Source organism: Taurulus bubalis (assembly GCF_910589615.1).
Source record: "Taurulus bubalis genome assembly, chromosome: 6".
NCBI classification, from domain to species: domain Eukaryota; kingdom Metazoa; phylum Chordata; class Actinopteri; order Perciformes; family Cottidae; genus Taurulus; species Taurulus bubalis.
The window spans coordinates 29,223,088-29,295,176 of NC_136594.1; positions in this window are offsets into that span (position 1 = coordinate 29,223,088).

Here is a 72,089-nt window from a genome sequence, read left to right on the forward strand (position 1 = left end):
ACTGTTGTTTATGCTTATGCACCGAACAGCATTTCGGAGTATCCGGCCTTCTTGGAGTCGGAGGGAGGGGTCCTGGAAAGGGCGCCTCCTGCTGACTCAATAGTTCTCCTGGGAGACTTCAACGCTCACATGGGCAATGACAGAGAAACCTGGCGGGGCGTGATTGGGAGGAACGGCTTGCCCGATCTGAACCCGAATGGTGTTTTGTTGTTGGACTTCTGTGCTAGCCACAGTTTGTCCATAACGAACACCATGTTCGAACATAAGGTGGCTCATAAGTGTACCTGGTACCAGAACACCTTAGGCCGGAGATCAATGATCGACTTTGTAATCGTATCAGCTGATCTGCGGCCGTATGTCTTGGACACTCGGGTGAAGAGAGGAGCAGAGCTGTCAACTGATCACCACCTGGTGGTGAGTTGGATCAGATGGCGGGGGAGTCGTCTAGAAAGACCTGGCAAGCCCAACCGTGTAGTGAGGGTGAACTGGGAACGTCTGGCGGAGGATCCTGTCCGGGAGGTCTTCAACTCCCACCTCTGAAAGAACTTCTCACAAATCCCGAGGGAGGCTGGGGACATGAAACCCAAGTGGACCATGTTCAAAGCCTCTATTGTGGACGCGGCTGCTCGGAGCTGTGGTCGGAAGGTCATCGGTGCCTGTCGTGGCGGCAACCCGAGAACCCGGTGGTGGACACCGGGGGTGAGGGAAGCCGTCAAACTGAAGAAGGAGGCCTTTCGGGCCTGGCTGGCCCAGGGGTCTCCTGAAGCAGCTGATGGGTACCGGCAGGCCAGAAGGGCTGCAGCTGCGATGGTCGCGGATGCTAAAACTCGGGCATGGGAGGAGTTCGGGGAGGCAATGGAGAAGGACTTTCGGTTGGCCTCAAGGAAGTTCTGGCAAACCATCTGACGGCTCAGGAAGAGAAAGCAGGGGCTACCCCAGGCTGTTCTCAGCAGGGGGGGGGGAGGACTGCTGACCCGGACTGAGGACATCGTCGGGCGGTGGAAAGAGCACTTTGAGAAACTCCTAAACCTGGCCAACATGTCCCCCGGAGAGGGGGCAGCGCCGGAAGACTTTGGGGTGGTTTCACCCATATCCCTGGCAGAGGTCGCTAAGGTAGTGTTGAGTGTGAGAGGAAAAATATGAAAGTAAAAAGGTCTAACTATTATAACCGTATAATCATTTTCTTTTTCTATATAACCATTGAATATATATATATATATATATATATATATATATATATATATATATATATATATATATATATATAATCTGTTTGGTTTTTATTTTCATTATAGTTTGTGATTAGACATCATAAAATTCATAGGACGCTATAAGTTGCTATGTTATATACTCTTTTTGAATGAGATGTGTTAAATGTTCTCTCCTTTGTTAAAGAGCATGCATTGGCAGGATTACCAAATACGGTAGTGAAACCTCCTCTGTCCAACTCTGGTGACAGCATGATTTATGTATTCTGGTGTATAAAAGAGGGGGTAGGAATGCATGTTTTTTGGGGGGTGCCTGACAATTCTGTGCAGGAGTAGAGAAGAGGTGTTTATTCACCAGCTCTAAACTTAACCCTTCCTCTTAGTTACTTAATATGCATCTTTACTAGAAAGGGAGAAAAATCAGATTGGACCTGTCCCAACCCCTCAGGGCTGGGACAGGTCCAATCTGATTTTCCTCCAGCTTTAGAGTCTGGAAGAAACTTCTGCTATCAGGAGGGGGGGGGGCTGGCAAATCTGTGCAGGAGTAGACAAGAGAGAAGAGGTGTTCACTCACCAGCTCTAAAAAACTTAACCCCTTCTCTTAGTTACTTGTGACTTTTAAACTGTTTGATTGAATTAAATTGTTTGTATGTAAGATAAACTTTGAATAAAAACTCAGCCTTACCCTTTGAAAGGGACTGAAACCAAACCAAAGGTTCTGATTTTTTAAAACAATTTAAACCCTCTTTCCCTGTCCATCCACCGTGAGATACAGAGGTGACGACTGAATCTACCAAAGAGACTTAAGGTAAGTATCTTTGGGTGAAGACTTTTGCAGTGTTTGTCATAATGATGAGATGGTGTCAAAATAGGTAGAGAGAAGGTACAGACGATATATGTACTCGCTTGATAAGGGTTGAGAGAAGTTACAGCCTACCGCAGGGGACCTAGAGCGCAAGCTGTAAAACACCCTCGACAAAACCTATAACTTAATTCGAAAATAACAAAAAAAACTAACGATATAGCACGGGGTGAGATAAAAGACCGAAGGCGTTATGCCAATATCGGATGAGGATTATCATTTCCTCCGGGATCACTAGGATAATTAGCTGCCGGAGTGCCACCGAGTTAGGTGCGAGGTCTTGCCTTTCCTACTCTCCCCCCTACCCTCCTCTTTCCCTGGCAAGACCACCGTTCACGCTACAGTAGTCAAAAAGCTCCTTGGTGGCAAGGCGCCAGGGGTGGATGAGATCCGCCCTGAGATGCTGAAAACGCTGGACATTGTTGGGCTGTCTTGGTTGACACGCCTTTTCAGTGTCGCATGGGGGTCGGGAACAGTGCCCATGGACTGGCAAACCGGGGTGGTGGTTCCCATCTTCAAGAAGGGGGACCAGAGAGTGTGCTCAAACTATCGTGGCATCACACTGCTCAGCCTCTCGGGAAAAGCTTATGCCAGGGTGCTGGAAAGGAGGCTCCGACCGCTTGTCGAACCTCAGATTCAAGACGAACAGTGCGGATTCCGTCCCGGTTGTGGAACAGTGGACCAGCTCTTTACCCTTGCAAGACTACTGGAGGGGTCCTGGGAGTTTGCCCAACCAGTCTACATGTGCTTTGTAGACTTGGAGAAGGCTTTCGACCGGGTCCCTCGGGGGTTTTTGTGGGGGGTGCTGCGGGAGTATGGGGTGCCAGACCCATTGGCACGGGCTATCCGGTCTTTGTACGCCTGCAGTAGGAGCTGTGTTTGTATCCTCGGTAATAAGTCAGACACGTTCCCGGTGGGTGTTGGCCTCCGCCAGGGCTGCCCTTTATGACCGGTCCTGTTCGTGACCTTCATGGACTTCATACACTCACGCACGCACTCACACACTCACGCACACGCATGCACACACACCTACCGTCAAAGCTTGGGAGCCTATTCTGTAACTCATGTACAGAAATATACTGTAATTAGAACGGATATTATATTACATTAACTTTGAAGAGACCGAGAGACGGGTACTGTGATCTACAGGACAATATAGCTCTAGCTGCCAGACACACACACACACACACACGTAAGGTAAACTCACAAGTTTCTTTTCACACACCCTCTTCACACCACTTCACGACATTCATATCAAGTCACATCCTTCGATTTGCTACAGAGCTCCATCATACCTGCAGGCGCTGGTTGTGATAATGTTGTTCTGAGGGTTGAATGCACTTATTGTAAGTGGCTTTGGATAGAAGCGTCAGCTACATAAAAATGTAATAATACTGCCACCTAGAGGCCCATACACTCATCTCACTCACTGCACTCTTAATTCACTCTTATTCACTCTTAATTCACTTATAATTCACTCTTAGTTCACTCTTAAATTCACTCTTATTCACTCTTAATTCACTCTTAAATTCACTTATTTTTATTAAGACATGCAGTATGTCCCATGAGGTCACATGACAGAGACATGATGTGTGGAGTAAGAATGATTTGCTCTTGATAATCAACATGATATTTATTTGTAAAACAAGGAAACCCGTGAGGTGAAGGGTCAGAGGTCGTGAGTTGGATGCTGACGGCCAACTCAGATGGAGTCTGTTTTTTACAGAACTCTCTGTGAACATCTGTGTTAAGTTTTTGATAAACAGTAAAACTGTAAAGGGGTTGATTTAGTAATAAAGATACTAGACAATCAATTTCAATTCAATTCAATTGGCTTTATTGGCATGAATGTTGGAACAACAATATTGCCAAAGCATCAAGACACAGTACAATCTCTCTCTCTCTCTCTCTCTCCCTCTTTCTTTCTCTCTGTCTCTCTCTCTACCCTCTCGCTCTCTCTCTGTCTCTCTCTCTCTATCTCTCTCTCTCTGAGAGGTTGTGGAGCGTGGTGGTGGAGAGCGTCGTGAGTGGCGCTAAATGTTTGATGATTTTTATCAAACGTTTCTTCTTTTTTCTTTCGTAGTTCACAGTGTAATTGAGTTGTTGGGGTTTTGTGTGTGTGTGTGTGTGTGTGTGTGTGTGTGTGTGTGTGTGTGTGTGTGTGTGTGTATTTTGGGGTGTGTATTGATGTTTTGCAGACAGAAACTCGTGTTTCTTGTCAGGGATGGCGTCCTCTGAGACGTCGTCCCTGTCTTTGAGGCATGGAGGGCGGGTTCAGCCCGACCCGTGTGTCCCGGTGGAGGCGGTTCTCCTGGCTGTGGGAGACAGTGTGGGACATGCTAACCTGAGCTACGCTTCCAGGATGAACAGAGGGGTGGCGGTGTTTTTAAAAGAGGAGCGCTACGTGGCGCAGTTAATAGCAAGCGGCGTCTCGCTGAACGGCGTCTACCTGCAGGTTTCCCCGCTGGCAGTGCCCTCCACCCGGGTCACCATGTCCGGGGTCCCCCCGTTCATTCCCAACCAGGTGCTGGAGCAAGAGCTGCAGCTCTACGGGAAGCTAGCGGGTAGCCTCAGAACTGTTGGGCTGGGCTGCAAGAATGAAAAACTGAAGCATGTCCAGTCCTTCAGGAGACAGGTGTTTATGTTCCTCACCTGTCCGTCTCAGACGCTGGAGGTCTCGTTTAGGGTGAAACACGGGGAGGGACACTATGTGGTGTATGCTAGCACGGGTAGCGTGAAGTGTTTTGAGTGTGGGGATGTGGGGCCCAAGCGGGCCGCTTGTCCGCACAGACCAGCTGAAGGGCGTCCCGAGCCGGGGGGCACACCAGCGGAGGAGCACGGGCCGGCTGAAGGGCGTCCCGAGCCGGGGGCCACACCAGCGGAGGAGCACGGGCCGGCTGAAGGGCACCCGGAACCGGGGGCCACACCGGCGGAGGAGCGGACTAACGCCGGGGCTCCGCTGGGTAGCGAGACGGCGGAGGTCACTGCTCCGCAAGGAGGTGAAGCCCCGCCCACTGACCCTGAGGCCCAGCCTACCGGCCCCAAGCAGGGGACCAGCGGGCAGGCAGGCAGACAGGCAGGTAGAGAGACAGGTAGACGGTCAGGTTGGAAACAGAGGGCGGAGTTGGCCGGAGGAAAAATTATTGAGGGGAACTCAGCTGTTCTGAGTCCAACAGGAGGGAGAAGGAGGAGGGGATGAGGGGATGTGCAGCAGGAAGCAGTAAAGAGCCGACTGCTGAACCTGACTAGAGTCAGGCAGCTGGTCCAGAGGTCGATGAGGCCTGTATTGTGGAGGAGGAGATGGAGTACGAGTCTGACTCTGACTCTGTCTACCTCACAGGCTCCCAGGCTTACAGTGGAGACCTGTATAGGCTAGAGGAGATCAATAACTTCCTGGACGAAACGTTCGGTAAAGCTGTTAAAGTTGTAGATCATTTCCCTGATGCAGAAAAATTTATAAGAAGTGTCTTAGCTATACAGAAGGGGAAATTAGATGATAAGAAACTGCCGATATGATTAAACAGAAACAACTGGACATAGTGTTCCTGCAGGAAACGCACAGCGACCCACATAATGAGGTAGAATGGGGTTTGTGGTGGAGGGGCCAGTATGTCCTGTCTCATGGGACCAACTGTTTGCACCTGGGCTAGATGTTGACATCATCTCCTCCACAGAGATAGTAACAGGCAGGGCTCTGTTGGTTAGAGCATCCATACAGAACATTACATATGTTTTCATTAACATCTATGCTCCAAACACAGGATGGACATTTTCCATAAACTCAGGGATGTCCTGCAGCAGTGTGATCAGAACGAGTGTGTAGTGGTGGGGGGGGACTGGAACTGCACCATAGATTCCTTATTGGATAGGACAGGAGAGGAGCCTCACCTGCAGTCATCTGCCACCTTATCACAGGTGATTGCAGAGTCTGGTGTGGTGGACGTATGGAGGGTTAAACATCCCCGGGCTAGGCAGTACACGTGGGTGAAGGTGCTGGATGGGAACATTAGGGCAGCCAGGCTGGACAAGATTTACTTATCTCAGAGTTTTAGTAACCGGTTATTGAACAGTCACATTTATCCTGTTGGATTCACTGACCATCACTTAGTCACTTTAGATGTGCACATCTCACCAACCACCAAGTGCAGCTCTTACTGGCACTTTAACATCAAGGTGCTTCAGGACAATGATTTCTGTCAAAAGTTTGAGGTTTTCTGGGGGATCTGGAGAGGAAAGAAGTGCGACTTTGAGTCCCTGAGTCCGTGGTGGGATGTAGGAAAGGCGCAAATACGTGTCTTTGTACAACAGTTTACGAGTCACTCCACGGATAAAATCAAAAAGCTCATTGAGGTTTTAGGAAAGGAAATCAGGGATTTGGAGCACAGTCTACTCACGCACACCAGGACAGACACTTACAGGCTTCAACAGAAGAAGCAACATCTAGGTTATTTTTTATGAGAACGGGCTAAGGGAGCGTTGGTCAGGTCGAGGTTCACCAGTGTGAGGGATATGGATGCTCCTACCTCTTATTTTTTCAATCTAGAGAAGTCTGTCTCTCGGGCCAAGCAAATGGTGTCTCTCCGCCTCCCTGATGGCAAGATGACGACTGACCCGATGGAAATGAGGCAACATGCTGTAAGTTTCTACAGCGCCCTCTTCAGGAAGGAGGACAGCCACAAAGAGAGTGTGGACGAGCTGCTACAGGACCTTCCTCAGCTGGGCCCCGAGGACAGAGCTGTCCTGGACGCCAACATTTCCCTCGAGGAGCTGACCGCTGCTGTGGGTCAGATGGCTGCTGGTTGAGCTCCTGGACTGGACGGACTGCCTGCAGACTTTTATAAACACTTCTGGAACTGTTTGGGAGCCGACCTATGGGAGGTGCTTCTAGCAGTGCTTTCCTTGTTACCCAAAAAAGGTGACTTATCCTTATTAAAAAACTGGAGACCGGTGGCGTTGTTATGCACAGACTATAAACTTCTTTCCAAGGTGCTCGCCAACCGGCTTAAGAATTTTCTAGAGACAATAATCCACAGAGACCAGTCGTACTGCGTACCCGATAGATCCATCATGGATAACATCTTTCTCATGAGAGACTTGTTGGACCTTTGCAAACTGTACAATATTGATGTTGGTGTTATATCATTAGATCAAGAGAAAGCTTTTGATAGGGTTGATCACGGTTTTCTTTTTTCGACTTTAAGCGCTTTTGGTTTTGGTGAAGGGTTTGTGTCACTGTTAGGTTTGATGTACAAGGAAGCTTCTTGTCTGCTGAACGTGGAGGGTGCGCTGAGCCGTCCAGTTCAGGTCCAGAGGGGCATCAGACAAGGATGTCCTATCTCTGGACAGCTGTATTCCATTGTCATCGAGCCTCTTCTTAACAGGTTAAGATCCCATCTGACAGGACTCATGTTATCTGGGCTGCCTCAGCGTTCCTCGCTGGTGGTGTCAGCATATGCCGATGACATTAATGTGTTCATCAAAGACCAGGAGGATGTTTATGTCCTAGGTAGCAGTTTAGTTTTGTTTGAAAAGGCATCCTCAGCAAAGGTAAACTGGGGGAAGAGTGAAGCTTTGCAGGTTGGGCACTGGTTAAGCAAGGAAACACCAAAGCTGCCAGGAAACATCAGGTGGGGAAGGCAGGGCTTAAAGATTTTGGGTGTTTTTTTGGGAACAGAGGAGTTTCAAAAACAGAACTGGGAGGGTGCTGTGGAGAGAGTGTGCACCAGGCTGTCTAAATGGAAATGGCTGCTACCTCAGCTCTCTTACCGGGGAAGGGTCCTAATTGTCAATAACTTGGTTGCCTCGACCCTTTGGCACAGACAGGTAGTCCTGCCTCCATCACAGAGCCTGATTGAAGGAATCCAGAGGGCAGTGGTGGACTTCTTCTGGTCCGGGCTTCACTGGCTGAGAGCTGCGGTGCTGTACCTGCCGGTCCAGGAGGGAGGGCAGGGCCTGGTGGATATCGCATCTCGCATCAAAGCCTTCAGACTGCAGACTGCTCAGAGACTGCTCTACAGTTTCGGCCTGCCATGGACGGATACTGCCTGTGTGCTGCTGAGGAGGGCTGGACGATTAGGGTACGACAAACACCTGTTCCTACTTCAGCTCCAGGCAGTGGATTTAACGGGTCTGACACCTTTCTACCAGTCCGTCTTACAGGCGTGGCAGGTTGTTACAGTCCACCGGGGAGCTGTGACCACACCAGGGATGTGGCTCTTTGAAGAACCACTGTTTGGGAGCAACTACATCACGTCCCAGGTCCTGGCGTCGGTCAGCCTGAGGTCCAGACTAAGAGAGGCTGGGTGTGTGAAGCTGGGTCATCTGATGAAGATTACCATCCCTCATCTGGCGGAGCTGACTAACATCCGGTCCAGCAGGCTGCTGCTCAGGCTGGTGGAGGAGGTCTGTGCTTCCCTGCCAGGAGCTCTTGGAGCATTTGTTGGAGACCCCACATTATCTCACCAATGGGACGATGAGTGTGAGTATGTCTTCCCACCCCTAGTTGTCTGTTCTGCTGTGGGACAGTGGATGGATGAGGAGGGCATCCTGCTGTCTCTAAGGACACCCCATTTGGGAGATTTTGAGACTCTGGGGAGGAAAGCACTGTACCAGGTCATTGTGAAGGTCTCAAACTTGCGTTCTCTGGGGGGGGTGAGGGTGTCGAGGTGGACTGAGTTTTTTGGCAGGGGATCCTCCCCGGGGGGCTGTTGGCGGTCCCTGTACAAACCTCCTATAGACAAGCGGACAGGAGACCTCCAGTGGAGGGTTGTACATAGGGCCATAGCTACAAACAGGTATCTGGTGCACCTTGATCCTGGCTCAGGAGACGGCTGTCCTTTCTGCGCTAAAACAGAAACCATCCACCATCTGTTTGTTGAGTGCTCCAGACTTGTCAGACTCTTCAGCCGCCTGAAGGTGTGGTTTCAGGGCTTAGGAGAACACTTTTCTTTCCGTCTATTTATCTATGGTCCAAACTACTCTGCTAAAAAAACCCATATACACACACTAATGAACTTCCTTTCAGGACTGGCCAAACTAGCAATTTGGAAAACAAGGAAAAACCGCGTGAGGGGTGAAGGGTCAGAGGATGCAAGTTGCATGCTGACGGGGCTGCTGACTGCCCGGCTCAGGGTGGAGTTTGGGTTTTACAGACTGACAAAAAAGACAGAACTCTTTGTGAGCATATGAGCTCTGAAGGATGTTCTGTGTTCAGTTAGAGACGATGCTCTGATTCTGAACTTGTGATTTGTGTTTTTTTTGTTTTTTTATTATTTATTCTTTTAGTTTTGTTGTAAGGTTTTAAGAAGCAGTACAAATGTAAGCGGAATTGATTTAGTAATAAAGATACTAGACAATCAATCTCTCTCTACCCTCTCTCTCTCTGTCTCTCTCTCTGTCTCTACCCTCTCTCTTTCTCTCCCTCCCACTCTCCCCCTCACTCTTTCTCTCTCTCTCCCTCTCTCTTTCTCTCCCTCTCTCTCCCCCTCTCTCTTTCTCTCTTTCTCCCTCTCTCCCTCCCCCACGGTGTAATGACTGGTTGATTTCTCAAATCTTTCTGGGGGAAACAGTAATAAGTGATGTACTGTATATTGAGTGTGATGTACTGTACATTGAGTGGGATGTACTGTACATTGTGTGTGATGTACTGTATATTGAGTGTGATGTACTGTACATTGAGTGGGATGTACTGTACATTGTGTGTGATGTACTGTATATTGAGTGTGATGTACTGTACATTGAGTGGGATGTACTGTACATAGTGTGTGATGTACTGTATATTGAGTGTGATGTACTGTACATTGTGTGGGATGTACTGTACATTGTGTGTGATGTACTGTATATTGAGTGTGATGTACTGTACATTGTGTGTGATGTACTGTACATTGAGTGGGATGTACTGTACATTGTGTGTGATGTACTGTATATTGAGTGTGATGTACTGTACATTGAGTGTGATGTACTGTATATTGAGTGTGATGTACTGTACACCTCTGCACATTCAGGTGAGCATCAAGTGATTCACTGAAGCGGCGAAAGACAAGGTAGAAGAAGCCAAAAACAGTCTCAAATCGATTCCCTGTGTTTGTTGGGAGGGCTGCTTAGCAGCTGCATGACTAACATAGGAGGTATGAGTCAGAGCCACAAAGCTACTATATGTATTCATATGTTTTGAAAAAATATATGTATTTGTATCTGTATTCACATTGTACAGGACAGGATGGTGACATCATACATTTTGAGAAATGATCTTGTCTTCTCCGTCCTCTGCATTCACGCTAAAGCAGTGGTTCTTAAACTGTTTCTGCCACGCCCCACTTTGGAGGAAGAAAAATGTTCACGCCCCACCATGCTGAATTTTTATTTAATAACCTTGTGTGACTCCTCCATCCGGGCTTTTTCAAACAATAGAATAAAGAAAATTGAAATTCCTTTCAAGTAAACCAGATTGCTCCATCAGACAAAAACTAATAACATCTGCAATCACCTGTTTTGCACTGAGTATATTTTCAAGATAATAACAATAACGTTTAACCTGTGCAAGACAGAATGAGTGAGATGTGTGAGCATCAGGTTATATCAGTATTAGTGGCTGCAGTGAACTGCTTTCCTCTACACATCTTTTTAAAACGGGGTTATAGATTTGATACGGCTCTCAACTCATGCTCAATGTTGAGCTGAGATCTATATTCTGTTTTGAGAGATGCAAAAGCAGAAAAGATCTCGAAGAGATTTTGCGCTGGCTTTTGGCAAAATGCACAATCTGTTCCCATCATCCACCCTCATCATCACACATGCTTCTCCACTGCTCAAGTGTGTGTGCTATTAATGCAAACGAGTAGTAAGCTATCAGTCAAGTGCAGGACTATCTTTCAGAGCGGTATACAAGATATATATATATATATATATATATATATATATATATATATATATATATATATATATATATATATATATATATATATATACATATCTATATATATATAGATATATATATATATATATTATAATATACTGAAAATTAGTGATGAGATAAAGTTTTAGGGTAGAACTTGTGTGGTTGAATGAGTTGGGGCCAGACTAACCAAAGCAAAAGATAGGGTAGGGTCTCGATGGATCACAAAACAGGGTACGGGTGGTCTCGATAAACCACAGAATAGGATATCCGGGGGTCACATAGAACACAGCATAACTCTAGACCACGTTCACTCAGACCTGGGAAATGAGAAAATGGGTCAATCTTGACCAGATTAACTCGGACTGGGAAATGGTCTTGAAAGTTAAAAGAGACAATGGTCACTTTAGACCAGGTCATGTTAGCTCAGTTAAAAATAGACAACGGTCACTTTAGACCAGGTCTAACAGGACCTGGGATGAGATGCATTGGTTTGAGTCGCATTGGTTAGAGCCCCCATTGGTTTGCAGAACCCATTCTAAAATAATGTCTTGACTATTGCTATTACTAGACTAGACTATACTAGACTAGACTATTGCTATTACTATTACTACTGCTAATGTCGTAGCAACACCAAACATGAGCTTTTTATTGGATGACTTAAGGTAGATTCACCTTTAAATATAAAACACCAAGGTTGAAATTCAACTCTGTCAAAGCGTCTAGCACTCAGCTTTTCAGTAAACCCCTGTGAAGTGAAATACTGTTTGTTTGTTAAAGAAGCCGGCAAAACGCTGGCACTTAACCCAGACCAGCGTTCAGCACGAGGGAGTCTCTTATAGCTGAACTGTGCTAAGAGCTCTCACTTTCTCAACCTTGTTTTTTCTCCATTGTCATTGACAATACTTTGCCTTAAGAGGAAGCTGCGGCTCTCTCGGATTCACACACACTCCCTCTGCCTCTCTGTACTGTGTGACCCAGTGTGGGCTGACCCTGACTTTTTCCTCTCCTCTAATGCTCTTTAAATGGGCTGCAGGGCAACTGGAGTCTTGTATGGCTCCGCAGGCAGCCATTATGAGGCAAAGAGCAAAACCAGAGGGCAAGGCCAGACATTACCTCTACAGATTTCTCCCCAGCTCTTGTGTTTTTTTCCCTCCCAGGCTCTGTCTCTCCATCTCTCCATCTCTCTCACACACACAGACACACAGTTACTGATGAAATATAAGCTATTATGTAGCTCAAAATTAGAGCGATGGGTAGAGGTGATTCTCATCACGAGAGGTCCAGGCCCCACAGGTGCTGGAAGCCCATTATTCTGCTCAAACAGCTTGTGAGCCATTGTGTTCCAACCTCCACTGCTTCGTTCCTTCTTTCACCTTTTGGTCTTGTTTGCTTGAACTGTGTCTTAGTGCCGATTGTAAACCTGTAAAGTCTGCTTCAAAATGGCCGCCGGTGGAAATGTTTCTCCACAGCACTATACATGTCAGTCAAGAGTGCATGACGGTACCAACATGCAAGGACAGATAGCATGACACCCTCCTCAGCGCGGCCGTGGCTGCAGGGATCAGGCCTTAGCCAAAGCGAGTCCTTCTACACCTTAGGGCTCTGGACCTGCACCCAGTGGGCAGGAGGGTGGGGAGGTGATTTGTTGGGTGTGTGATGTTGTGTTCTTTTGAGGTTGCAATGAGCGCAATGGCCTAATTGTTAAGCTCTGTGAAGTTGGTTGTGGGAGACCAATTCTCTTTGCACAGATTTTGGCTATGCATGTGAGTTTGGTCAGGTTTAACAGCTTGTTAAAGACGCATGTGGACCAGTACAGCAGAATGGGCTGAATAATGCTTTGATACATCAACAGGAGGATCATAGCAACAAAGAGTCCTTTAAGCTCACGGGTGGCTCCTTTTCTAAACATCATTAGTGTGCTGGTCTATTGTTTATTGCAACTCCGAGGTATTTGAAACCGTTTCAACTGTTTGGTTATTGATGAGGATGGAATGCTGAGGTGAGAGGGGACCAATTATTACGCCCTTTGTCTTGCTGACATTGAGGTGAAAATAGATATCCTCGCACCACTGGGTGAAGTGTGCAACCGTGCTGTGACAGTCCAGAGCAGCGATGTTGTCTGTGAGTAACGTGACGTCTAAGTGTTCGAGGTAAGAGGTAATGGGTTGAGGATTGGTGCAGTCAATGCTGTAGAGGGTGGATAGATATTGTAGTTTCTGGATCACCAGACGCCGAAGGCTGCTTCCACACTACGTCTATGCCCAGCGTCCACACCCCTCCTTCGTTTTAGAGCTCCTAAAACGAAGGAGTTTGAAAACACTACCGACAGGTAAGTTTGAAAACTTTGTGTTAGTGTGGACAGGCGTCCTACGGAGACCTTTGGAAATGGGGACGTTCGCTACCTGATTGGGTCTCATTTGTCACGACGTGATTGGTCAACTACCGGTGGTAAGTTCAACATGGATACCAGGTTACATGCGTTGCTGACCTTGTTGTCCGTACCAGCTGTTACATTCTGTATTGTAGAATTCTACGACTGCCGACATGCGGAGGATCAGCTGTTATTGGAGCGATTAGTGAGAGGCGTGTCAGCGGCGTTATCGGCCCTACGGAGCGGACGTCACGCTTTCAGGCTTGGAGGAGGGCGGCGGACACAAAACGGAGGACTTTCAGTTTCTTATCAATGCTTATTTTTGTGAAGTTCACACATAAAGTGTAAAGGAAGAAAAGCATGAACGCTCTCAGTGAGACTTCAGCCAGCAGCAGAGCTACGAGAGGGAGAACAGACAACGAGAGGGAGGCGTGTCCACCACGTTATTGACCCATAAACTAGGAAACGGAGATTCTAAGTGTTCATTTTCTGGATAACTGGATGCGTGTGTGAGAGAGAGAGAGATTGAGCAAGACCAGCAGCGTTGTAACTAAAACTCCACAAAATGTGTCTGTTTGACTTTTTAGAGGAAGATTATAGAGGAAGTTATTAAGTATCAAGCACAACCTTGTATTATTAAAGATTACTCTATACTCTGCTGTATTTTCTGTAACTAAGCATGCCCAGTGCACTTGGATAGTCATGTGATATTTGTTTACTGGCGTGTTAGTATGGATGGAAATCATTTCTAATATGCTGCTGTGAGAACGTTTTTGTTTCAACATATTGTTGCTGATTGAGCCTCAGCATGGTGTTTATTAAAACAGAGCTGAAGTCCACCACAAGGATCTGAACAAAGATGTACCGGAGTCCAGATGCTGGAGGCGGCGGTGCAGCAGCTGACGACAGCGAGAACTGGTTTAACCACGTTTCTTTTCTTTTTCTTTATTTCTCATGCAGATGACTTGAAAAGTGCTTTTGAAATTATAATACTGCAATATAATTCAATGTAACTGTGTATAATTCAAATACACTTACAGTACTGTATAACACATAGTTTACGCCTGCTCAAGGGGGCATTCTGTGACCGGCATCAATCCACTTCACAAGGGCGCTTCAACCATGGCACATTCCATTAACGTCTCATCACTGTTGCTCGTTGTTTGAGCAGATTATACACGTTAGTCTGAGGAATACTTTCATCAAACAAATCTGTCTCTATAAAATACAAAGAAAACTCTTCTGGAAAGACCAGACCCAGCCAGCTACCAACAGGACACGGACATGTGGAGGACCTGTCTGTCACGTGTGTGGAGATCACGTGTGAGGAGATGAGGAGTCCAGATCAGGATGAATCAAAATGTTCTTTACTGAACAAAGTCACAAAACAACACTAGAAAACGTACAGCCGCAGGGTGGTGAAACATGCCGGTGTACAATAAGGACCAGAGAAGACAGGACACAACCCAACACCGTGACAGCCTGATCACACCAGGAAATGACACGGCAAAATGGATTTGCTTGTTGTAGCCAAGAATGTGGTGCTGGAAGCTTGATTATGATTTGATTTCCTTAACTGTCAGCACATGTCTTCCCAAATGTGTCTTTCGTGATGTAACGAGTGCGTGCAGGTTGGGCAGTAGCTACTGTTGGGTGGTTACATACATGGCAAAATGGACACAAAGTATGAATGTGCATAACTGGGTGCAGTCCTGATGGTCAAGTGTCCTCTGTATTGGTGATGTGTGGACTTGTGTTGGCCGTTATACTCCTTTTTCTTCAGTTAGTGTTATTATCCTTATTGCTCGCATTAGTCTTACACGTTCAATACCGCCAGGGCATTAATGACAATCAGTGTGATTAATCCCATCTCATCTCATATTATATCCTCTTTTTTTTCCAAAACCCCTTTACATCCATCCATCAACTGTCCTTCCTTATATCCCTCCTATTCCTCCTTTCCTCCTTTCCATCAAAGCGGCGCCAGAGGTCATGCTAATAAAACCCAGGACTCATGACTTATTATTACATACATCCAATTTAAATGCTAATGTTTCTGGTAATTATTATGTATATTAAACAAAACATACACACACACACACACACACACACACACACACACACACACACACACACACACACACACATGTACACACACATGGAGATGAAAGCCAACACATCTACAGTACACCACTAGTGAATGGACACTTACATGGATTTACACGAATATAAAAGCACACACACAGTCACACACTTATTAATAATAAGATGAAATTCCTTAATTACAATGAAGTCTGTGATAGCTGGCTAGCTCTCTCAGTCATTAGTGCGAACATATTTCCCTTAGGTAATTATGAACATATTTCAACCCTATGATTAAAAGATGATTCGTGATTTTGTTCTTCTTCATACGATAATGGGGCTAAAAGAACATCGTCCCAGGGGTTCTACTTTGACAGCCACTGCCACAACCTTATCAGAGTGATGCTGCTGGCTGTACCTCTGGATTCACTGACCCCGCTGTGGCTGTATCTCTGTCTAACATAAGAGCTCCACAGTTGTGAAGTATATTAGTACTTCCAGTCTGATTGAACCTCCAGGGCCACAAGGAGCTCATCACCAGAGCCCCGATGTGCTTCAGGCTCCCGATATCCAAGTCACTGAGGGGGAGGCAGGAGAGGGGCTGACAACATTGGTGTCTTCCTAGGAGGCACTGCACTTCTATCCATCCCACAACGGAGTCTGTCAGAAGCCCTGATAAGTCTTCAGATAGCACTGAAGGACGTGAGACATCTACCCAGGAAGTCAAATAGACCAGCAGGGGGAAAGTGCTGAAATTGGAATATTTCAGAGAACATCATTTGATTGCTTGACACATCAATGTAGTTATGTTGTCGCCAGCAGATAAAGGAGTTAAAGGTATTATTTTATTTTACTATGAAATAGTGACCAACAAAATGTGTTTTTTTTGTAAGGCCGATGAAGAGGAGAAGGCACGTGGAATAAGCAGCCAATCTACATTTTACATTCACAGTCTACATCTGGTGATCTGAAAAACATTGGAAATGAAAGGATCAATCAGAGGATCAGCTGTTCGATCCCCAGCTCCGCTAGTCCATGTCATGTGTCCTTGGGCAAGACACTAAACCCCTAATTGCTCCCATAGCTGTTCCTGAAGTGCATGAATGTTAGTTAGTCCTGATGGACAGGTGGTTCCTTCATGGTAGCTCCTCCCATCAGTGTATGAATGTTAGTTAGTCCTGATGGACAGGTGGTACCTTCATGGTAGCTCCTCCCATCAGTGTATGAAAGGGTGAATGATGACATGTATAGCTAAAGTGCTACAAAAATAACAGTAAATACTGAAGGTTCTGCAACCAAACAACTATGTTTGTAAGCTCACATTATTTATAGATTATTAATACACTTTACCTGTGAGAAAAAGACTGACACTGAAAGGAAGATATGGACTCACAGTTTAGCGAAAACACCAAACAGTGTTTTGATGATCAGAACGTGTGAACAAAGCACAGCAGTGTATAGGACGTTCATCGGCTTCATGTCAGCTGATACTCTCCTTCAAAACATGCCACGATAACGATACTTCAAAAGCTAAGTAGTCGTTCCTTTGCTTATTCCTTAAAATGATTGCAGTTTGTTACTTTTACTGTCCTATCCTAACCATGAACACCGCCCCACCTAATGATGCTATAAAACGTTTAAACTGAGTAATCTGAAGAAAATACTGGAGAATTGATGTCCCTTCAATTTTCCTTTCACTGATGGAAACAGTCCAAACGCAGCCGCCCTCTCAGAAACACTGAAGCACCCAGCTGACCGGAGCAGCAATCAACTCTGGAATGTCCACGATGAACGGTTGTCCAGGGAACAGGAGGACATAAAGAAGCAGGCCGGGAACGACGAGGAGGGAGTTAGCACGTTTCAGAAGAGGGATGCACGTGCGTGCCTGTGTGTGCGTGTGTGTGCCTGTGTGTGCCTGTGTGTGCGTGTGTGTGTGTGTGTGCCTGTGTGCGCGTGGGTGCGTGCGTGTGTGTGCCTGTGTGTGCCTGTGTGTGCGTGTGTTTGCGTGTGTGTGCCTGTGTGTGCCTGTGTGTGCGTGTGTTTGTGTGTGTGTGCCTGTGTGTGCGTGTGTGTGCGTGTGTGTGCCTGTATGTGCCTGTGTGTGCGTGTGTGTGCGTGTGTGTGCCTGTGTGTGCCTGTGTGTACGTGTGTGTGCCTGTGTGTGCGTGTGTTTGTGTGTGTGTGCCTGTGTGTGCGTGTGTGTGCGTGTGTGTGTGTTGTTGGTGATATCAGTTTCATTGTGCGATGAAACAATGTTCTAACTCTTCTGCACTAACAGGACTGAACCAAAGGTGAGAAACACATACAATATAACGAGCTCTGTTTAAATGAAAAATGAAAAATACATATTCTTGCCCTAAACTCTGGTGCTATTTATCAATCTCGATTGCTTTGACTGAGGTGCTGAGTGTGACAGACGTCTGCTGGCCTCCTGTTGTGTCCGTTTCTCAGGTCCAGCAGTGATGTTCCCGGGTCATGTTTAATTGTCAGAAACAAAATAAAACTAATAAATATAGTTTTACTTTATCACCAACACCATTACTAACAATTCAATCAGCATGTAGTGGAATGGAGTTATTCAGCCCTCCATAGATCAAACTCACTCATTTCATCAAAAATACATGATCACACTATTTTTTAGGTACATTGGAAAAGCCTATATATAAATTGCACTAGTTTACCATAATATGTATTCTTTCCTCAATTTTATTTGCATTTTGAAACTTTATTTTTTCCATGGGGTGATGTAGATAAATAGAGATGAGACACCTCTGCTCTTCAAGGTCATATTGACCCGCTCACTCAAAGTCAAGCCAAATGATTCATACGGATTCATATTGAAAGTAAACTTGATCTATGTTTATGTATAGTTTTATAGTTATAGTGTCATTTCTAGAACCACTTTCTGTATTGAGATTGGAACAAGCAGCTGAAAAGCTGACTTGATGTCTGTGACACGAGTCACTGCTGTCCTGGTGGGTCTGGTGGTCTGGAGGTCTGGTGGTCTGGTGGGCCTGGTGGGCCTGGTGGTCTGGAGGTCTGGTGGTCTGGTGGTCTGGTGGGCCTGGTGGGTCTGGTGGTCTGGTGGTTAGGTGGGTCTGGTGGTCTGGTGGTTTGGTGGTCTGGTGGGTCTGGTGGTCTGGTGGGCCTGGTGGTCTGGTGGTCTGGTGGGCCTGGTGGGCCTGGTGGTCTGGTGGGTCTGGTGGTCTGGTGGTTAGGTGGGTCTGGTGGTCTGGTGGTTAGGTGGGTCTGGTGGTCTGGTGGTTTGGTGGTCTGGTGGGCCTGGTGGGCCTGGTGGGCCTGGTGGTCTGGTGGTTTGGTGGTCTGGTGGGCCTGGTGGGCCTGGTGGGCCTGGTGGTCTGGTGGTTTGGTGGTCTGGTGGTCTGGTGGTCTGGTGGGTCTGGTGGGTCTGGTGGTCTGGTGGTCCGGTGGGTCTGGTGGTCTGGTGGGCCTGGGTGGTCTGGTAGTCTGGTCCGCGTCGGGCCTAACAACACTCTTGAACAGTACATTATTGCACGACACAGCACTGCCTCTCATACCTTATTGCTTAAGTATTTCTGTTGATGTGTAATGAGATGCGTGTATTCGTGGATTCATGGTGACTGTTCTTCTGACTGCAGCGAGCAGAATGAGACCATCACTGGTGCACATAAAGTACTGAACCAGCCGAGGCTGCATTACACTTGTCATGGAGACATTAGTGGTGATTTGTTAGGTTTGTATATGTGAACATGACTTTTGTAATTATATGATGTTGGCATAATGCTGTGCACTATACTGTGTCTATTTTTTCAATGGGATATTTTCAGAATCTTAAAAATAAGGCAAAGTTGGTAAGAGTAAAGCTTTCACGATTGGATATGAATTATCATCTTTGTGTTTTTTTTACTTCAACCATTATACAAAACAAAGGAACAAGCGTTAGTGGTCGGCCACAGGTCAGATACAGTATACAGTATTTAAAGTTGAGGAGACATGATGAACATATGTGACATCATCACATCGCCTCTTTTTGAGATGTTGTCATATATCAATCATTCCATTTAAAAATAATTATCAACATTAAATACAATCCACATTAATGAGACTTTGGTAAAACTTCACAAATATAATGTAAAGAAAATATTTTCTTTGCCCTGACCTGAAGTCATCAGCTGTCCATTAATCTCAAGTTACTTACTGCTCTGTGGCCCTGCACAATTAGCTATTAATTAGCAGCCCCATGCATTCTCTCTCTCACACACACACACACACACACACACACACACACACACACACACACACACACACACACACGGACAAGCACATCCCTTAAGTGGCTGTCTGGCAACAGTGTTATTATCCTTTCTGCACAAAGGTTGTTGCAGAATAACAAAGAGAAACAATAGAGCGTTGATAATTACTGGCTGACACAAAGAGGTGGATGAGAAGTGAAAGAGAGCAGCTGAAGAGAGACAGCAGGGAGGAAGAAAGAAAGAGAGGGATGTCAAAAGGAGAAAGGTGGCGGGTAGAGTCCAGGCTTGTTAGGTGCTCTGTGGGCTGCACATGCTGCCAGAGCTTCTGCATCATCAGGTCAGAAAGCAGTGAAGGAAAGGCGTCCCGGCCAGCAGCCAGACCGTCCGCTGGGCTTGGCTGTCGGCCACAAAGGCAGCGAGCTGCAAATTGCCTGGAAATAATTTCCAGGCAAAAAGTCCAATTTGGCAGCTCAAGTTAAATGTGGAAACTGAGGTAATTTACAAGACCAGTACCCTGACACCATCACTGTTCTGCAGTAAGGCTGCATGATACATAATGGAATAGCTGTGATCATTATGTGTGCCTTCTCCACTCGTGCTCTGTGCTGCAGATCATGCTTCATTCTCAGGGTATCCATTCGACAATCACTATTTTTTTAAGCATACAAATGAACATATTATTTCTCCAAAAAGACTACAAATAAACATTATGAATAATAATCCTTAGAGATTTCATTGGTGACTTGCAAATCAGTGCCCATATTACATCTGCAAGAATTAATATTCTGGCCATCGCAACTTCATGCAGGTTCCTGCGTGGCGTGTTTGGAGCTGGAAATGATGCATTGCAAGTTTTGTTCCACTTCCTGTTTCCCCTGTGTGGCGCTAGAGAACAGGCGGTAACAAGCAATGTGTTGCTGTATGTCCCGTGCGGACCAAATCATGTAAAATGCATGTAAATCAAATGTTTGTCACGCAAGACATGCTTCCTGTTGCCAGGCGATGGTGCAGTTCGTGTGACTCAGTATTTGGAGACGTCCTCAGGCCATGAGTCAAGACATTTGACCAGGAGACGAGAACTGGTACTGAAATGAATCCTGATCAACGAGGCTGATGCGCATAGAACTATGGAAAGACTATAATTTAGTTTATAGAAGCATCTGATGAGAAACATTATTTTTCCAATAATATCAGCTTTTAGCCAGTGGAGTCATTTCTCAGCTCCTGTCCCATGGAGTGTGTCCTGAGACTGAGCTCATGGGTGAAGTGTCAGCTAAATCATTTCAGGTTATGAAAGGACAACAATCCCCCCGTGGACGCTTTTATTCTGTTAGATCTCATCGACCTGCAGTCCTCAATGCTTTCAGACACTTATGTTTTGATGGAGTGTGGAGATTTACCTGTTTCCTAAATTACTACCTTGGCCCACTTTTTCTCAGCCAGCTCTGTCTAATTCTGATCCTTCCCAGAATGACTTTCAACAGAGAAGAGGCTTCAGCAGAGAGAGCTTCTTCTCCGGTTGAGACACAGCATTGTACTTTATACTCCTCACACATTTAGTCCTGAGCCGCGCCGCTTCCTTCAGGCGACACCTGGAACCTTTCTGCTGCTGTAGCTGCTGAGAATATTCTGGGCCTGCTAAGCCTTCTCTGCTGGCCTAAACAGAATCACAACGTTTACATTTTAATTTACATTTTGAATTATTATTTTATTTTAATTTTTTATTTTTTAATAATTAAAAGTTATATATAATTTGGAGGGGATGAATGGGTCACAGTGTTAACAGTGATTTAATTTGTCAAATTCTGCATATATTCTATTTTTATTTGTTGTCTTTATTTATATTATTTAGGGTCACTGTGTTTCCTGTTAATTTTATGTTTGTGTGTTGGATCAAAAAAGTAATACATCTTGAATTTAAATTTGGATATTAATTAAATTGAGTAACATTTCCAGTTTCGTTCTTGTACAAATGTGTATTAATATGTCCACATTGAGAATATATAATCTATGTGCGTATCAAAAACAAAAATGAGGGAATGATTGATTTTTCTTTCACACACAAATGTAAAATATGTCTGCTTCTCCATGAGCTTCAGGCTGAGGCATAGAGTGTTACTGTAACACACAGATACGATGGAGTTAGAAGTAGAAACCCGATCTAAAGTTGGAGAAGAGGTGTGTGTGTGTGTGTTATTCTGACATGTCCTCACATTGGCAGTGGGTGTGTGTGTCGCGTGCTTGTCCTATCAGAAGATGAGCAGCCAAAAGTACTGAATACAAATGAAGCTCTGACTGTAGATCGCTTTTCTTCTCTTTTTTTGCCGAAATGAAATAGGATTTTTAAAATAAATGGAATTGGATGGAAGTTGGTTTGGCTTCGTCCGTTGGCTGAAGAAGAGTGTGGATCTCATGCACTGCTACTACATTACTGAACAGTGACAGACTGGAGGCTCCTGTCTGCAGATAATCACATCCATGAGAAATAGCTACATAACAGACTGATAGAGGAGGCAGTGGAGTGCACACACACACACACACACACACACACACACACACACACACACACACACACACACACACACACACACACACACACACACACCTTTCTGCTATCACTGATGCCTGCAGTCATTCTGAGTGTGATATCCTGGACACAAGGTATCGCCTACAGCTCTCTCTCTTGCTCTCTAACTGGGTGTATGTCGGTAACAAGCAGCTGAAGTTAGCTGGCCGAGTGTGTGTGTGAGTGTGTCTGTGTGTATGTGTATGTGTGTGTGTGTGTGTGTGTGTGTGTGTGTGTCTCACCCAGGAGAGATTGCCAATGTTTTTCTGTGTGCCCACATTCATTACCTGTTCTAAAGGAGCAGCACGATGCACACACGCACACACACACACACACACACACACACACACACACACACACACACACACACACACACACACACACACATCCCATGTACACCAGAGCTTCTGTGACTACATTGATTGCATTGGCAGAAGTTGTACTGGTGTTTCTTCTATCCACAGACGTGTAGCAAAAGCACAGCACAGTGTGAGCGACTCCATGAAAAGCTGAAAGTCCGCAGGTTCTAATCACCATCATGGCAGGCGAGTGTGAAGTCATCTTTAATCTTCAGGACCAGAAGCCCTCTGACCACCCAGGATATTGACAACCAGGAGGATCCGCAGGTTGACTTTGCTGCAAATGAAATGCTACAGTATGAAGCATGTGTCCTTGACTTATCGTTAGCCATCACGGCACGTCTCCTCAACACAGTGGCCAGGTCATACAACCACACAGAGGAGGAAGCACATGTCAGGAAGACAACCCGCCAGTCATTTCCCCTTTCGAGGGCCGGGTGTCCGATCCTCGCCACGCTGCATTCATGCTTTCAGTGCTGTTCCTAAAGATGCTCCCTCGATCCGCCTGATCCAGAGCAATCAGAGCATCGGTGTTGTGGATGTGGTCTGAGAAAGACCTCATGTTGGCCGTGGTCTTCTCATTGGTTGAGCTTCATTTAAAAGACCTTCAGTATTTAACATTTCATATGAAAGGTATATTCAAGTGTTCCATGTCCACGTCACTTTTCAAATTGTATTTGTGCCCCCACCCTCACTTTCAGTTTGTGTTGGATTTATTGTTGACATCTCTGAACAGTGTCTTCATCTTACTGTCCAGCGATCATAATTCAGATGAGATGACACATGTCTTCATCTAGGTCACCTTTAAACCCTCCCTCACAACCAGAGGAGCATACAACTACAGTGATGACTACAGTTATAACGGTCTGCTAGAACTACATATTTGGATTTGGATCATATTGATGGCAAAGCAGAGAGAGTGTGTAGACACCCTCAGGTTGCTCCTGGTGTTTGGCATGTCTAAGATGGAGGTGCCGATTGAGTTGTCAGCACCACTTCTCTCCCGTGTCCAGCAGGAACGGTGCTGCTCGTAGACGTTAGCCCTGTGGCGAGGGCACAGAGAGGGATTTGAGGAAACATGGCTGCAGGCGGACTCTCTCCAGTATTATAATCCCACAGCCACTACTCGGGTGGACAGAGTGCACGAATTAAAGTGTGTACATGAAGTGTGAGTACAGTGAGTATAGTGAGTACAGTGAGTATAGTGAGTACAGTGAGTACAGTAACTAGAGTGAGTAGTGAGTAGAGTGAGTAGTGAGTAGAGTGAGTAGTGAGTAGAGTGAGTAGAGTGCAGTGAGTATAGAGAGTACAGTGAGTACAGTGAGTATAGTGAGTATAGTGAGTACAGTGAGTATAGTGAGTACAGTGAGCAGAGTGAGTATAGTGAGTACAGTGAGTATAGTGAGTACAGTGAGTATAGTGAGTACAGTGAGTACAGTGAGTATAGTGAGTACAGTGAGTATAGTGAGTACAGTGAGCAGAGTGAGTATAGTGAGTAGTGAGTAGAGTAAGTAGAGTGTTTACAGTGAGTAAAGTGAGTAGAGTAATTACAGTGAGTAGAGTGAGTAGTGAGTAGAGTGAGTAGAGTGAGTAGAGTGAGTGCAGTGAGTATAGTGAGTATAGTGAGTAGTGAGTAGAGTGAGTAGAGTGAGTATAGTGAGTACAGTGAGTGCAGTGAGTACAGTGAGTGCAGTGAGTATAGTGATTGCAGTGAGTACAGTGAGCAGAGTAAGGTCAGTGAGTATAGTGAGTATAGTGAGTAGAGTGAGCAGAGTGAGCAGAGTGAGTATAGTGAGTATAGTGAGTACAGTGAGTGCAGTGAGTAGAGTGAGTAGAGTGAGTATAGTGAGCAGAGTGAGCAGAGTGAGTATAGTGAGCAGAGTGAGCAGAGTGAGTACAGTGAGCATAGTGAGCATAGTGAGCAGAGTGAGTACAGTGAGCATAGTGAGCATAGTAAGTAGAGTGAGTACAGTGAGCAGAGTGAGTACAGTGAGTACAGTGAGTACAGTGAGTACAGTGAGCACAGTGAGCACAGTGAGCAGAGTGAGTAGAGTGAGTACAGCGAGTACAGCGAGTATAGCGAGTATAGCGAGTGCAGTGAGTATAGTGAGCATAATGAGTATAATGAGTAGAGTGAGTAGAGTGAGTACAGTGAGTACAGTGAGTACAGTGAGCAGAGTGAGCAGAGTGAGCAGAGTGAGCAGAGTGAGTACAGTGAGTACAGTGAGCAGAGTGAGTACAGTGAGCACAGTGAGCACAGTGAGTATAGTGAGTAGAGTGAGTACAGTGAGTACAGTGAGTACAGTGAGCAGAGTGAGTATAGTAAGTATAGTGAGTAGAGTGAGCAGAGTGAGTGCAGTGAGTACAGTGAGTATAGTGAGCAGAGTGAGTACAGTGAGTACAGTGAGTGCAGTGAGTATAGTGAGTATAGTGAGTAGAGTGAGTACAGCGAGTACAGCGAGTATAGCGAGTATAGTGAGCAGTGAGGTCAGTGAGTATAGTGAGTATAGTGAGTATAATGAGTACAGTGAGTATAGTGAGTAGAGTGAGTACAGTGAGTACAGTGAGTGCAGTGAGTACAGTGAGTACAGTGAGCAGAGTGAGCAGAGTGAGCAGAGTGAGTATAGTGAGTATAGTGAGCAGAGTGAGTACAGTGAGCACAGTGAGCACAGTGAGTATAGTGAGTAGAGTGAGTACAGTGAGTACAGTGAGCAGAGTGAGCAGAGTGAGTATAGTAAGTATAGTGAGTAGAGTGAGCAGAGTGAGTGCAGTGAGTACAGTGAGCAGAGTGAGCAGAGTGAGTACAGTGAGTACAGTGAGTGCAGTGAGTATAGTGAGTATAGTGAGTAGAGTGAGTATAGTGAGTATAGTGAGTAGAGTGAGTATAGTGAGCAGAGTGAGCAGAGTGAGTACAGTGAGCAGAGTGAGCAGAGTGCGTACAGTGAGCATAGTGAGTAGAGTGAGTAGAGTGAGCAGAGTGAGAATAGTAAGTATAGTGAGTAGAGTGAGCAGAGTGAGTGCAGTGAGTACAGTGAGTGCAGTGAGTACAGTGAGTATAGTGAGTATAGTGAGTAGAGTTAGTGTAGTGAGTAGAGTGAGTGCAGTGAGTACAGTGAGTACAGTGAGTACAGTGAGTACAGACAGTGCAGTGAGTACAGCGAGTATAGTGAGTATAGTGAGTACAGTGAGTGCAGCGAGTATAGTGAGCAGAGTGAGTACAGTGAGTATAGTGATTGCAGTGAGTATAATGAGTACAGTACGTAGAGTGAGGATAGTGAGTACAGTGAGTAGAGTGAGGGCAGTGAGTATAGTGAGTACAGTGAGTAGAGTGAGTAGAGTGAGTAGTGAGTACAGTGAGTACAGTGAGTACAGTGAGCATAGTGAGTAGAGTGAGTAGAGTGAGCAGAGTGAGTATAGTAAGTATAGTGAGTAGAGTGAGCAGAGTGAGCAGAGTGAGTGCAGTGAGTACAGTGAGTATAGTGAGCAGAGTGAGTAGAGTGAGTGTAGTGAGTAGAGTGAGTAGAGTGAGTGCAGTGAGTACAGTGAGTGCAGTGAGTACAGTGAGTACAGACAGTGCAGTGAGTACAGTGAGTACAGCGAGTATAGTGAGTATAGTGAATATAGTGAGTACAGTGAGTACAGTGAGTATAGTGATTGCAGTGAGTATAATGAGTACAGTAAGTAGAGTGAGTATAGTGAGTACAGTGAGTAGAGTGAGTGCAGTGAGTATAGTGAGTACAGTGAGTATAGTGAGTAGTGAGTAGAGTGAGTAGAGTGAGTAGCGAGTAGAGTGAGTACAGTGAGTACAGTGAGCAGAGTGAGCAGAGTGAGTGCAGAGAGTACAGTGAGTACAGTGAGTACAGTGAGTATAGTGAGCAGAGTGAGTAGAGTGAGTGCAGAGAGTACAGAGAGTACAGTGAGTACAGTGAGTGCAGTGAGTACAGTGAGTACAGTGAGTGCAGTGAGTACAGTGAGTAAAGTGAGTATAGTGATTGCAGTGAGTATAATGAGTACAGTGAGTAGAGTGAGTATAGTGAGTACAGTGAGTACAGTGAGTACAGTGAGTAGAGTGAGTAGAGTGAGTAGAGTAAGTAGAGTGAGCAGAGTGAGCAGAGTGAGTACAGTGAGTAGAGTGAGTAGAGTGAGTAGAGTAAGTATAGTGAGTAGAGTGAGTAGAGTGAGCAGAGTGAATAGAGTGAGTGCAGTGAGTACAGTGAGCAGAGTGAGTACAGTGAGTACAGTGAGTGCAGTGAGTATAGTGAGCACAGTGAGTACAGTGAGTACAGTGAGTACAGTGAGTGCAGTGAGTACAGTGAGTAAAGTGAGTATAGTGATTGCAGTGAGTACAGTGAGCACAGTGAGTACAGTGAGTAGAGTGAGTATAGTGAGTACAGTGAGTGCAGTGAGCAGAGTGAGAATGTGAGTAGAGTGAGTATAGTGAGCAGAGTGAGTACAGTGAGTACAGTGAGCAGAGTGAGTAGAGTGAGTAGAGTAAACAGAGTGAGAATGTGAGTAGAGTGAGCAGAGTGAGAATGTGAGTAGAGTGAGTATAGTGAGCAGAGTGAGTAGAGTGAGTATAGTGAGCAGAGTGAGTACAGTGAGTACAGTGAGCAGAGTGAGTACAGTGAGTACAGTGAGTACAGTGAGTATAGTGAGCAGAGTGAGTACAGTGAGTACAGTAAACAGAGTGAGTACAGTGAGTACAGTGAGTGCAGTGAGTACAGTGAGTACAGTGAGCAGAGTGAGTAGAGTGAGTGCAGAGAGTACAGTGAGCACAGTGGGTGCAGTGAGTGCAGAGAGTACAGTGAGTACAGTGGGTGCAGTGAGTACAGTGAGTACAGTGAGTAGAGTGAGTATAGTGAGTAGATTGAGTAGAGTGAGCAGAGTGAATAGAGTGAGTGCAGTGAGTACAGTGAGTATAGTGAGCAGAGTGAGTAGAGTGAGTGTAGTGAGTACAGTGAGTACAGTCAGTGCAGTGAGAACAGTGAGTACAGCGAGTATAGTGAGTATAGTGAGTACAGTGAGTGCAGTGAGTATAGTGAGCAGAGTGAGTACAGTGAGTATAGTGATTGCAGTGAATATAATGAGTACAGTGAGTAGAGTGAGTATAGTGAGTACAGTGAGTAGAGTGAGTGCAGTGAGTACAGTGAGTGCAGTGAGTACAGTGAGTAAAGTGAGTATAGTGATTGCAGTTAGTATAATGAGTAGAGTGAGTAGAGTGAGTAGAGTGAGTACAGTGAGTGCAGTGAGCAGAGTGAGTATAGTGAGTACAGTGAGTACAGTGAGTACAGTGAGTAGAGTGAGTAGAGTGAGCAGAGTGAGTACAGTGAGTATAGTGAGTAGAGTGAGAATGTGAGTAGAGTGACTATAGTGAGTAGAGTGAGCAGAGTGAATAGAGTGAGTGCAGTGAGTACAGTGAGTATAGTGAGCAGAGTGAGTAGAGTGAGTGTAGTGAGCAGAGTGAGTAGAGTGAGTGTAGTGAGTATAGCGAGTACAGTGAGTATAGTGAGTACAGTGAGTGCAGTGAGTATAGTGATTGCAGTGAGTATAATGAGTACAGTGAGTATAGTGAGTAGAGTGAGCAGAGTGAGTAGAGTGAGTATAGTGAGTACAGTGAGTGCAGTGAGTATAGTGAGTACAGTGAGTTTAGTGAGCAGAGTGAATATATTGAGTAGAGTGAGTAGAGTGAGTAGAGTGAGTATAGTGAGTAGAGTGAGCAGAGTGAGTATAGTGAGTAGAGTGAGTATAGTGAGCAGAGTGAGTAGAGTGAGTTTAGTGAGCAGAGTGAGTAGAGTGAGAATGTGAGTAGAGTGAGTAGAGTGAGCAGAGTGAGTAGAGTGAGCAGAGTGAGCAGAGTGAGTAGAGTGAGTATAGTGAGCAGAGTGAGTAGAGTGAGCAGAGTGAGTAGAGTGAGCTGCTAGTACGCTGCACCACTCAAGTTTTCTTTGTAAATCCCAGGACGACAAATGTATTATTCACACAAAAAATATCCCAATGAGATAATTCCTTACAGATGGAAATGAATGCATTTTCATCTGAATAGGTTTTTAAACATAAACAACATTTGGGTTGTTTACCGCACAACCAGACTGTTATTCCCTGACTTTAGCTTCTCAGGCAATACCAAGAATGCATTCAAAACACTAGTTAACAAATCTTGAAAATAAATAAACTTAATCAAAAACTGTCTGAAATGATGACACCGACACCAGTCACAAGCCAGAAGGAGGCAGGTGTCACCCCCAGTAACCGGAAGGAGAGGGATTTGTCCACAGTGTTGACCAGTGACCAATGGGACGGCTCTCTGCTGATTGTATTTGGAGAGCTTCATGTAGGGAAGCAATACAAGCTATGTGTGTGTCTTCACAAGTGCTGCTCTGCAAGGATGTACACAAGTGTGACACCTATGTGCATGTGAGTGCGCTGCATGTCCATGACAGAGTTGTAAGTGCATATAAAACGTGTGGGGGGAATGTATGTGTGTGTGTGTGTGTGTGTGTGTGTGTGTGTGTGTGTGTGTGTGTGTATGTGTGTGTGTGTGAGGCAGAGAAAGTGTGACTGCGTGGTCTTTCTCCACCTGCTTGTCTTGTTAGTAAAACAGATCGGTGGTGACTTAAAGTGAAGCAACCCCTAATGTTTCTGCTGGAGTTTTTCTTTTCTCCTGTTTGCATTATTTATTTCTTCTAGCCCTCCTTTCTCTAACACCTGTTAGCACACACACACACACACACACACACACACACACACACACACACACACACACACGCACACACACACACACACAGGTCTAATAAGACCCTCGATACTGCCGGCAATTACCAATTCATCACTCCCCTATTACAATGCTAAAACTACACACACACACTCACCCACACTCTCACACACACACACACACACACACACACACTCACACACATACACACACACACACTCACACACTCACACACACACTCGACCAGAGGATGTCACGCCCACAAAGACGAGTCGTCAGGGTAACAGAACGTGTCGTCATTCAAAAGCACAGAAAGGAAACGTAACTGGGAGACAGAAGAACATCAGCGTATGTTATATTTATTTGTGACAGTTTCATATAAACTGTTTATACAATAAAGAAATGTCCATTTTAAGATGAAAAATACTCATCTTCCTGGTTAGCCCCAGCTTTAACATTCGCTGTTCTACACTTGATCTGTGATGGTTTGCATGTTGAAAATGAACAGAGGAGGCAAGGCAAGAAAGAAAGGAAGGCACAGGAGAAAATAGAAGGAAGTATACCAATAAAAACAATGAAACTCAAAGCTGAGTAATTTCACTTAAATGGTCAAAAGCTGATGATAAACAAGTTGCCATGGTACATCACACTACTGATGCGGTCCTGCCGTCAGCAGCCATGGTATGAAGCAGAAACCATGACGACATCAGGAGGCAGAGCAATGGCCCCTTCATGGAAATGAGCAGTGATGTAATGCAGGTATCTTTATCATTTGTCTTAACTTCATCATCATACAAAGTAACAAAAGCAGAGCAGCCATTAGCTGTCGAGTTACCTTCCTCAAATAATGACGATGACGGCAGTCAGAGAAAGAATTACCAGGACATCTGGTCAGTAGGTGCTGCAATATAATATGCGGCAAAATTCTAGAATGTTCTTTTGGTCTGATGCATTTATTTATATCAGAACAGCTCTGAGGGGACGGACCTCAACCCCAACAGCTCTGAGGGGATGGACCTCAATCCCAACAGCTCTGAGGGGACGGACCTCAACAAGAATAGCTCTGAGGTGACGGACCTCAACCCCAACAGCTCTGAGGGGACGGACCTCAACAAGAATAGCTCTGAGGTGACGGACCTCAACCCCAACAGCTCTGAGGGGACGGACCTCAACAAGAATAGCTCTGAGGTGACGGACCTCAACCCCAACAGCTCTGAGGGGACGGACCTCAACAAGAATAGCTCTGAGGTGACGGACCTCAAACCCAACAGCTCTGAGGTGACGGACCTCAACCCCAGCAGCTCTGAGGGGACGGACCTCAACCCCAACAGCTCTGAGGGGACGGACCTCAACCCCAACAGCTCTGAGGGGACGGACCTCAACAAGAATAGCTCTGAGGTGACGGACCCCAACAGCTCTGAGGGGACGGACCTCAACCCCAACAGCTCTGAGGGGACGGACCTCAACCCCAACAGCTCTGAGGGGACAGACCTCAACAGCTCTGAGGGGACGGACGATGAGCCCGGCCTTACCGCCCAGCATCAGTTCTGACCCCACTAATGCTCTTGTGCTCTTGCTCCACCGCATGTGGGATAAGAACTACTCCCTATTTGTGCAATTATCCCAGAGTTATGCTGTTCTGTATAATGTACAGTATTCATAAACATAGTCGAGAAAACTTTAAATTGTGCATTGCAGCACAATTATGAAGAGAGAGAGAGAGAGAGAGAGAAAGAGAGAGAGAGAGAGAGAGAGAGAAAGAGAGAGAGAGAGAGAGAGAGAGAGAGAGAGAGAGAGACAATGTGGGGGGAGGGAGGTGTTGAGAAAAAAATGAGGAAAAAACTATGATTACAAGCTAGTGTTGTGTGTTATGCATAATGCATCTGGCATCTGTTTTATTGAACATCATGATGTGTTTCTTTATGGTTTTTAATATGTTATCAGCTCCTCAAGGCTCCTTGCAATTACTTAGTGGAAACTTATAATGCCACTACTTTACATCCCGCTGCATGGGAAGTACCGACACACACACACACGCACACACACACACACACACACACACACACACGCAATGGACCATCATATAAGCACACGCACAAACACACACACAAACACACACACACACATCCAATAAACACCGGAAAGAGGATACACATTTGCACATATTACACACACACTGACAGACATCCCTTGAACACACATACTATTGTAGGTGACACTAATGACATAGAGAAGTATGTCTAAGCCGTGCAACATGCTGGAGAGGTATCAGTGAGTAAAGCTGCCAGGGGGGAGGAACTGTCTCATTGTGGTCGGGGTTTCCCTGGGGAGCGTCATGTTTGGACCGCAGCCTTTATTTATGTGAATATGTATGGCCTCCTCTTCTCCTTCTCACTCTCTTTGTTTTCCTTCTGTTTTCTGTTTTTTCAAGGTCAGTCAGTTTATAGATTTTTTGAAGGAAAGAAAAAAAACCAAACATGTTTGAGTCCAACTGACCAACATAGAGTACAAATGGTGTGGTGGGGACATGGACCATTCAGACATTTGTCTTGAAGAGATTGAGCACTTGATCACACATGGAAAATATTTACTCTTTAGGATTTCATTTACGATGTCCGTATTTACAAAATGACTGCATTCAGGTTTTGTCCAGGTAAAATAGCGGAAGCGCAGCACTGCTGAAAATGTCTTGTGTGAGCTCATGAAATGTGTTTCTTTACACGTCATGTGAGGCTGTGCCTCTGCCTCATTCTTCATGTCATCTTGTTGGTCACCTGTTTGTTCTCTTGCTTTCTCCCTCCGTGCCCTGGTATGGAGGTTCACCTGTGGGTCTACTTGTGCCTCACCTTGTTCACCTGTGGGTCTACTTGTGCCTCACCTTGTTCACCTGTGGGTCTACTTGTGCCTCACCTCGTTCACCTGTAGGTGTCACAGGGTCTACTTGTGCCTCACCTCGTTCACCTGTAGGTGTCACAGGGTCTACTTGTGCCTCACCTCGTTCACCTGTAGGTGTCACAACCGTCACTAGACGGTAGTGCTTTTATTTTGTTGTCTTGTCACTTCCTGTTTTACTTTGAAATCATCCTCCTGTGTCATGTCTGCTGTCTTTACTTCCTCATGTGTGATTACCTCTCCCTGCCCTGATGTGTTTCACCTGTGTCTCGTTAACTCCCCTCCCAGTGTGTATATATATACTCTGTGATTCACTTGTCTCGTTGCCAGTTCGTTTTTCTTCACCTGTGAGTCAACTTACCAGCGTTTTTCCTGCCTGATGTCCTGTTCTGATTCCGACGTCCCTTCGTTTCCAAGTAAGCCCGATCCCTGCCTGTACCTCTGCCGAGTTTGACTGCCTTCCTGTGAATGACCCTGGACTGTTTACGTTGGCGATTCTACTCTCCCCTGAGTGAGACAGCTGCTCTCACCACAGCGGGTCAGAGCCTTGCCGACCGGCCTTAGTCCCTCCCCAGTTACATCGGGAGAACCTTCGGCGGTCCTTCTCCAGAGACTCTATCCTGTTGCAATATTACCTTTACCATTACGGCGATGCAAACACTTTGGTAACAGAGGAAAGCCAATGATGAAGGTACTTTATGGTACTTCTCTGTTCAGCACGATGGAACCAGGCAACACAGCCGCAGCGGGAGACGGCGAGCTAACAGGAGCTCAGCTGGCGAGCCGGCGAGCTAACAGGAGCTCAGCTAGCGGCTGGCGGACAGTCTCAAAAACTACAAACGTAGAGAGGTGGGGCTTAGTGAATGCTCATTCATGAATATGGCTCTAACATATTTTAAATGGTGCTTGGCGACACAATGGCACACCAATATAGAGATACATGATGTGGATTGTCCCATCATGTTGTGCCATCCAGCATTAAAGTGAGATTATGTGTGGCATTATAGTTATATAATACTCTTCAGCACAACTGTTTCCACTGGAGGTGAAGGTCATGATCAGGGTCAAAATTGCTCAACAAGTGTAACTTTTCCTCCTCATTGCCGAGCTGGTTCATGTCAGTCCTTGCTGCTGACTCTTTGCCTTTTAAAAATCAAATGTAAACAGTTAACAGCTGTTGACTGTATAACAGCATTGTACTCGCTGCAAAATAAGACAAGAATGATCTCTCTCTTTTTGTTGCTTTGTTAACATTGAGAGAGAGAGAGAGGTCACTGTTACTGTCCGAGTCAGTGGTGTCTCTCTGTTTGTGTGTGTGTGTACAGTTATACTGAGACAAGCAACAATCATAAAGCTAGAGAGAGAGAGCTAACAGGAAAGTTTAGCTTTTCTGGCACCTTGTAAAAACGGTGCATGCAAACCTGTGTTTCCCCAGCGGATTAGAACAAAGACAATAAACTGACAGTTTGTGTTGCAGTACTGCAAGAATCTCTGCTGCTCTTCTGATGGAGGAAGAGAGTGACAGTAGGGAGGGAAATGAGGACAAAAGAAAGAAAGACAGAGGCAGATGGAGAGGTAAAAGTTAGAAGAGAGAGAGATACCACTCATCGTGCCACGAGGTTTGGTTTCTCTGCTGAGGGAGACGCCTGTGAGACATGTGCTATAGCTGTCTCACTGGAGACGCCTGTGAGACATGTATTATAGCTGTCTCACTGGAGACACCTGTGAGACATGTGCTCTACCATGTCTCCCTGGAGACACCTGTGAGACATGTGCTCTACCATGTCTCCCTGGAGACGCCTGTGAGACATGTGCTATAGCTGTCTCCCTGGAGACGCCTGTGAGACATGTGCTATAGCTGTCTCCCTGGAGACGCCTGTGAGACATGTGCTATAGCTGTCTCCCTGGAGACACCTGTGAGACATGTGCTCTACCATGTCTCCCTGGAGACACCTGTGAGACATGTGCTCTACCATGTCTCCCTGGAGACGCCTGTGAGACATGTGCTATAGCTCAGCGGTCCCCAACCCCCGGGTCGGTTGGTACCGGGCCGCACAGAAAGAATGAATGAAACAAAATTATCGGAATCTATTTTTATTTTGAAAAAGAAAAAAGTCTGAAAAAAGTCTTATTTTGAAAAAGGACCGGATACATCCGTCTGTGCGTCTGAGCCCCTTACGAAATACGTGCCCTCTCGACAAAAGCTAGTGAACCCACGAGCTATAGCAAACCTACAAGCTAGCGAAAATGAGTGAAAAAAAACAAACATCTTTGGAGAGCTTCTTTTGCAAGGGGAAAAGGCTCAATAAGGAGACAGAAAAAGAAGAAGAAAAGCCTACGACGTCCAAAAAAAGAAAGCTGCATTCAAAAGACACTATCAGGAGTCGTACTTAAAGTACGGGTTTATCGCTACAGGCGAGTCTCACGCGCCGAACCCGCTCTGCGTAATATGTGGCGACAGGCTAGCAAACGAGGCAATGAAGCCTTCAAAACTGCTTCGGCACATGGAGACCAAGCACTTTGCTTTGAAAGACACGCCTTTGGAGTTTTTCGAAAGAAAAAAACGTGAACAAGAAGGACAGACGCAATTATTGATGGCCACCACGTCAACAAATGCGAGTGCACTGAGAGCATCGTACTAGTTGCTCACCGTATTGCTAAGGCGAAGAAACCTTTTACCATCGGTGAAGAATTGATCCTGCCCGCCGTTAAGGACATTTGCCGTGAACTCCTATGAGAGGCTGCGGTTAAAAAGATAGCACATGTTCCTCTTTCGGCTAGCACCGTCACTAGGCGAATTAAACATATATTAGAGGACATTGAGACGCAACTGTTGGAGAGGATTAATGCATCACCGTGGTACGCAATGCAGGTTGACGAGTCCACTAATATTGACAACAAGGCAATCCTACTTGTTTATGTGCGATTTCCATACCAGGAGGATGTGCACGAGGATATGTTGTGTGCACTATTGTTGCCGACCAACACCACATCCGAAGAACTATTCAAGTCTCTGAATGATTATATATCAGGCAAACTGAATTGGTCCTTTTGTGTCGGCATATGCACGGTCGCAGCTGCTGCCATGACTGGACGGCTTTCTGGTTTAACTGCTCGGGTTAAGGCAGTTGCACCTGAATGCGAGCCTACGCACTGTGTCATTCACAGGGAAATGCTGGCTAGCCGAAAAATGTCACCTGAACTTAACACCTTATTGAACGATGTCATTAAAGTCATTAACCACGTCAAAGCACATGCCCTTAACTCGCGTCTGTTCGAGCAGCTTTGTGAGGAGATGGAGACGCAGAGTACACACATCTTCTCTTACACACAGAGGTAAGATGGCTATCGAAAGGGAGATCTTTGGCCAGAGTGTTTGAGCTACGAGAGCCGCTGCAGAGATTTCTTTCAGAAAAAAAGTCAGTGACAAGGGTCTTAAAACTTGTTTACTTATGTGACATATTCAACCTGCTCAATAAACTCAATCTGTCACTTCAGGGGAAAATGACAACTGTCTTCAAGTTGGCCGATAAAGTCGCTGCATTCAAGGCCAAATTGGAATTGTGGGGACAGCGAGTGAACAGGAGGATATTTGACATGTTTCAAACATTGACCGGGATTTTGGAAGAGACTGAGGCTGAGCCATCATTCTCCCAGCTGGTGCACGATCACCTATCTTTGCTTTGAAAAGAGTTTGTACTTCCCAACCACAAAAGACCCGTGGACTGCGAAAGAATGGATCCGCGACCCATTTGTGAACAAACCCGGTGAATCGAGCCTGTCCGTGCGAGAAGACGATCAACTGCTGGAGATCGCAAATGACGGTGGCCTTAAAAGTACATTCCACGCAACAACTCTGCCGGTGTTCTGGATCAAAATCAAGGCGGAATGTCCTGAGATCGCCAAAAAAGCACTGAAAACCCTGCTTCCTTTTCCAACGTCATATCTTTGTGAAGCGGGGTTTTCTGCAATGACGGCGACCAAAACTAAGTCACGGAACAGACTGGACACAAACACATAGACATACTTTGGGTGTCGTTGTCTCCCATCACCCCGAGGTGGGACCGGCTTGTAGCAGAGAAACAAGCGCAGGGCTCCCACTAATTCGGCAGAATGGTGAGTTGTATTTGTATGCACTTTATATTTGTTTTTATGCCGGTCGTATCATTGTATTATGTCATATTTATGACGTCATGTTTATCGCCCACACTGTGAAGGCCGGTCCGTGAAAATATTAGGCTCGTTCGTTAGAGCTGCGCCTCGCCTGGAATCCAGACGAGAGCAGCGGCCGCAGCAGGAGGCGTTGACAAAAAACTGCAATCAAGTCGGACAGTTGTCAGCTGCCTTTAAAGTAAACACAGGAAGTCACAGAAAAAAGTACTTCCTGTTAGTTCCGAACTTTTGTTTACTTGTAGTTTACAGATCACGTTTGGATTCATTATATGTGTTTATAAATATATATATTTATGTAGAAATGACTGTGTAGCTGCATCCTTTGGTATTTTTATGTCTGCCTGCGAAATACATTACCTACTGGTTTAGATATGTGTTATGAAAATACGATTTTGTATTATCAACCACACAAGATGTGTTTTTAGATTGAACATGAGACGAATAGTCAATAATCGAGGGTTAAGTATTACAACTACACATAAAATAAGGATTTTCTACAACACGTGGTGTTTGCTGTCAGATCTAAGAGCCAATCAGCTCTCTGATGTGGCGAGAGCCAGGCGTTTCCCATCATGCACTGGGCCAAGCAGTCGTTTGAGAGCAACTGCGGCGACTGACTCTGAAATCGACAGCCGGCTTGGTCTCGTGAGAGTATCGTTGACCACGTGTGCATGACGTCAGAGCAAGTCGGACACAAATCTAACCGGCATGCATTGCGCGCCGATCGCCGCCGATCGATTCTGCGCAGAACTGGCTCATCTCGAACGAGCCTGATGTCTGACACGAAACCGGTCCGTGGCTCAAAAAAGGTTGTGGACCGCTGCTATAGCTGTCTCACTGGAGACAAGGCGCGCCAACAAGTTGTAAAGGTAGGGCACTATATCATATGGTTTCACCTAAAAAATACACATGCAATTAAAATAACTCAAGCGGAACCCATGTGACCACGCCCCCCAGAGCGGTCATGTGACAGCGACTGTGGTGGTGGGCGTGGCTAGGCTCAGGGAATGTGCTGGAAGGACGTTTAATTAACCTCAGCTGCAACTATAATGCAATTAATATGTCTGAAAGCACTACTTGGAAGCTCCTAAGTCCAATCTTTTAAAATATTTACTTTATTATTGTTATTTCTTTCAGTAAAACAAACTGAACAATAAACTGTGAAGTGGAAAAAGGGAAATGATTATTACCGGGAGTTTTTTATTTTATAAAATTTTATAGAAGGCACGACCCCTTTGGAGTGTGTGTGTGGGGGGGCAACCAAAGTACTTGGTTTGGATTAAAATGATATATAAGCATATGTAAGTTACATGATAAAAGTAAGGTATAATAAGCCGACATTGACTTGGATTCAAACAGACATAAACGGTGGTCTTCTGAGTGAAAGTCCTGATCCTTCCTGATGTGGATGGGTTTGCATTGTTAGAGTCTTCGGGTTAGTTGAACGTCTCGTAGAGGGCGCCAGTGAGCAGAGAGCAGGCAACTAGCAATGTGTGGCGGTAAAGAGATAAAACCCAAAGAACTGACAGCTGCTGATACTGAGGACTGGCATGCCAGATATCGCAAACATGACGCATCATTCATTATATGTGGGATAAAACACCACAAATTGGTATTCAGCCCGTATTCTTTTTCCTTTTTCCTTCTGACTGTTATTGTACATTTCTTCTTCATTGCACGTGGCAACAGACATTCTATGACCACGACACCTGGCTTAGACATCCTTCACTCCCAAAACACTCAACATTGGGGACAAAGAATTGTGTTGTCTCCCGTATTCCGGCGACAGTGAAAGAACCTCAAAACATCCTGTAGCCATATTTCCTCTATGTTTTCTCTCTCTCCCCTGTTTCCCTCCATCACTCACTCCACACTCTTTCATCGGTGGCTCAAATCAATCGGCCACATTGGGGACAACACTGGAGGACCAAATCCAGTGTTAGTCATTTCCCCAAGCTCTGTTTTTACTTCAACTCATATTGGCTTTCTATTAGAGTCTCTACCATGCGCGTGTGTGTGTGTGCGTGTGTGTGTGTGTGTGTGTGTGTGTGTGTGTGTGTGTATAGACATACTGTAAAATAGGTGTTTCACCTTCCTTCTTCGTTTATTTTTCTTTCTCCTCCATCATACTTTCGTTGGATCCTCCATGTCCTCCCTTCTTTCCTGGTTCTTGTATAGTCCATCATTCCACTTTATCTCTGTGAGTTTAGCCTTCCTCTATTCTCCTTTCTCAAACTCCTCACTCTTCTCTTTCTACCATCTTGTCCCTTTCCTTGTTTCTCTCTTCTCTTTTTAATCTATCCTTTATTTTTCTGTCCCTGTTCCTCTATTCCTTAGCCATGTGTGTTATCTCTTCCCATCCTCTCCTCTTCCTCCATTACTCTGTCAATGTTCTCCCCATCAATCCTCTAGCCTCTCTCCCTCTCTCCATCTTCCTGTCTCTTCCTTGGTTTCAGACGTTGCATCACTTCTGTCAAACCTTTCTTTATGTGTCCCTTTCTACGCTCGTTCTCTTCCTTCCTTCTCTCCTGCCCATCCATCCCTCTATTTCTGTCCATCTGTACTGAACAGATCCATGGGTCCTTCATGTAATGTATATAAGGGATGTCCTGTGTCTCTGAGTAAGTGTTTCCTTCTGAAGGAATATACATCTCTTAATTGTTGTCGTTGACAGTTGGAGACACAACTGGCATTTATATTTTAAAATAAGACTGAATATGAATTGTGGCCTAAACATTCAACATGACCTCATCACTTTAAAACATCTTAATCCTGGAAATGCGTGAAGCTCTTTAGGTGAGGCAATGAGCAGTTCAACCCTTTGTTTTGTGTTAGAAACTCTCCGTTCTCAGGAACCACACAGCTCCGTCCACTCGGTGAGGAACGTGAGTCACGAGCTGCAGATGTCTTATTCACTTGCTCTCTGCTCCAAGAAGGTCACAGTTAGTCATGAGGCCTTATTATTTCTGTTTTGTGCAAATATTTTGCACATTCCTAAATGAATAACCAGACAGCAAGCCTGGAGTATTCCAGAGCAGGAATGGTTCGTCCGCGCTGCAGTCATGTGATGAGTAACGCTCTCGCGGCTCAGGCAGCGGTTACGTGCTGGCCTTCTTCCTGTCCCGACAACACAATACATTCATCTGCTTGTTCTAAAAAGTATACAGACCTGTTCTTATGGTTGTGAACAAGTTATGTCTGTCCATGCTCGTGTGCATGTTGCTGTTTAGAGCACACCTAATTGAAACGGCTACAACAGCCAGGAAACACTTGTATATAATATATCTTTAACAATGTAAAGGCCATAGGGTACTGCTGCTCAATGTGTGTGTCTGTGTGTGTGTGTGTGTGTGTGTGTGTGTGTGTGTGTGTGTGTGTGTGTGTGTGTGTGTGTTATGACCAGTCCTAAAGCACAGCCATACCCCAGGAGGTCATTTGGCTGAACACACAGTGGGAGGCAACCTCAGCGGTGGTCTTTACGTGGAGGGGCAGAGGACAGAGGGGAGAAGAGAAGAAGAGGAAGAGAAAGAAAGAGTGCCAAGAGAGGGAAGGAACAAATGATTACTTTCTTTATTTCTGGGGTCTACTGTTTTCCTGCTAAATGTGTGTATTGTTGCCCCCTACAGGCCTATGTGACAATACAACTATTCATTGATTTTTAATTCTATCTTTTCATATTTTCAAAACTTTAGTTATGAGCCACAATAATAAAAAAAATTGGTTAAAATATATTAATTTGGGGACTTTTACAAACACATTTGGATGTATATCATTGTTTGCACTTAAATCTGCACGTATAAATGCGTTGTAAAGCATCGATAGTCTTCACTTTAACTAACGACTAACTACCTGCTATAAAACATTTATAACTGTGTTTATGCATTGCATACTAATGAGTGTTCTTGTGGGAACAATGCTTTATAAATGATGAATCAAGTGTTTACTTATCCTTAACTAATGCGTGTAGTTATTATAAACATATTATAAAACTCCTACAGCACATTTCTCACTCATTGCTGAAATGTGCTGTTTCCATCTTACAGAATACATATCTTATGTACATACAATATCCTGATAATTACCAGTGAAACTCCATCACACTGAAAACATGCATGTTTGAACTATAATGTGATCCAAGACGTTCCGCCCTTCTTCAACTGAACATTGGCCTAAACCACAACACAGTTCCAATATGTGCCACTGGACTTTTGTTATTTTGATTAATTGTAAATGTGTAGGAATGTGAAGAGGGCCACACACCTATTGCTAGTGTGTGTGTGGTGCTTTCTAAAATAAGACAAGATAAGAAAGATAAGACATAACAATATGTATCCAGGGGGAAATTGCTGTGCAGCAGATGCAGTGCAAAGCAAGAAGGAGACCAAATGTAAAATAACAATAACCACAAGGTACAAATCCAAAATATATATAATACATAGCAAAACAACCTAGTTGATAAATACAAGGTAGGGTTAGCGGTGGGGATCGGTCTGCTTAGAGATGTCTGTACAGCATCAAACCTGCAGGTCATCCTCAGGATGATGATTGTTTATGTCCATGATGCTTCACCTAATGGCCCATCATGCACATCATATGCCATTATGTCCCGTCAGTCATGTGTAATGAGTTGAGATGTAATGGATAATGGATGGATAGAAACTGCTGCCTGAAGGTAATATAATGCTGTGAAAATATTCTAAATATAGCATCCAGTTAAACTGATATTGATTTGATCTCTGTAGCTCTGAAGCTGACTGAGAACTATCACCATAACCATCAGTACACGCAGCAGGGCGAGAGCTGCTTTCACCCGTGGAACCGGTTCCTCTGCACCGGTTCTAATGGTGGACTCCCAGAGAGCAGTCACTGTTACTGTCCGAGTCAGTGGTGTCTCTGTGTGTGTGTGTGTGTGTGTGTGTGTGTGTGTGTGTGTGTGTGTGTGTGTGTGTGTACAGTAATACTGAGACAAGCAACAATCATAAAGCTAAAGAGAGAGAGAGAGACAGAGGAAAAGAAACAGATGTAGGGTTGAAGAGAGATAAGAGGAGCAAATGGCACTCAGAAAGAAAGAGAAAAAGATCCAAACTAAGTTGAGTGGGTGTGAAAGAGGAAGAAGAATGTGGGTGAAAACATGAAAGGGAGAACAAATAGATTAAGAGAAATAATTAAGAAAAATGACAGAAAAGGGAACATGATGAAAAAAGAGAGCGAGCGAGAAACAGAGACACACAGAGAGAGAGAGAGAGAGAGAGAGTGTCCTTAATGACCACTTTAGTAGTTTGGAGGCGGTAATTTGGTTAGCCTCCGGCTGCAGGTCATGTAACACTATCCGCGCCAAAGCAGATGATTCCGGCTGAGATGCGGGTGAGCATTTGCATGAGTGTGTGTGAGAGCAGGCGCTTGTTTGTAAGCCAATCCCGAAGTAGCCTGAATCACTTCTCTGTAGGAGTCTTGTGGAAATTGCTTCCTAAATGAAATTATGTTGTAATTTAAAAACTATTTATCAAAGACAGTTTGGTGTCACTCCCATTGGAGCCATTAGGCTCCTCTCACACTCCCAGAAGCCACGAAGACTTCCAGCTCCGAGTGAGGAGAGGTGAAGCAGAGCACCATGAGAAAGACAAGCTTGTACCACTGGAGCGCTCTGGAAATGAGTGTTATCTGTATACATTGACTATTGTAGTGGCAACATTGCTGTCCCTGTGGGGAAATTTGGATATGGCACTCGAAGAATCAAACAGTAAAATAGGACCTTAAGCACTAAAAATGGATAAACTATTTCCAAATTCAGTCCCAAAGCACAACGACCCGAGAAGAACACGAGGCAAAAAAATAAAATGAAGGAGTTAAAACAGAGCAGCTGAACGAAGAGTAATAATTCTTGTTGCAGTTCATTCTCCGTGTCTCCATATTTGGGGGGGGGGGGTCGCCACAGAGCGTCTACAGAGCGACCACACAGCGGCTACAGATTGTCTATAGAGCGGCCACAGAGCAGCTACAGAGCGGCTACAGAGCAGCCAAAGAGCAGCCAAAGAGCAGCTGCAGAGCGGCCACACAGCGGTTACAGAGCAGCCGCAGAGCGGCCACACAGTGGCTACACAGTAGCTACAGAGCAGCTGCAGAGCGGCCACATAGCGGCTACAGAGCGGCCACACAGTGGCTACAGAGCGGCCACACAGTGGCTACAGAGCGGCTACAGAGCGGCCACACAGTGGCTACAGAGCGGCTACAGAGCGGCCACACAGCGGTTACACAGTGGCCACACAGCGGCTACACAGCGGCCACACAGCGGCTACACAGTGGCCACACAGCGGCCACACAGTGACTACACAGCGGCTACACAGCGGCTACAGAGCGGCTACACAGCGGCTACAGAGCGGCCACACAGCGGCTATACAGCGGCTACACAGCGGCTACAGAGCGGCTACACAGCGGCTACACAGCGGCCACACAGTGACTACACAGCGGCTACACAGCGGCTACAGAGCGGCTACACAGCGGCTACAGAGCGGCCACACAGCGGCTACACAGCGGCTACACAGCGGCTACACAGCGGCTACAGAGCGGCCACACAGCGGCTACACAGTGGCCACACAGTGGCTACACAGCGGCTACAGAGCAGCTGCAGAGCGGCCACACAGCGGCAAATATGCGCAAATGTGCCCAAATGCAAATTTTGGAAACCTCGCCTAAATTCTCTCTGTACTTTACCCAATCTGACTTTGTTCTGCTTCACTTTTTCAAGTGAAAACAGTGCAGAGAGACTGTTCACATATTGTGCTATGATTTGGAGAGCCTCAGGGCTTCTTCTTAGTGAAGCATCATTTCAAGGAGATAATCATCCTGAAAGTGCTTTTTTCTATAGGCGGACCTGGAACTTCTATTTGTTCTGTGTTTCAATCTTTATTTACTCTTAGCCAGCAACATATATACTAATATTTACACATCTTACCATAAGCTCACAAAGGTTGCCTTTATTATAACACCAAAATTATTCAAATAGCCCTTGTGGTTGCAGAGATACACCCTTTTTAGTTTGGGTATGCTATTTCGAGCTAAATCCTGAGAAATGCCTTGGGGCTGCTTCATGTTGCCCGTATCGTCACCTCGCTGGCTGGACCAGTGTATGGACCGTGCTTCCTGCATCCAGAGGACGTTTTGTTCATGGGCATGCAATACGTTTGCACTCCTATTAACTAAAACAAAGGAATATCTGTAGATGAACAAACACACAATGAATTGATTAACAATGCCGTGATCAGTGAAAATAGATGTGCAAACTGTAATTGTTTGTTCATTAATTTGCCATCAATAGGTTGCCAATGAAAGAACAGATAGTAGCAGGCCCAGGGGCGCAGCAGTGCCACAGCTGACAGTGAAGCTGCCAAAGGTCACCAATCAGCTCACTGTGATACAACATGTGCTCCATAATTATCCACAGCACTCATCGCCTGTCTGCCTCAGAGGAGCCGCCCACCAGTACAAGACCGGTCCCTTCATCTTAAGTTTAACCTGCTAACTTCCATTATGTCTGTTATTATCCCCTACCTCACAAGGGAATTAAAAGGAGCATTTGACCCGAGCAAAGCCCATTTGTGAATTAGAATATAACACTGGCGTCATTCTTTCTTCTTATCTTACAGATCCTAAAAGACCAAAACCAGCAATGCATTTGTGACTTTCTTTCCTCCTGAAGACGTAAGTATTGACAAATGGCTCAAATGATATAGTTTCATTTGTATGCAAGTCTCAGTAATGTCCATAACAAAAAGCTGTGCACTGTAGGTTTTAGCAAACTAACATTTAAGAGACAATTGGATATGGACCATTTTCCGATGCATATTCCACATTTGGTGTTCAGTATTTCCGGCGGTGCATGTGGCTTTGAGTCAGAGTAAATAGTGTTTGTGCTGATTTGTCCTGACTGTCCGTCATCTTCTGTGCCTGCTGCCAAAGACACTCAATAACGTGTTTATGTATATCTGCTCCAGAAAGTAGTCCTCAACAATGTTTTAGTTTGAGCCCCCGTGACAAAAAAGCCCAAAACAGGTTCATCATATTCAAATGAGTTGTTGGGTAATTTGATTGCTTGCAAACTTGTTTGAGAATTTGCGTCACTAAATAGCAATATCGTTGTTGTATTCTTTAGACCGTATTAATTGATTTATATTGTGCTCATAGAGCGTGTATTCATTCAATTAAATGTTTTATTAAATTATCTAAACTAACCAAAAGACACAAGTTGAATCTAGTCTGCCAGGTGCACTGTGCTTGATGGAAAGGTGGAGGTGATCAAGGCCGCGTGCCTCAGATGCACAACACATTGTTGCTTCGGTCTTTTCATGGGATTTGCAGACGGTAAGAAATATGAAATAACGGTGGCCTTGGTTGAGGTAGCTTGAATTGATTCATGGATTTTCTTCTTTTTTTTCCATTAATGCTCCACGATTTCTGTGTGGTTGCCTTCCTGGTTTGTCAGATAACTGCAGGTGCACTGAATCCATTATGAATTGAGGTGAGACTTTGATGACCCTGCTATTATTCCATAAACAAAATTAATGAATGAAGCAGACCTACAGGGATGTTATCAATGTGGGGTTTACACGGTATCCATGGCAGCAAGCGCTAACATGCAAGCAGAAGACATTTGTATAATCAACCTATGCTACGTTATTAACTCTTTGATTTAAAGTCACACACACACATAATCTATCACAAGAAAAGAGTGAGAGAGTGAGAGAGTGAGAGAGAGAGAGAGAGAGAGAGAGAGAGAGAGAGAGAGAGAGAGAGAGAGAGAGAGAGAGAGAGAGAGAGAGAGAGAGAGAGAGAGAGAGAGAGAGAGAGAGAGAGAGAGAGAGAGAGAGAGAGAGAGAGAGAGAGAGAGAGAGAGAGAGAGAGAGAGAGAGAGAGAGAGAGAGAGAGAGAAATGACTTGCCCCAGCTGGAGCAGAATACTCGGCAGTGGAGGAGCACAGTGCCATGGCCGTTGCACAGACGTATGCCGTGTTCACACCAAAAGAGTTGCGTGCGAGTTACATGCAAAGTCAATGCACAGACGCGATAAGCAAATTCAGAGCGAATATTCGCAAAGCGTTTGGTGTGAATGCAGCATTAGAGTTGACTCAGAGTAAAGCATGATAGTATGGGGTCTGATGATTTTCTCAGATTAAAAACACTTTCCATACGCAACAGCTCATGACATCTTTCCTGGGACTCAGAAACGGATACAAGTCTATAAGAAAGACATTAATGGCCCAGATTTTACAGTTTGTAAAGTTCATTTTCACACCAGACCATTTCATTACATTTATTTTGTCCATATCTCCTTCGACTTAAATTGGCTGGGACATGTGTTTAAGAAACAAAGCATGCTGGGTATGCTTTTTGACCTCTGCATTCCACTTATTCTAAGCATTTAGGGAGCAGTGGGCGGCCGTACAGCACCCGGTTCAGTGGCTTGCTCAAGGGCACTTCAACAAGTGAGCTCAGTGGCCTTACCTGCGGCTACTTTGCAGCTGATAGGAAGGAACGATAGGTGCAGGATGTGGAGTGTTTATTTCACAGTGAGACAGGCTTGGCCTTTGTTCAGCTGCATGTTTCCACTCCAGACTGGTGACATGTGAGATTTCTCTTGGAGAGGAAAACAGAGCAGAATAATAGAGTGCACCTGTCCAAGTTTAGACTTGCATTATTTTACCCTCGACATTCATAAAACAGAAATCAGTTTCTGCTGTTCATTTATGAGAAGAAAAGACACTTATACCCACTTACAAACTCAGAGACTAAGCAGGAACCAGAGATTTTATGTTTTGAAAGGTTGAATTATGGATTTGCTTATTGGGCTGAGATTTGAAATCCTCTGGCGGCTGAAGCACTGTTCGTCTATTCTGAAGCCTCCAGCCTAAGACGAACACAACTTCCAACAGAGGAACTAAACTAACACTTTATATAATCTTGAAAAATACAATGGCTAGATTTCAATGATAACTGTGAATAATAATAGATAAGTTTGCCTTGTAATTATCCCCAGATGCATTGTACAAACCAAAGTCAAAGATGGATTTGTAACAGAAGTGCCATACTTAACCCTTATGCCGTGTTCACACCGGACGCGGCTCGAAAAATTCGCGCCGCGTCCACCGCGGAAGTTTACTTGCGTGAGTGAAGCGAGGGTGTTCACACCAAACGCGAAAAATCGCGGCGCGAAGGGGGCGTGGCTTAGCTCTGTTGCTTGCCTCTGTGAGAGACAAGCGACGAAGCTTTCATTTCCGCTATCGACCATGGAATAAATAAACACTAGTTCTGCTTTATACTTGTTGTGGAAGTCCCAAACATGTCGGAACATGAAACGCCCTCGTATTTGGGTTCATAACATCATCCGTAGCCGCACACAGCTCGGTGAATTTCACCGACTCCTCCAGGAACAGCATCTCGCGTATCTCCGTAAAACGATACCGATTATGCCATCCACCATGGAAATAACCACCAGTTCTGCTTTATACTTTTTGTGTAAACTCCACATATGTCGGAACATCAAACTCCATGGTGTCTGGGTTCATAATATTATCCGTAGTCCCACAACAGCGTCTCAATGAAGCCGCTGTCAGCGCTGGTTCAGGCGGAGCAGCAGCAGTTTCATTCAGAAACGGGGAGACGGCGGTGGTGACGGGCGAAGCTTCTCAACGCTGATTGGCTGCCGCAACTTTGCGTCACGCGATTTCTCCGCCAGAGTTGGGAGAATTCAACTCACGCGAATTCGCGCCGCGTCCTTCGCTTTGTTCGCCCCAGGTCAAACGTTCTGTTCGCGTCCGGTGTGAACACGGCATTAGAGATCTTCCAGCGCGGGTCCGCACTATACGATACTGACGTTTTGGAAATATTAATTTCATTGCAATAATTCTGCACAATTATTATTTTTTAAATCTCAAAGTTTCTGTAGAATTTCTGCTTCCGCTGCCTTCTTCCTACGAGATTTACAGCGAGATCTGAGCATCTAAACGTGTCGGATGATGCATCCAGACTTTCACTGGGAGTCAGGAGAGGAGAGGCCCAGCTAAGAGTTCACCCTGAGCAAAGCTATTTGAGTGGATGGCGTAGCTTCAGCGCCCTGATGATTCGCTAACATTTGTTGACGTTAGCTTAGCAACTTTAGCTCGTAACTTGTGCCGGATGTTCTTTTACGTATGTTAGACTGAACAGTGCAAATCAAATATTGTCACTATATATTGACTAGTAGTGAATTTATTTTACAGAGAGGAGTCACAGCTGCCAGGGTCCAGTGGACAACATGCAGACCCCAGTCCGTCTCTCCCTGCAAACCAATCTCCACCACCGGCCGGCCACAACAGCAGCCACAGAGCACATCTCCACCATATCCACCAAGTCGAGCAAATGTCCAATTATCCAGCTTAAATTAGCGAGATGATTGACATCAGGCTAACTCGGTTTCTCCACGGAAGATCCGCGCTGAAACGTCTCGTTAATTCTAGCCAGACGTCAGTCATCTGGATAAATGCGCCCGCTCCTCTTCAGAAGGGATAATAATGGAGCACTGACACCACCATGTTCTAACAGTACAATGGACAACAAACTCAGAGGAACCTCTTTTCTTTCTCCGCGAAAATGAAGGAGATGATCATGAAGGCATATGAGGAATTCAAGTGATTCGCAACGTTTTTGCAACGCTGTTGGTGTGAAGATGTGTAGATTACCATAAAACTAGGAGTTTGAATATGTGTATGGGCGGATCAGTATGTATGTATTATTCATAATCAGAAATTCAATCAATTGAAGCAGTGAAAAGAAATTGTGTGTGATTCTCTGTATTCTTATCACGATCACCTTAATCATGTTCTACAATAATGATATGTATGGTGTACTAATAACACAGTCATATAAGTATGAATGCTTTCAACACATCCATAAGTTTCTTAAGAGCTAAATAAACTTAAGAACAGCGGCATGCAGCGGCTGATAGTCTGTGTCTGAGACGGCGATCAGCTGCGCCTGTGGTGATCAATGTCCGCGGCTCGAGAAGCTTTCGTAATTAAATGATTCTATAGCGCTCGTACAGGAAGTCATGATGATGTGAGCTCGTACAGGAAGTCATGATGATGTGAGGACGGATCTTGGTGATCTGGAAGAACTCTCTCCCTATAAAACTAATATAACTAATATCGCTCCTTCATCAATGAGGAAGAGAGCTGCCTTTTTTGTCCGGTAGGAGTGACCAGCTTATCCAGTGAATTTCAGTTAGCCTGCGCTGGAGCAGGTATACATTTTTGGCTGTGTTGCTATGGTGATTTTTCTAAACTTGCTATCAGACGCCGATGGATCGGATGCAAATGTCTGTATTTGGGAACGAGACGGGTCTGGAACCTTAAAGGCAAATACAGTACGCACAGTCTTTCATTAGATGTTCATGTTCTTGGAACCTCATGCAGCCAGCTTGCTGCTCTAAATGTATCTCTAGCAGCAACAACGGAGAAAACACTACTGATGTCACTTAAGTTATTCTCTCAGCTTTAACAAAACTCCTACAATGCATACGGCTGCTTACGGACTAACGTATACCCCCATGATGAGAAAACCAATTTCTGAGTCAAATTGCTGAAGGGCCTCTTTAAGCTTCCAGCTTACTGATTGATAATGCCACTGTTTTTTAACAGCTCATTTTCCATAGCTAAAATGTCATATTCATTCATAGCTATATAGGATGTTGCTTTCACTCTGCTCCTGAAGTTGATCAAAGAAAAGCATAAAACCAGTTCTCTGACATCATGAAATGTGGCATCGTTAAAACCAGTCCAACAATATGCTGATGCGTAGAGCATAGAACAGAATAAAACAGCAGAGCTTGTGCTTCACTTTCAGCATCACTTCCCCATCTCTCTCTCTCTGTCACACACACACACACACACACACACACACACACACACACACACAGCCAGTCAGACTAATGTGTGTGACCTATGGTGCTAGCTTACGGCACTGGGAACATTAGTGGTTCAGATTGAAACAAATGAAGACAGCTCTTCACTTAGTCACAGTCAGATGGAGCCAGGCAATAATAACACAAAGAGGGAGTGTGGGAGTGTGTGTGTGTGTGTGCGTGTGTGTGTGTGTGTGTGTGTGTGTGTGTGTGTGTGTGTGTGTGTGTCTGTGTGTGTCTGTGTGTGTGTGTGTGGTAATACATATCCACATGTGTGTGTATGCAGGTATAGCATTAGCACAAGCATACAGTTCCTTCTTAATACATGTGTGTATGTGTGAGTGTCCTGTTATACTGTATGTGCACGTGCATTATGACTTACTGTAACAGTCAGTGTGCCTTATGGTCTGTGTGTGCAAGTGTCTATACCTCTGTGTGTGTGTGTGTGTGTGTGTGTGTGTGTGTGTGTGTGTGTGTGTGTTCATTTTGAGGAAAAAGCCAGTGAAGAATACATTGAGGTGGAGACAATGATGAGAACCTTCAGGGCTTTTCTGATGAGAGCCATGTGAATTAAAAACTGACAATACCAAACTTACCCAAGACAAATGCCTTCTCTATGACACTCATTATGTGGATTACTGGGGCGAACGTGTGTGTGTGTGTGTGTGTGTGTGTGTGTGTGTGTGTGTGTGTGTGTGTGCGCGCACAGATACATGCTGCTAAGTGCTTTGCTGTTATTAAAATAATGCTATTAGTTGTGATCTATGATGTATTGGTGATTAAGTTTTACAGTAAGCTTTTCAAAACCCTTTCTCTGGCCACCTACCAGATCTGCAGGCATCATTCAGAGCCTGAACACAGTCGCTGTAGCTGTCATAGGGACGTGCCCTTCATTATGAATCTCTTGTTTGATCAAGCCCCCAATTAACCTTTCTGTAACGATACCAACGGCCCTCGGCCCAACAGAAGAGGCAACAGTTGAGTTGAAGCTGCAGCAGCTCGGCTGGAGGAAAGCTGGGATGAACAGACATGCAGAGAGTCTCCTGAAGCTTCTCTTAAGAGCCTGGATACATGCGTTTAGTCTGTTTTATACACACAGAAAACAGCATCTGTGTAACGAACCACAAATGGCAGTGAGTGAGACTCTTCTCATGTTGGCTTTGTCTATAAAAGGTTGTAACTGCTTACAGTATGAATATTGCATTTAAAGCTCTTCTTGTGAGCAAGTGGGAATTAAAAGGAGTCACAAGTAGGATCTTTTAATGTTGTGATGGTTTGCCGTCAGACTGTAAAAAAAAGCAGCAGATTGCAATATGACTTCTAATAAATGATGACCTTGATGAGCAAAGGTATTTGGGAACGCACATTCATTAAAATAAATATTAAAAATAACCGTTAATTTGATACAGGTGTGCTCTTTGTCAGTTAATTCTAAGCAAAGCAGTTATCAGCATACTTTATGAAAATACTACTATAGCGGTGTAATAAAGACAGAAGGCCTCCGACACTAGTGAGTGGAGATATTTGTAGAATCTAATCTATTATTGTGCATTCTGGCCAGTTGTTCTATCTCGCATGCTCTTGTCCCTGACTCTCACTGCAGGGCCTCAGGAGCACTCACAGTGCTAATCGCAGAACAATGGCCACGTGGCACAGCATGGCTACATGGCACAGCATGGCTGCATGGCACAGCATGGCTACATGGCACAGCATGGCTGCATGGCACAGCATGGCTACATGGCACAGCATGGCTACATGGCACAGCATGGCTGCATGGCACAGCATGGCTACATGGCTACATGGCACAGCATGGCTGCATGGCACAGCATGGCTGCATGGCACAGCATGGCTACATGGCACAGCATGGCTGCATGGCACAGCATGGCTACATGGCACAGCATGGCTACATGGCACAGCATGGCTACATGGCTACATGGCACAGCATGGCTGCATGGCACAGCATGGCTGCATGGCACAGCATGGCTACATGGCACAGCATGGCTACATGGCTACATGGCACAGCATGACTACATGGCACAGCATGGCTACATGGCTGCATGGCACAGCATGGCTACATGGCACAGCATGGCTACATGGCTACATGGCACAGCATGGCTGCATGGCTGCATGGCACAGCATGGCTACATGGCACAGCATGGCTACATGGCACAGCATGGCTACATGGCTGCATGGCACAGCATGGCTACATGGCTGCATGGCACAGCATGGCTGCATGGCACAGCATGGCTACATGGCTACATGGCACAGCATGGCTGCATGGCACAGCATGGCTGCATGGCACAGCATGGCTGCATGGCACAGCATGGTTACATGGCACAGCATGGCTACATGGCTACATGGCACAGCATGGCTGCATGGCACAGCATGGCTGCATGGCACAGCATGGCTACATGGCACAGCATGGCTACATGGCTACATGGCACAGCATGGCTACATGGCACAGCATGGCTACATGGCTGCATGGCACAGCATGGCTACATGGCACAGCATGGCTACATGGCTACATGGCACAGCATGGCTGCATGGCACAGCATGGCTGCATGGCACAGCATGGCTACATGGCACAGCATGGCTACATGGTTGCATGGCACAGCATGGCTACATAGCACATCATGGCTGCATGGCACAGCATGGCTACATGGCACAGCATGGCTGCATGGCACAGCATGGCTGCATGGCACAGCATGGCTACATGGCACAGCATGGCTACATGGCTGCATGGCACAGCATGGCTACATGGCTACATGGCACAGCATGGCTACATGGCTGCATGGCACAGCATGGCTGCATGGCACAGCATGGCTGCATGGCACAGCATGGCTACATGGCACAGCATGGCCGCATGGCACAGCATGGCTACATGGCACAGCATGGCTACATGGCTGCATGGCTACATGGCACAGCATGGCTATATGGCTGCAGGGCTACATGGCACACCATGGCCGCATGGCACAGCAGTGCTGCATGGCACAGCATGGCACAGCCTCCATCCACCTGCAGCCAGCTGTCCTGCTGCAGATGTGCTGAGCTTGACTCTGGACCTGCTACAGGCTTAAACAAGCTACTCCGCATAAGGAGCTAAATGTCAAATGTAAAAAGTCACATCAATAGCTTTTGGTGAGAAAAACTCAAACCAACAACAACATAACACACTGCAGACAGTCTGGTCAAAGAAGTTTTTTAGAGACAAAGCTGACTGAAGAATGAAAGCATTTAGTTGTGCTTCGCCCGGACGTCTGGCATGTTGTTTAAGTAAATATAAAATAATGGAATCTGAGGCTAAAGCCGCAGAGTGTGTGTGAGCTTTCAGCCTCTAAGTAGAAGTACCGAATCATTGATGTAGGTTTGATGTTAAACATCAACACAAGGCCAAAGAGATTGCATTTAAATACATAATGCAAGCTATTGACAGATTGAGTTTGACCAGCTTGCAAAATGGAACCTTCTATTTCTAGATGGAGTAGATTTAATCAGTGACTAAACAAAAGGCAAACCCGATTCGTATTTCTTCAGACAAAAGCGTTCCAGCTCTGTCCCGAGTCAGAACCCCCCAGATATCACATGGATATGTAGGCTGAGGGTTAGCATGTTTTACCACGAGAAGCACCACTGGGAAATATGTTTGATAAATAAGCTGCAAATTAAAAGAGCTGTTTCCAATTAGGCTTGAGGCTTGAGGCTATGACGGCGATGACCGCCCAAATGCTACAACTGACGACGGTCCTGCCCCAGCTGGTAGCCGCTGCGCCATCTCCTGCCTCTCCACCTCCGGTCTCACCGGCGCCTGTGCCAACACACAAGCCTCGTGTGGGTACCCCGGAGCGCTACGCTGGAGAACCTGAGGGCTGCAACTCATACATAACAAACTGCTTCATCCTGTTCTCTCTGCAGCCCCACACCTTCGCCTCGGAGGAGGCTAAGGTAGCCTTCGCCATCAACCACCTGACTGACAGAGCGCGACTGTGGGGTACCGTTGAATGGGAGAGACGCACGCCGGCCTGCTCTTCATTTCTGTTGTTTTCTGCAGAGCTTCGTAAAGTTTTCGGGGAGGTTTCCAAGGGCCCAGATCCAAGTGGGGGACTAGCGGAGCTGCGTCAGGGAGACCGGACTGTGGTGGATTATGCCTTGGAGTTCCGAACAAGAGCACACCTTAGCGACTGGAACGAGGCAGCACAGTGCGAGGTGTTCTTGACTGGGCTAGCGGAGTATGTTAAGGATGAACTGATCTCTTTTGATTTGCCTGCCAGTTTGGATGGCTTAATAGAATTGACTTCCCGAGTGGACAGACGCATCCAGGCAAGGCGACAGGAGCGACGCAAGGGGGAGACAGATCGCCGCGCTTTCACCCGATGTCGAGCTCCCCGGCAGCCACCAGCATCACCTTGGCCTCTCAACCAGTGGAGGTTGAACCCATGGAGGTTGGGCGCACCAGTCTCACCCGCAAGGAGCGGGAACGCCGTCGCCGGGGAGGTCTTTGCCTGTACTGTGGCCAGGCTGGTCACTTCGTATCCCGGTGCCCAGTAAAAGACATGGCTCGCCCGTAACAGGGGAGGTACTGGTGAGCCAAACCACAAGACTCTCTCCCAACCAAAGACCCCTTTTCCACGCCCAGCTGCTACTCGCGAACGGATCACAGACCCTAGCTACGTTCATTGACTCTGGTGCTGATGACAGCTTCATTGACGAGGACCTAGCCCGTCAGCTGGGTATCGAGCGGGTACCGCTGCCATGCCCTGTTCCTGCTAACGCTCTGGACGGCCACCTACTGGGGACAGTGACTCACCAGACCGCACCAGTTCGTATGCTCCTGTCTGGTAACCACCTGGAGACCATTCGGTTTCTTATCCTGCGGTCACCCCAGCATCCACTAATCCTGGGACACCCCTGGCTCCGCCGCCATAACCCCCACATCGACTGGGTCACAGAGGCCATCGTGGAGTGCATCATGTCATCTGATCTGCCTGAAACAAGCTGCTGCAGCGCAGCAGTCAGCTTGCCCCAGCTCTGCGTCGGACCTGTCAGGAGTGCCTACGGAGTACCATGACTTTCGGGAGGTATTCAGTAAGGTCAAGGCCGCATCCCTGCCCCCACATCGTCCCTACGACTGCGTCATTAACCTGCAACCAGGCACCACCCCCCCAGGGGCCGCCTCTACTCCTTATCGGCACCGGAGAGAGAGGCCATGGAGGCGTACATCAGTTCCTCCCTAGCTGCTGGGATCATCCGTCCCTCTTCTTCACCTGCAGGTGCGGGGTTCTTCTTCGTAGGGAATAAGGACAAGTCACTTAGGCCATGCATTGACTACAGGGGCCTCAATGACAATACCATCAAGAACCGCTACCCACTCCCACTCATCTCTTCTGCCTTTGAGTTGCTGCGAGGGGCTACCATCTTCACCAAGTTAGACCTACGTAACGCCTATTATTTGGTCCGGATCCGATAGGGGGATGAGTGGAAGACAGCTTTCAACACCCCCACTGGACATTATGAGTACCTGGTGATGCCCTTCGGTCTGACTAATGCCCCAGCCGTCTTCCAGGCCCTGGTGAACAATGTGCTGAGAGACATGCTGAACAAGCAGGTATTTGTCTACTTGGATGACATTCTCATTTTCTCGAGGTCCCGAGAGGAGCACATCCACCATGTTTAGTCGGTCCTCCAACGCCTTCTGAGGAATTCCCTGTTTGTGAAGGCAGAGAAGTGCGAGTTTCACGCTTCTGTCTCCTTTCTGGGCTACATCGTGGGACAGGGGATCGTGCAGATGGACCCTGCCAAGGTGTCAGCGGTGACGTCCTGGCCCATCCCTGACTCACGTAAGCAGCTGCAACGATTCCTGGGGTTCGCCAATTTCTATCGGCGGTTTATCCGCAGCTATAGCACCGTGGCTGCCCCACTCACAGCACTTACCTCATCTAGAGTGCAGTTTCAGTGGTCACCTTCGGCTGAGGAGGCCTTCCAGAACCTGAAGGCCCGGTTTACGTCGGCCCCCATCCTGCAAGTCCCCGACCCAGAGAGACAGTTTGTGGTGGAGGTGGACGCCTCCGATGTAGGGGTGGGGGCCATCCTGTCCCAGCGGACTGCCAGTGACCAGAAGCTCCACCCATGAGCCTTCTTTTCCAGGCGGCTCTCATCGGCAGAGAGGAACTATGACGTGGGGAACCGAGAGCTGCTTGCCGTTAAACTGGCCCTTGAGGAGTGGCGTCACTGGCTTGAGGGGACCAGTCTGCCATTTCTGTGTTGGACTGATCACAAGAACCTCGAGTACATTCAGTCCGCTAGGAGACTGAACTCTCGGCAAGCCAGATGGTCTCTGTTTTTTACCCGGTTTAATTTTTCTCTCTGTTACCGGCCCGTAACGTCAAGCCGGACGCCCTGTCACGCCAGTTTGTGGACAAGGGGGATTCCACCCCTTGCACTGACAAGATCCTGTCTGCCCCTGTTCTGGTTGCCTCTATCACCTGGAAGGTAGAGGAGAGAGTCAAAGCTGCCTTGGAGGCCCAGCCCGGGCCGAGTTCCTGTCCCCCAGCACGCCTGTTCGTTCCCCAGACCCTGAGGTCCGAGGTCCTCCAGTGGGCCCATAGCTCCAAGCTCACTTGCCATCCTGGGAGCCAGCGTACTAGGTATGCCTTGCAGCAGAGGTTCTGGTGGGCTACTCTGGAGAAGGACACTCGGGAATTCGTCAACGCCTGTCCTGTCTGCAACCGGCACAAACCTTCCCACCAGGCTCCCGCTGGTTTCCTGCAACCTCTGTCTGTGCCTCATCGGCCCTGGTCTCACATCTCCCTGGACTTTGTGACCGGTCTCCCGTTGTCCAACAGGCACACCACCATCCTAACGGTGGTAGATCGGTTCAGCAAGATGGCCCACTTTGTGCCCCTGCCCAAGCTCCCCTCGGCCAAGGAGACTGCTGAGCTGGTTCTGCTGCATGTCTTCCGGCTTCACGGTCTTCCCACGGATGTAGTCTCCGACCGGGGTCCTCAGTTCACGTCAGTCTTCTGGAGGGAGTTCTGTACACTCATCGGGGCCACAGCCAGCCTGTCATCTGGATTTCACCCACAGTCTAATGGCCAGACTGAGCGCAAGAACCAGGAGATGGAGACAGCTCTACGGTGCTTGGTCTCCGAAACTCCAGCATCCTGGTCCCAGCAGCTCCTGTGGGTGGAGTATGCTCACAACACCCTGACCAGCTCCGCCACTGGAATGTCCCCGTTCCAGTGTGCCTACGGGTTTCAACCTCCATTGTTCTCGGCCCTGGAGAAGGAGGTTTCCTGCCCCTCGGTCCAGGCTTTCGTCCGCCGCTGCCACCGTACCTGGGCCAAGGCCAGAGTTGCGCTCCTCATCTCAGCCAACCGCTACTCCGCAGCGGCCAACCGGCGCCGCTCCAAGGCCCCCATCTACCAGGTTGGCCAGAAGGTGTGGCTGTCGACCAGGGACCTACCCTTGTGAGTGGAGGCAAAAAAGTTGGCACCCAGGTTCATCGGACCATTTGAGGTCCTGAAGGTCATCAATCCTGCAGCGGTGAGGCTCAAGCTGCCCCGGTCCATGCGGGTCTATCCGTCATTCCACATCTCCAGAGTGAAGCCGGTTCGGAATTGTCCACTGGCCCCTGCAGTACAGCCTCCACCGCCACCGCGTTTCATCGAGGGAGGTCTTACCTACACGGTTCGTCGCCTACTTCGTTCCCGCCGTCGTGGGAGAGGGTTACAATACCTGGTGGACTGGGAGGGCTACGGCCCAGAGGAGAGATGCTGGGTCCCGGCCCGACACATTCTGGATGCCCCTCTCATAAGGGAGTTTCACCGCAGCCACCCTGACCGGCCCTCCAAGGGTCCTGTGCCCACGGGGGCTACCCAGCCAGACTCTGCTCCCTCTCTTTGGGCCACAAAAGGACGTGGCGGGCCTTGAGTTTGACACCTACGCCTCAGAGTATTGATCACTTTCCATCCTTCTTTTTGGGGGTTTCTACAACAACTGCGCTGTCATCTCAGCTTTTGAGTTTGGCTAAGCCAGTTTGATTACAGTGGCAAGCGAGTGGTGCCGCAGTAGCAATCCTTTGGCAGGCGTCAGGCACCTGTCGAGTGGCAACTAGGACTGGGCCAGGATATTATAGTAATATAAATATATTAATAGTATTACTTTATTAACAACATAAACAGCGGCGGGGCCCGCTTCGAAGCGGCGGCAGACTTTTTCGTTTTTAATAAAAATATATCTTCGCAATAATACGTCACAGAGATATGGTTTCAAATCTGGCGGATATGGTTTCCACTTCCGCGTCTGAGCATCTAAACATGGACGTGTCTTACGACGCGTGCAAAGCTTCAATGTGAGTCAGAAGATGCCAAGCAAAGAGTCCTGAGCAAAGCTATATCGGAGGGGACAGACGGCGCAGCTCCAGTGCCTGAAGGATTCGCTAACAAGGAGCTAGCCGGAGCTAACGGGCCAGATAGCTGTCTACAGCGTTTCTGTGAGACTGAACGGTGAGTAATCAACTGTTGTTTCTATCACCGTTAACTTTCTTACAGTGAATTTAGTACGACTAGTTGTGTTGGACCTCCATTATGTGTTTGTAAGACCGTAACTAACGTGTGTTTGTTGACGATAGCTTCGTAGCGTTAGCATGTCACAACATAGTGCTGTGTTGGATGTTTCCTTACGTGTCTACGACTGAACGGTGCATACTCAACTGTTGTCCCGATCACCGTTAACTTTCTTACAGTGAACTTAGTATGCCTAGTTGTGTTGGATCCCCGTTAATCGTTACTACAGTAGTGTTTGTGTCACGTTAGGTGCTGCTAACACGGCGCGAGCTAACGGAGATAGTTGACTATCTACTCTATCGCCGTTAACTTTATTTCAGTGAACTCATACTGACTTGTATTAATGTATTTTACAGAGTGGATTCAGAGCTGTGAGGGTCCAGAGGACAACATGCAACAGGCAGAAGCCTCCTGTCCGTCTGCCTGCCAACACATCACCACAGCAGGCCTCAAAGCCAGCCACAGCTCATCATCCCCACCATATAATAATACATTTGTTTTTTGACATTTATTTACATGTGTCTACCATTGTATTCATATGTTCCACTGCTTTTGTGAACCTAAGACCTTTGGTAAACCAATTCCCATCACCTAAACCGATGTACCACATGAGTATAGTTATGTTTTCACAATAAATATGAAAAATGTCCAAAATCAAGATTACATTTTTCAGCTTCAGTCATATTTTCTCTTTACACTTGTGCCTTGGAACAACGGTGCCTCATTATTTATATATATATATATATATATATATATATATATATATATATATATATATATATATATATATATATAGCTGAGATTGTTCTGTAATCTTTGATATATGACACATGTTTGTATCATATGCAAGTGACTTTAAAAAGGGAAATTTTAAAATTATGTAAAATCGAGAAAATGACCCCAGACCCCAGAGTGTTAACATAAACAACCCGGTTCATAGTATTAATTTACTAACAACATAAACAACCTCGTTCATAGTATTACTTTCTTAACAAGGTTGGAATAGAAATGAAAGAAGGAATATGAAAGTGAACCAAGGTATTTCTCACATCTACTAAACTGTCTCTTTGTTCAGTTTCCAACATGCTGAAATGAATACGTTATTGCACTAATAATGTCTCATATACCTTTATGTTGTTATGGTTTATATGCAGATTATAATCTGATCATAAGCATATGCATACTATAGTTTATAAAACACCACACAATTCAGTGTGACCTAGAACAACCACAACAACAAAGAGAGCAGATCAATGTGTCAGTTTGATCACTTTACAGCAGTCTGATCACTTTACAGCACTATGATCACTTTACAGCATTATGATCACTTTACAGCAGTTTGATCACTATACAGCAGTCTGATCACTTTACAGCACAATGATCACTTCATAACAGTCTGATCACTTTACAGCAGTCTGATCACTTAACAGCAGTTTGATCACTTTACAGCAGTCTGATCACTTTACAGCAGTTTGATCACTTTACAGCAGTATGATCACTTTACAGCAGTCTGATCACTGTACAGCAGTTTGATCACTTTACATCAGTATGATCACTTTACAGCACTATGATCACTTTACATCACTTTTCAGCAACAGCAATGTAACGTTGGTAGTTTTCCAGATGGTTTAACAGATTATTGAAAGTATTTCCAAGTTATAGCAACGGTTATTTATCTGATCTGCGTTTGTCTTCATGATCGTTTGTTCTCGTGAACGGCCACATTTTTCAGTCATATGACAATGTCGTGTGGATGTTAAAATAATATGCTTTTATTAACGAAAACATTGCTCTGGTAGTGTTGGTGCCTTGCTCTAGTACAGGCCTGGCCAACCCGCGGCTCCCGAGTCGCATGCGGCTCTTTGCCTGGTTTCATGCGGCTCTTGCATTCGGCAAAAAAAATAAAAAATCCTGCGCTTGTGTTTTGAAGGGATTTTTTAATGCAGCAGAGTGCAATTTATTCAATTTCAGTCATATTGATGTAATGTGTTGTAACTCTGTTACGTTGTTCATTCTGGTCACATGACATCTATTGCTTCTGTCCATCCGGGGAGAGGGATCCTCCTCTGTTGCTCTCTGAAGGTTCTTCCTGTTTTCCCTGTGAAAGGGTTTTTACTATCTTTATTTGGGGAGTTGTTCCTGATCTGATATGAGGTCCCGGGACAGGATGTTATTTGTACAGATTGCACATTTTAATTTGTGATTTTGGGCTATACACAATAAACTGAATTGAATTGAATATTCACACACTCCTCAATGCTGCGTTCACAACACACTTTACTTGCGTGAGTTTACACATCGGACTATTTGTGATAGTTTGCTTCATTCCCAACCTTTTTTTTTGTTATGTTCAAAAAGGGTGAAGTTATAACATTATTTTGTGTGTTGTATCCTTAAGAAGCACTTTTGGGTTTTTAATTGAGTGTGAAAGGGAATATTTCTGTGTTTGGCATACTGTGATACTATCTCAGGTTCAAACGGCGCCATATTTTCATTAAATCAAATTGAGAAGTTGAAAATGGTCCTCGCGGCTTGTCATTCCGGGGTGATGGTGGGTCCTGCAGCCAGATCAGTTGAACCACCACCCCAGACCACATGCATGTTCTTATTAGAGTTATGTCCTTCTCAACTGTGACAAAAAAGCTTAATATAATAACGTGTGTGGGGGTGGGGGGATGTGGCTCTTTGCAGTAACACGGTAAAAAATGTGGCTCTTAGTCTCTGACAGGTTGGCCACCCCTGCCCTAGTCCGATGGTTCTCAACCCTTTTCCAGTGATGTACCCCTGAGAAAGTACCCCCTATCCAGCGCAAAATCATTTTGGGTTGAAAAAAAGATGTAATATACAGCGCTGTGCCATCAGTGTCTGATTTAACATATAATATATAAAATGCAGTTTATGAACATACACTTATATTTTATATTTAAATTTAATTTAAATTTTTTTTTTATCTCTCGTACCCTGGAGTGCCTCCACATACCCCCATTTGAGAACCACTGCTCTACACAATATAACTTACCAAGAAAGTAAACCTGTTAACTAAAAAGCAACAGCAGGAAATGAGGTCTGGACGCTTTTGCCCTGCAACCTCTGGAGATCGTCAAAGAGAAATGAGTGTCAGACACGTTGTTATCACCTTTCTGCTGCTGGTCTGTGTGCGGATGTGTTGGAGTGAGTGTGTGTATTTAAAGCCAGCCGCCCTTTATAAATCAATGTCAAGTCACGATGGAGGCTATATATGACTCTAAGGCAATTATCACATAGAAGGAACATAGAAGGAACATGTAGAAGCATAAAGTGACTGGGAGACTTTTATCACTGTGACGGCTTCATCTTGGTCTGACCGAGCACCGGACACTTTACAACCAGGGAAGAAAAGCAGCGAGGAAGTTGGGACGCAATTACTTTTTGCCATTATGTTGGTGTTCGTATTGTACATGTTTAGAAGTAGATAGTTGTTCTCTGCTCTTCAGGACTAAATGAGTTGTGTTTGGCTGGTTAAAGTGGATTAAACGTATGTCTCGTCATTGCTGTATAAAAAGCTGGGGGAAAAGAAATGAGCAAAAACCTAAAATGCTCAGAAAGATAAATCCGATTGTAACAGCAGAATGTCCCTCTGTGCATGTGGTGTCTTGTATTTTAACAGTGGTTTAAATAATATGCATCGTAAAGCCTGGGCCTTTTCTGACTGTTGAGAAGAGGTTGAATGAGCTCAGAGTCTGACCTCGGGTCAGCTGCATGTTTCTGACATATTGAATTCAAATTTAACTGTTGTCCTGTTCATAATTCGACAGTTAGTTGTCATGAATATATACCGCAGCAAACTGAAAGAAAAAGTAACTCTGCCGTACAAGAGGGGATTCTAAGAAAGACAGTGATAACACCAATATTCAGAAATCTTGAATTTGTTCATATTGTGGGGGCAATTATGGCCAATAGTGTGAGTACAGGAGAGGAGCCGGGACAGCTCGTCCAAACCAAGGCTACCGTTGGTGTGATGATCACCAGCACATTGTTACAGCGCCTGTATCATGTTGAAGGTAGTTCACTTTGGCAACAGCTTCCCTGCGGCCAGTGGGCTCTGCTTCAGAGAGTGCAGTACTGCTGACAATGTCCTGCTGACTGATAGTATAGAAGCTGGATGTTGGAGTTGGACTCCAATTTATTTTTTCACGATAAACACACACACACCTTGACGGTATATATAGAAGAAAAAAATTGAGCTGTGAAAACAACTGTTCTTCTTCATCTTCACAAATGAAACTGGAGACACTTGTTTTCACTCACCTTGTGTGTGTGTGTGTGTGTGTGTGTGTGTGTGTGTGTGTGTGTGTGTGTGTGTGTGTGTGTGTTTCAATGAGTGAAAGAGGTAGAGAGACAACAGGCGTTAGTGTCTGTGTTATTCAGTTGGTAGAATGTTTGTGCATGAACAGTAGTAACTCTACATGATGCAAATCTGTGTGTCAAGTTTACACATCGTATACGTGTATTCATGAGCGTACGACTCGAGACCATAATCTCAAAACCCTTCAGTGTGTCTTGATTATGGTCCCAAGTTGCCAGTTCCCAAGCTTTTTCTAAACCGATAAATAGCTGAATCCCTGCTCGCCGGTAGCAGGCGGGTTCCCAGAATGCATTTCAGCCAATGGCCTCTTCACTGGACTGTTCCTGCATCCAACCACAGCCTGCTCACCAACGGGTCAAGACTACTCAGACTACAAGCGGGAACCTGAACACTCCTGTGTTCCGTTGCCTGGTGACTGCCTTTGCATGCACAATGACTGATAGAGATTAGCCCTATGCTCATTTGAATGGGGATAACTTTTTAAATCATGACTTGCCAAATGTTATTGGACCGAATTGATCAAATTCCAAACATGACAAATGATTGAAGCTTTGTAAACACGAGCTTGCCTTCTCAAGTCACAGCGGATGCAAAGCTGCCTTCAATGAGGCCCGAATGACTAGTTAAGCCACAGTGTCCATCTCTACAGCTGATGGGTATCGCAGGGGCCTGCCCCAAGTGCCCATGTAGGTCCATTCAAATGTAGAACACTGTTCACCATTAGGGCACTGGTTCTCAACTGGTCTGGCTGATGACCCACCATCACCCCTGAATGACTAGCTGGGACCCCAATCAAGGAACATTTTCAACTTCTCAAATTGATTTAATGAAAAGAGGGTGCAGTTTGAACCTCAGATAGTACTGAATATCACAGTATGCACGAAAAAACTAGTTTGCCCACTCTGCCTCTCCTCACAGAACCAGGGTTACAATGCACGACCCTCACATCTCGCCCTCTTGCCTCCCTTTGCTAAAGAGTTGCATAAAACACAACACATCCGTTGGGCCTGTGGCATAATACTGCCATCCTCACAAAATACTTTTAAAGCTCAGTACAGCTTTATGAATTTAAAACTATATTTATATGTACATTTCAAGAAATATTGTTATTGAATTCTAATACATACTGTCATTGAATTTGTATTTGACACACCTAACAGGTCCCACTTTTACTCTGTGGTTGTATGATTTGTGTGTTTGATGAAAATATTTTCACATATTTCTCATTCCTTGTTTGTTGTTATTAACTTGTATTATCTGCATATATGTTATATGTAAGTGTAATATTATGTACATCATATACATTTCACATAGTTCTCTATTTACGTGTTACATCATCGTTTACTTCAATATGTATGTATATAAAAGCAACTTAAATTAATTTCATCTGGAGATCAAGAAAGTGTTTCTGATTATGATAAAATCAACAACAACAAAAAACATTTGACATGATTAGTTCCAGTGACCAATCCATCATGCTATGCATGCGTCCACTGCAATACGTTTCACTGCTAACAGTCAGTTTCTCTGCTCAGGCGATCAGCACAGACTCCTTCTTTACAGGTTAGAGTGAGGAGGATCTAAACAAAATACCAGCAGTCTAATTCACATTGTTTTATTTTCAAAGCTTTATTCGTAAGCCATTCAATGATCATTTTTATTAAAAGGTCAATTATTTGCCAGATGAACTTTACACTTCATTACGGTCATTCATCAACAGTTTGTAGGATATTAGTGAACTGCTTGGAATTGTTGGTCAGTCAACATAATAGATGACACAACAGGTTTGTTTCTTTGATGACAACATGTTCACAGCTGGAAGGCAGAATGTTCACTGTACTGTGTTTATACACTAAATAATGAAGAAATGTCAGCATTTGTCTTTTCTCTCGTCCTTATTTCACATTCGCTGTTGAGGTAATCCAAAAGTAACAATCAAGTTACATTTAATAATGTGAGACTTGGACAAGATGATTGGCTATGTATTTCAAAAGGTAGTTAGTAATTATATTGAAATACATTTTTCAAGTAACCCTCTCCCGGATCACTTTGTTTCTCTCCCAGACATGGACTAGAGCAGATCCCCTGATTGAGGGACGACTTCTTAAACAGCGTTGAGAATCTCTTCAACTTCTCCCAACACTAAGGCCACGCTGAGGCAGCCAGCCATCCTTCATCTGATCTCGCTGAGCGAGTTCAGGATTCCCCAGAAGAAGGTCCTCGTGGCTCCTGAAGCCATCCGCCTTCTGTCAGTGCAACAGATGCTCAGCTTCCTGGTCACCAGCCGGCCATTTTCAGGTCTTCTAGAACTGAACCTGTACCTGATCTTTTTCTGCTTTTCTTTGTCGTCTCCCTGATTTTTGATCTATTTTCCGGTTCCTGACCTGCTCGCCTGTCGATATCCTCTCGCATGTGTTTGTGCTTCATCCTGTAGCCAACTTGAAAGCCTGTTTCTGACCTTTGGCGAGAGTTCATTTCCCCTTCATCCTACCGGCCTGATGTGTGTTTGAGTCCCTCTCTTGATGAAGAGATGCCACCTTCCATGTTTAGCATCTACATGTTTCTCAAAGCACCTTTTAGCATGAGGAGATGCTGTTGGTCAGCTTTAGTAAACCATTGATCATGCTGGTTTGCAACAAAGTTGAACTTTTCTCTCATAGCTTTTCTTTTTTTGTGATCAATTTTTTATTGATTTTTTATTGATTTTCTAGACATGCATATAAAGAAAACGTTGTGTACAATACATGTATATAAAAGTACACATGCATATAATCATACAAATAAACATAACAATACATAGGAGTATACCCGCATATACACATACATATCTATATACGCAGATACACACCCTCATACATGTACACATATATACATATATATATATATATATATATATATGTATATATATATATATATATATATACATACATACATACATACATACACACACATACACACACACATGCACGTGCGTTCTAGCTATTGAGAGTTCCAAGTTCACCACGTCAAGATAGCTAGCTAACCACCGGGGTTTCGTACGGGTATGAGGTGGACTCCAACGGATTGCCAGCATTTTCTTTGCAGCTGTCAGGCCAGTTAATAAGATGTGTTTTTGATGCTGTGATAATTGAAGTGCGGGAAAGTCATTTAGGAGCAGCACTGCAGGAGTGCATGGAACTACATAGTTCAGGATCTTTGTCAAAAAAACTACAACCATTTTCCAAAAAAGATTAACATCTTTACAAGACCAAAACATGTGCATGAAGGTGCCCACAAGTCCTCCTGTACAAAGGGTACATATTGATGATGTAATTATTTTCATTAAGAAACTTTTGTTTGTTGTTGATAAAGAAAAAAAGATGAGCCAGGTATGTCATTGGTAGTACGTATATCATTAAATGACCTTAAACCATTCTCATTAAAGACATCTGCTAGTTTGTGTATCTTTTTGCTTGCGCATGTTGGTGAAGAGAATGGGACACCACCAGTAAGTAATAGACAGTTATTAAAGATTGGGCTATCGCGATGCCATTTGAGATTTGTTTTGGTCTCTTTTACAGCCATTCGCCATGTTGATAGTGCGAACGATATAATTGGGCCAAGTGAGAGTTTAGCTTGTTTAAGTGGAATATTGGAATAGACCAGGTCCTCTAACCTATGTGGTGTGGCCAGATTTTCTTTAATTGGCTTCCAGGATACCGATGCCTCTGGATTCAACCAAATTGAGAGTGGTCTCAAAACAAAAGACCAAAAATAATATTTAAAGTTTGGAACTGCAAGACCACCTTTAGTTTTATGCCTTTGTAGTGTGGACATCTGAGTTCGTGGTTGTTTCCCACCCCATATGAACTTGGAATTTAGGGCGTGGAGTTTAAAGGTAAAAGAGCTGATTTAGTCCAATTCATTTTATAACCTGATAGGGAACTACAATCTGTAAAGGTACTTAGAATATGAGGAATGGAAGTGGGGGCTTTGTCAACATATATTAAAATGTCATCAGCATATAAGGACATGTTATGCTGGTGTCATTGAAAGTTATTGGAAAGATAGATGGATGTTCTCTTAGAGTTTGAGCAAGTGGTTCAAGTGACAGAGCAAATAAAAAGGGGCTAAAGGGGCAGCCTCGATGACAAGAGCGTGTGATGTGAGGCAATCCCGTTTGTAACTACAGTAGCCATGGGATTTTTATAAAGTAGCTGGATCAATTTAATAAAGTTTGTCCCCAGTCCCAATCTTCCCAATACTCCCCATAGATAATCCCATTCAACTCTATCAAAGGCTTTTTCTGCATCCAAGCTAAGGACAGCACTAGGAGACGTGCTATCTTTCACAGCATGAATAATATGCAAAAAGCGACGCATGTAATCAGAAGCCAGTCGTGTCTTAATGAAGCCCATCTGGTCACAGTGAACTAATTTAGTCATATAAGGTTCAAGGCGGGATGCCAAAATGCGTGCAAACAATTTAATCTCAGTAGTAAGGATAGACAGGGGTCTGTAGTTGCTGCATAGAGTCAGATCTTTACCGGGTTTAGGTAATACTGATATTAAGGCTAGGTTAATGTCCTGTTAACAACCCCTTTCAATAGAACAATTAATCATCTCCAATAGAAACGGGCCTACCAGATCCCAAAAAGTAAGGTAAAATTCAAGGGGAATACTGGCCCATCCCGGTGATTTACCCTTTTTCATCCCCGCAATGGCATCTTTAAGTTCGGTCAGATTGATTAGGGCCCCTAAGTCATTGGACTCATCTAGTGAGAGAGTTGGTAGTGTCACCTTTTGTAAAAAGTTATCCCATTTTGCTTTGTTAGAGCTATATAGTTTGGAGTGAAATTCTAAATTTATCTCTTTAGGGTCCGTTAATATTTTCTGGCCAGAATCAATAGATATAATACTAGCAGCCTTCTTCCCTTTTTGTAGGCTTAAAGCCAACAGGTGGATTGGTCTGGATCCATTGAAATAATAATTTCTTCTAGATCTGTGAATCAAAAATTCTGCTATGGCTCTTAAAAGGGTGTTTAATTTAAATGTTCTGGATTTTATTTGTTTTTCCCTGTCATCTGAGAAGCCAGTATTTTGCTGATTGTTCTCCAGATTTTTTAGGGTGGTCTCATATTCATTAATTTGCACTAATCTAGTTTTATAGAGATGTGAAGAATATGATGTGAAGAATATGAGATTGCTGTGTTTCTTATGCAACCTTTAATGACGCTCCAAATAATACATGGGTCATAGCATCTGTTACACATATTAAATAAATATGTGTCTGAGATAAAGTACTTTAAAACGTTTGATGAATGTGACGTGTTCTATATATTTTCCGGTGTTTAAACTTGGAAGCAAAGCATTGCAGTGATTGGAGCTTTGAAATAATGAGGGTTATACGTGAATTAATTTAACATCCATTGGACCAGACTTATTAAGATAAAAAATGTCAAAAAAGCAACATTGCAGACAGGACCATGCATCTAAGGAGAGACTGATGGAGGGAACAGGGACACAGACTTCTGTCCACTGAGTGGAATAACAATATTGTCTCGTAACGCGCCTCAATATATTTTGTCTTTTGGAGAGATTGACTTGAGGTTTACTGCTACAGCTACACAAGTTGTGCTTTTCATTCAAACATGATTTAAGACAAATATGTAAAGAAACACACACACTAATGAACCTGATCAAACGGTGTTGTCGCTGCTACGGCTGTTGGAAAGCATTCAAAGGAAATAGCAACAATAAAAGATGAAATGAGGTGAAATCCCAAAGGGGAAAGAAACTAGATGTAAATGACAAAAGAAGAGGTGATGGAAAGTAAATTGAATAGGATTTAAAACATTCTAAGATCCGATGAAAAAGTAAAAAACAGCAGATAATCATGACACATAATTAAAAAAATCACCTTTGAATATATAGCTTGTTTAATGTACCCTCTAAAATAACTTTATAATAACAATGGGTCAATTGAATATGTACTATAAATAACCCACAGAGAATTATCACCAGCATACGTTACCAAGGATAACATACAAAATACATTCATGCGGGGCTCACTCAAGCTATAAATGCACACATTTAAATATGTTTTTCCCGCACAAAAGTTATCTCTGGAATATATAACGCAACATTATCAGCGCTTAGTCCACACGAGACAGGCAGACAGGAAAGAAAAGAAATCATTCAACTTAAACTGATCGCTATGGGCTATTTCCTGTTCCAAACTATCATTATCATATCAGCCTCCACACATCCACTATCAAAACCTTTATAATCCAACAATGCAGCAGCATCTGTGGTGTCGAGCCACTCTTTAGTGCTGGCCAGAGTATCCTTCAGCGATGCTTTCAGGTTTGATTTGAGGATGTGTAAATAAGCAACTGTCTGCTAACAAAACACTTTCTCAAGTGATGATATGTGGTTGATGCATTTTAACATTGTTCTGCTGCCCCCAAGTGGCTAAAAAGTTTAGTGAGTGCAACTTAAAAATTGATGTTACACCAACACCAACCAACATTATCTTTTTAGTTGTTAATTAGTAGTTATTACTCTTGTTAAAGTCATGATTTCATTAAAAAAGAATCACTCGTATATGTTCATGATACGTTGTGACCAATATGCTTTTATTCTGTTCAATTATTCTGTTGTAATACATCTTATCTCTGGAGGTTCTAATGGCATTAAGTCCGATAGAGGGTTTCTACGATATTCAGAGCATTAAGCATCAAACAACTATTCACTAGTGGATGAAGATGGTCAAACACACGCACACACAAACGCTCACACGCACACACACACGCACACACACACACGCACACACACTAACACGCATACACACGCACACACACACGCACGCAAACACACACACACGTTTGTGCACGTGCTTTCACACACACACACACGTGCACGAACACGCACATGCATGCATAGACACACACGCAAACACACACATGCACGCAAAAGCACGCGCGTGTTTGTGCACGTGCTTTCACACACACACACACACACACACACACGCACACGCACACTTTAAGTTGAACTCATCCAGAAGGTTATTTACCGTTAACAATCAATAACACTTTATTCCTTCACATCTCCCTGAGAGTTGTTCTGTGGTCCAAGTCTGTTTTTCATGTCCATGCCGTGAACTCTCTGCTCTCTTTGCCCGGCCGTCAAAAACAAGTTTGCTTCTGAATAGATTCATCTGGTTAAACAAAGGTTACATGAAAAAAAGACAGGATTTCCATGTGAAAATAATCCTCCCAACCTCACTGGAAAACCATTTTGTCTTCTACATTTTTAAAGATGTTTGCATGAAGATGTGTCAGTGCCTGTGGACGGGAGTGTTTCATCGTTGGGGAAGCAGGAGAATGAAACACTCCAAGCCCACACCGACAGTGAAGATGTTTGGAATACTAATGTTTTTATTGGTTATTGGCCATGAAGCATCCAAGGCCACTGAATCTAGCTTTGACAGATTGGATTGGAGTCAGAGCCGTGCTTCTGCTGTTTCTACCGGTTCAGTAGGGGAGTTCAATTCATCAATAGCATTGATCAGACACTACTACACAAACACAGACCTTCAACAGCAGGGGCTTGTATCTGCAGCCAGTTGGCTGCCAACTGTCATTGGCTTGTACCCAAGACTTCAGAGGAGACGCACTCCGTCTATTTTCACAAACACTTCTCAAAGTCACCAACGCTGGGCACATACTTTGCCTCATAAATCTTTTCTCAAGATGTTTTATGACATCTTGAGTTGTAGGACACAAGATGTCTAACAGCACACAGAAAAGAGCGGCAACCTTAAACATCATCCATTTCTCTACCGACTCCTCAGTAACTGACTATCAGCTGAAACGGACTTCCAGGAACCCCCACCGTCTGTGGTGGAAATGCTTTGAAAGCTTTTGCACCCTCATGTTGGTGTGCATTTTGTGGTTTCAGGTCATTTGATGTTTGTTTTAAGTTATTTTTGCTTCTGTTCTTCTATGTGGACATTTTCATGCTCTCTTCTTGCTCAGAACCTTGGAAAACTCAATGGGAAATATCCCGGGAAAAAATCATAATGCAAGCAAATCAACAATAACAATTGACAATAATTCTCTTCTTTCCAAATGTAGAGCACAAGAACCCTGCATACAGACCTCTAGTTTTGAAACGAAAACCTATTAACGAAGAATTTAGTTTTTACAACATTGCACACAATACATATTAAAGACCTGATACTTAAATGCGTTTAAATGATTCTTCTACTTTGTTACTAGTTGGCAGGCAGTAGAATAGTTAAAACTATTCATCCATTTATAGTGTGACATTCAATTTTACCTCCAATAAGCATGTTGCTTACTTATTTCAACTATCCAACTGTATTTTAGAATAAAAAATAACAAGTATCTTATTGTTTTATATCAACTCTTAAGGCCTCCAGGATCTACAACCGTCTGTAAAAGAAAAGGTTTAGATTCCTGCACACGGAAAGCGTTTACAACCAAAGGCCGTAGTGGTCGTGTCCTCCGGCTGGGGCATGATAGCATGTTTATTATAATAATATGGAATATTTCCACCATGTCTTTATTGCACTGTACTGAAGAAATGAAACAGGTCACCATAGGATATACAACTAGTAAATAAGTATGTATCTCCGATGATATGAAACAGAACATACTAAATAAAGAGAATGATATAACTTAGAACTTGTTCATGTATGTATTGGCTGCATGCTGATGTAAATGCAAATCACTTCTGTAATTGTTTCCTCCCTTTCTGCTTTTGCATCTAAAGGCTTCTTCAGAGCCGCGGGATGAGGATTGGGCTCCGTAGCTACGGGTCTGGGAGTGTGTTAGCATGTAGCATGTAGCATCACATCCTCGCCCTCCTCCATACAGACTGCCTGGAAGCTTCTGGGCCGAACGCGCTTCTAAAAAAAATGTCTGTAAGTGGAAAATTAAAACAGATTATAATTCTCTTTTGATGGAATCCATCTGCTACAGAAGGACCCACGCAACTCAGACAAAAGCAACACAATGAAAAGAACGTAACAACAATCGCGAGAATGTATGAGCTGTTTTTGTGATCAACCTTTTATTAAATATTTTTTAATTATAACTCATCGTATTCTGGACTTTCACTTCCCATGACCACCCGGGATTTTAAGAATGCTTTCCCTCATTAGCCCTTCAGGACATATAACCGTCCCATTTCCCCTCATTCGTTTCCAGATGGTCATGGTTGCTTGCTGCCTTGTTTTGCAGTCATCCTACTGATTGCCCGTTTATATCTATGACACTTTTTTACTCATTTCCACTCTTTAAATGTGCACTGGTTCTAGTTATAGTTATTATACGTTGGTTATAGTTATAGTACTATGTTGGTTATAGTTATAGTACTTTGGTTATAGTTATTATCTCATCTCATCTTTTCTATTTCTGAACCCAAATCTGTTACTGAACCCTTATCCGTACTGGTCTGACTTTAAGTATCCTCTCCTTCAATAGATACTGATCCATTATGTTCCTGTCTGCCTGTATTGTCAGATTTAGAGTGAATTTGACCAACTTGCATAAACTGCACCAGAACCAGAAGATCTGCGTCGTGGATCATGTGACTTCCCCTGATTTTGTATGTATATTTTATTTATTTGTTTGTTTGTTTTCTACTCCATTTGCTCTTCTTGATTATTTGTTCGGTTTTGTTGTATTCATTGCTTTTATGGTATGGTCCTCTTTGTTTACCGATATTTAAGTTATGTCTTCTTTGCTTCTCTGTAGAGCACTTTGTGAACTTTGGTTTTAAAGGTGCTATGTAAATGAAGTTATTATTATTACTTGTTTTGGTGTTTTTTCATTGCAGTGTGTGTGTCCGTCATGTCCGGTTCCATCGCTGTATTCTTCATAATTTAGCA